The following is a 71,689-nucleotide window of genomic DNA, read 5'->3' on the forward strand; positions in this document are numbered from 1 at the left end:
TCATATACTTAAATCTCTATCCAAAGGTAAAAGGTAAATAGTAGCTAGACTTTTGTTTATGCATTTCCTTTTGCATCTAGCACATTTGCCTTGTCTAGTATTGTATGTGCATATTTTAATCAACGGGAAAAATGAGAGAGCGTGTTTTTCTCGCACAATCGTGCATCTCACCGAATAGATTAAACATATGGATTCCAAAGAAAAGAACTGTAAAATAAGGGGGGGACCCCCGGCCTGGTTGGTCCGAGCACAAACATGTCCACCTAGGGATAGAACTTGCGCAGATGCTCGATGTTCCACGCATTTCGGAGCGGCTGCCCATCCTCCGCAGCCAGTCAGAACGAACCTTGTCGCGGGACACCGATCACGGTAAAGGGGCCTTCCCACATGGGGGACAGTTTATTCTTTCTTTCGCGCGATTGAACGCATCAGAGAACTAGATCCCCAACCTCGAGTGACCGGGCCCAGATGTGATGTTAAAGATAGTGCCACAGGCTTTGTTGGTATCTGGCTGCTCGGACGGCGGCACGTCGCCGGCGCTCCTCCAAGTAGTCGTTCCTGTTCGCCTTCAGAGTAGGCATGCACCCCAGGGGAGCCAAGAGTGAGCTCAGAGGGGAGGACCGCCTCAGCGCCGTGCACGAGGAAGAAAGAAGTCTCCCCGGTGGCGTGGCTTGGCGTGGTCCGGTTGGTTCATAGCACAGCAGGTAGCTCGTCGATCCACCCTTTCCTGTGCTTTGCGAGCATGTCGTAGGTCCGGGTTTTGAGCCCCTTCAGTATCTCAGCATTTGCACGCTCGACCTGCCCATTGCTCCTAGGATGAGCGACAGAGACGAAGCAAAGCTTGATGCTGAGGTCCTCGTAGTAGTCCCCGAACAGGGCACTTGTGAACTGAGTGCCATTATCGGTGATGATTCTGTTCAGGACGCCAAAACGACTTGTGATACCGTGAATGAACTGAAGCGCTGTGTTCTTGGTAACCTTGATGACTGGAACCGCCTCTGGCCACTTGGTGAACTTGTTGATGGCGACGTAGAGGTACTCATAGCCCCCGATTGCTCGGGGGAATGGACCCACGATGTCCAGCCCCCATACCTCCAAGGGCCATGACAGGGGGATGGTATGAAGAGCCTGAGCTGGCTGGTGAATCTACTTTGCGTGAAACTAGCACGCCCTGCAGCGCCGAACCAACTCGAAAGCGTCCTAGAGAGCTATAGGCCAGTAGAAACCTTACCGGAAGGCCTTCCCGACCAGCGTGCGGAATGATGCATGGCCACCGCACTCGCCCTCGTGGATCTCAGTGAGAAGCTCACCGCCTTCTGCCCGGGTGATGCATTTCAGGAGGACACCATCCGTGCCGCGTCGGTAGAGACCCCCGTCTACTATAGCATAGCGTTTGGACTGTCATGCAATCCTCTCGGCAGAGGCATCATCCCCGGGGAGGATATTTTCTTTCAAGTACCCTCGGATCTCGTCGATCCACGAGGTATCTTGAGAACCACCGGCAAGCGCAGCGCACTCACCGAGCGGCGGCATCCTGACGGGATTCCCCACTGAGGGCGCCGCCTGGGTTCCCTCAACTAGTCTCAAGGGTTCCCCTTCGTCCTGGTCAGCAAGCAGGACGGAAGGCCGTGTGAGCCTTTCTTCAAAGGCTCTGGCAGGGACGCGCGTCCAGGAAGAGGCCAGGCGAGAGAGGTCATCGGCCGGAGTGTTATCGTGGCGAGATATATACCGCAGCTCCAGGGCGTCGAAGTGCCTCTCCAGCCTCCTGACTTCCGCCACGTACGCCACCATCTGAGGATCCGTGTACTGGTACTCCTTGGACACTTGGTTGACCACCAGCTGGGAGTCTCCCTTGACCAGCAGGCGATGAATTCCAAGGCCCACTGCGGCTCGGAGGCCAGCGATGAGGCCCTCATACTCCGCCATGTTGTTGGTTGCTCGAAAATGCAGCTGCACGACGTACCGGAGTACTTCACCCGTTGGGGAGGTGAGAACCACTCCAGCCCCCGTGCCTTTCAGCATGAGGGATTCGTCGAAGTGCATAACCCAATACCCGGGCGCATCGTGCCCGGGATATGCGGAAATTCCTTCATGGTCGATCTCAGGAACGGGCGTCCACTCTGCCACAAAGTCAGAGAGGGCCTGGCTTTTGATTGCCTGGCGGTTGACGAAGTGCAAATCGAACTCCGCCAGCTCCACCGCCCACTTGACGATGCGCCCAGTGCCTTCTCGGTTCCAGAGGATCGGCCCCAGTGGATACGTAGTAACCACTGAGACCTTGTGCGTCTGCAAGTAGTGGTGTAGCTTCCGAGAAGCGACGAGCACAGCATAGAGTAACTTCTGGGCTTAGAGGTACCTTATCTTGGCATCTCGAAGGACTTCACTGACGAAGTACATCGGTCGCTGTACTCGGGGGGCCCGGACTGTGGCTTCACCCGAGGGCTTGTCACAGCCCCTGAGCTCAGCACCGTGGTTAGGGATGGCCTAGTGCTCGGGCTCGACTCCTTGGACGGGAGGAGCCAGGTGCTTGGGCTCGACTCCATGCTCGGGAGGAGCCGCCAAAGGAGGAGACTGTTCGGAGGCGGCCGGGAGCTGGGACCCAGCACCTTGCCCCGAGCACTCATCACGCTCCACCGTACCATGCTCACGACCTGAGGAGTGGCCGAGACGTAGAACAATAAAGGCTCGCCCTCGGAGGGGGCCACCAGTACGGGCGGTGAGGTGAGGTATTTCTTTAAGTCGTGGAAGGCCTGCTCGGCTTCCGGTGTCCAGTCAAAGTGACCGATCTTCTTCAAGAGTTTGAAGAGGGGGAGCCCTCGCTCCCCGAGCTTGGAGATGAAGTGCCCTAGGGCCGCTATGCAGCCGGCGAGATGCTGGACTTCCTTGAGTCGAGTCGGGGGTCGCATCTGCTTGATGGCCTGGATCTTCTCTGGGTTGGCCTCGATTCCTCGGCTAGAGACCAAGAAACCGAGGAGCTTGCCCACGGGCACCCCGAAGACACACTTGTCGGGGTTGAGCTTCAAGCGGGTAATGCGGAGACTGTTGAAAGTCTCAGCCAGATCTTCCAGCAAGGTGGCGCGGTCTCGGGATTTGACCACGAGATCGTCGATGTAAGCGTTGACATTGCAGCCAACCTGCGAATCAAGGGTAATACGCACGGTGCACTGGAAAGATGACCCAGCGTTGCGCAAACCAAATGGCATTGACACATAACAATAAGTCCCCACCGGAGTGGTAAAAGAAGTTTTTTCTTCGTCCTCTATGGCCATATGGATTTGGTGATAACCAGAATTTGCATCTAAAAAATATAAAAGATCGCACCCCGCGGTAGCATCTACAATTTGATCTATGCGGGGTAAAGGAAAAGGATCTTTTGGGCAAGCCTTATTTAGGTCGGTGTAGTCAACGCACATACGAAGCTTGTCGTTGGCCATCGGGACGATGACTGGGTTTGCCAGCCACTCTGGGTGGAGGACTTCTTGGATGAAGCTGGCGTCAAGGAGCTTGCTTACTTGCTCCCGGATGAACTCCTGGCGCTCGGGCGCCTGCCGCCGGACCTTCTGTCTCATCGACCGTGCGTCCGAGCGCACAGCAAGGTGGTGCTCGATCACCTCCCTAGGGATCCAGGGCATATCGGACGGTTGCCATGCAAACACGTCGACGTTGGCCCAGAGAAAGGCGACGAGCGCACTTTCCTATTTGCCGCCCAGGTCTCCGCCGATTCGGACGACCTGGGAAGTGTCTTCGGCCACCACGACCTCCTTCGTAGGAACGAAGGCGTTGGCGGAGAGTCGGGGTTTAGATGAAGATGGTCCCGGGCCCCTGGGTGTCCTTCGACCTCGGCCCGAGCAGAGACCAAGGCCGAGTATAGCTGCTAGGCGCAGGAGATGGCGCTGCCGGTCTCGGCGGGCACAGAGATGGGGCCTGCCGGGCCCAGCATCTTAACTGTGAGGTATGCATAGTGTGTGACCACCATGAACCGAGTGAGTGCCGGGCGCCCGAGAATGGCGTTGTAGGGGAGGGTGACTTCCGCGACATCAAAGATGACGTTCTCTGTCCGGAAGTTGTCCCGGCTCTCGAATGTCATGGGCAGCTCAACCTGCCCGAGGGGCAGGGTGTGCCCGGGTGTCACCCCATAGAAGGGGAGCGACGGCTTTAGGCGCCTGGAAGGCACCTGCAGCTTCTCGAAGGCCTCTCGGGAGAGGAGGTTTAGGCCGGCACCCCCGTCGATTAGCACTCTGCTGACCTTTACATTGCAGATGGTGGGAGACACTACCAGGGGTAGCCGCCCTACGCATGCAGTACTTGCTGGGTGGTCCACCATGCTGAACATGATCGGGGAGTCCGACCACTTCAAGGGCCTTACGGCCTCCGTGCTCGGGGTCACCGAGCACACCTCGCACTGTATGGTCTTGACATAGCGGCGGGAGGAGGGCGTGTATACGCCTCGGTCAATGAAGGCGACGGTCTGCTCGGGCTCCTGGAAACCGAGCTCTTGGTTCTCTGGGGCGGCTCTGTCGCCGTCGTCCCTTCGGTGCTTTTCACGGTCCTTCTGGCGCCGCTCGATGAGGCCTTTGACCATGCGGCACTCCGTGAGGTCATGCCACTTGATCTGGTGGATCTGGCACCAATTCCCCGGCTCGGGCCTCGCAGGAGCGGGGGCCCTTGCGGGAGCAGGGGCCCTCGCGGGAGCTAGAGCCCTCGCGGGAGCTGGAGCACTCGCAGGAGCTGGAGCCCTTGCGGGCGTGGGCCTTCTGTCGGTGACCGCACGGTGTGCCAGCCGGCGGTCAGGCTCCTCGGCTGGCCTACGGGCAGGGCCCTGAGCCGGCACGACAAGGACAGCCTCGCGCCTTCTTCTCTTTTTCTTTTCCCGCCTGTCAGAGTGGGAAGGACCAGGTTGATCGGCGGCGGGTTGCTCAGGGCGCGGAACATGCCACGCCTGAGCCTCTGCTGCCTTGGCGCACTTGTCGGCTAACACGAAGAGCTCCGCGGTGGTCTCGACTTCGTGTGTGCCCAGCTTTTTGAGCATCCGCTCATTGTGGACGCCCTGCCGGAACGCGACGATAATGGCGTGGGGGGTTATCCGCGGAATGGTGTTGCAGACCTGGCTGAAGTGCTATATGAAGCACCGCAGCATCTCCCCCTCCTGCTGTTTTACGGCGTGGAGGTCGCACTCCAGGTCGGAGCGCATGAATGTGCCTTGAAAGTTAGCCACAAACTGGTGGCAGAGGTCATGCCAGGAGCCGATGGATCCTGGGGTAAGTTCATAAGCTAAGAACGGGCAGAGTCCCTCAAGGCTACATGAAAATAATTGGCCATCACCTTTTCACTTCCGCCTGCCGCTTGGACGGTGGTGGTGTAGATCTGGAGGAACTCGACGGGGTCGATGGACCCGTCGTACTTCTCCGGCAGTTCCGGCCTGAACTTCGTGGGCCAGTTGACCCGACGGAGCTCGCTGGTGAAGGCGCGACAGCCTGTGCCGTACCCTGCTGCACAGACGGCGCCCTTGGGCGGTGAACCTCGACGAGCCAGGGAACCCTGGCGGTCATGGACCGGCATAGAGGAGGCTTGGTCCTCTGCCTCAGCCTCGTGCCAGGACTCCCGTTGGTGCTCAAGGGTGACGCGCGCATCTTCGACGGCCCTCCGCTCATTGAGATGTAAGCGTTGGTCCTAAGCTCCGGTTATGGCCAGGGCGGCAGCACTCCACTTGGAGGCCCCCCGGCCGGTTTGGCCGCCACCTGAGGATGGACCGGCGTTGGTTGCACCGCGGTGGAGGTGGCCCGGGAGCTTTCGGCCAGCACCTGACGGTGAGTCGTGCCCACCAGAGCGGCCACCTCCTGGAGCCAGCGGCCTTCTAGGGTTTCCCCCGCCGCCTGGACAGGCGGGTGCCTGAGGAGCGCTTGCGCCGCAAGCAGCGCGCTCCCAGGACTGGCATCGCCGAAGGCGAGCCTGCTCCGTAACGGCGCCTAGCGCTGTCCGGACGTGGATCTCGTGGCAAGACTTTCTGCCACTTGCTGAGGGTTAGGCGGTGCGCCTGCAACAGCGACGGTGGCCCTGCTGGGCCCAGCGCCATTGTCCCCGTGAGAGGGGAGCGCCGTGCGGGCGGACTACGGCTGCTGCTGAGGAGCAGCAGAGGCTGGGGCCTCCTGACCAAGGGGCTCCATTTCTTCGCTGGAGCTGGTGCCAGTGCGTCGAAGACGATGTCCACTTGCCATCTTTTCTGCAGGAGAACAAAACAAATTCAGGGATGTAACCCCCTTACCTGGCGCGCCAGCTGTCGGAGGGTGAACTCCTCAAGCAGGGATCCGGAGGGACCCCCTTTGAGATTCAGCCAGGGGATTCTAAATCTGTTTTGCGGGTGAAATAAATGGGCGTAAATGCGATGCAGGTGGAATGGAAGGATCGGGTGCAGGAAGTAGTAAATGCTCAAGAGGTTTTTAGACAGGTTCGGGCCGCACTGAGCGTAACACCCTACTCCTGTATGTATGCTATAAATGCTCTGAGAATGTCTCTCTGAGTGTTGCTGGGTTACAAGAATATTTGTCTAGTCTAGAGTTTCGGGCTCCTTGTTCTTCGGTGATCTCAGCTTATGTGCTTGTCTTTGCTGCTGTCTTCAACTTGACTCAACTGAGTCTGGCTGTACTGAACCCCTCTTCTCTGGGGTGCCCGCCCGGCTTAAATACCCGTCGGGGCGGTAGCGTGCGCAGAAAGGGATGGCACGAGTTCCAAGGCGCCATAAATGGAAAGCAACCATCATGGGCTGCTGCGCGAGGTGACGGAGAGAGTTGAAAATGCGCCCTGTCCGGTCTTGTAAGTCATCATGCCATTTTTCAACAGGCTCCGCGGGGAGGGCCCACCGGGCAGCCACCGAGCAGCCCGGTGCGCCCGCGCGGTCTTGTACGCCTGACACAGCAGAGCGGCAGGCGGGGCGCCTTGGGCTTCACGATGTTACCCCGAGGCGCGCCGGATGTCCCGCGATGGGACCCTTGCATTAAATGTCCCTACGCCCCCCTGCCAGAACGTGGTAGGGACTGACAGCAAGCGTGGGGGAGCAGTTGGAGGTGACAGGCCACGCGCCCTCTTAAATGTAGCATCGGGCCTTTCACTGGTTGACACCTCACCGTTGGGCCTCTGTGGGGGCCACCAGTGAGGGACTTCTGAGGCCCTCGCGGAACCGAGTGCTCGGGGGCTACTGTTCGCCGCCCCGAGCACTCTCTCCCAGATATGCCCTATCTCTGTCCTCGGGGGTCCGAGTGCTCGGGGGCCACTGTTCACGGCCCCGAGCACTCTCTCCCGGAACTGGCTGTTTGGGTCCTCGGGGAACCGAGTACTCAAGGACCACTACGCGCCGCCCCGAGCACTCTCTCCCGGAACTGACTTCCCTTGGGTCCTCGGGGGACTCGAGTGCTCGGGAGCCACTGTTCGCAGCTGCGAGCACCCCCTTCCCGGTACTTAGCTTTCCTTGTCGTCGGGGGACTTGAGTGCTCGGGGGCCACTGTTCGCAGCCCCGAGCACTCTCTTCCCGGAACTTGGTCTTCTCGGGTCATCGGGGAACTCGGGTACTCGGGGATCACTATTTATGACCCCGAGCACCCTCTCCCGGGACTTGGTCTCCTCGTACCTCGCGGAGATAATCCCCGCGGGAGGGCGCCAAGTGGTAACCTACTGATCTGGCCTCGGGACTCAAGGACCCCTAGTTCCTGTGTCATCGACAGTCCCAATCGGTTTGGATCCAAACAAGACTTGAAGTTCGAGGTGACTATAGGGATTTGGATACTTGGCTCACAAAATGAAGTAAAGGTTTAAACAAAGAAGTCAAGTGTATAATATTGGATATTTTGATGAAGATCACGATCATCATATACTTAAATCTCTATCCAAAGGTAAAAGGTAAATAATAGCTAGACTTTTGTTTATGCATTTCCTTTTTCATCTAGCACATTTGCCTTGTCTAGTATTGTATGTGCATATTTTAATTTATTGTAATACCTAATTTTCATATGGTAGGTTGCTTGTATTTATCTCTATCCCATGAGCAATCTACATGATTTATTAGTTGTAGATCCCTTACATGGCACTAGTTCATAATTGATATTTTTTATATGTCATGAACTAATCTATAGGTTACTGTTCCCATTGTTATTAATAACAAGTGCATATGTCTCGCTAGTATTCAACACTTGTCTATACACATTTAGAGAAAGTATATCCTATGAATTATGATTTTGAGACTAGCATGTATTGTTAGATGTATATTTTGTAGTCTCATAGAGAAATCAACATGTCCTGAAAGGTATGCAATGCTTAAATGCTTCAATTGGTAGCATTGTCAATTTATTTCTACATTTAAGTTACCTTCATGTATGATATGATTTAAACTTTCTACCTCTACTTATTGTCTAGAAGTGAATATATTGCTACATTTCTATAAGTGGTATTCACAAATAGGTCTCATTATATGTGTGCACCCATAAAGAGGGGTTTAGATTATATCATGTGAGTTTCATGAATTATGATCTTTGTTTATCTTTTTCAATTGATACCAATGCATGCTATCCTTACAATTTGGTATATCCTTTCAATTGGTATCATTTCATTAGATCATGACTTATGAAGCCCTCTCCTATGTGCTCTAACACTCTTCCTCGAGTTCAACATATGTTTGTAAGCCTTTTTTGAGATTGTTGACAAAAGGTGGAGAAGTTTGATGACTAAAGTAAGAAGCAAGATACAAGATGACTAGGAATGTCGAAGTTGACAAAGGGAGAGAAGATGAAGATACAAGAAGAAACATGAGGCACCTAGGTTGACAAAGAGAGAGAAGCTCTTGCGTGGATCGATCAAGATAGATAGCGGCAATAGAGAAAGAGTGAGCCACAACAAAGGGGGACTAAATAGTAAGAATACGCATCCAATCAATATGATAAGGTTTTGTGCTCTTTACAATTGGTATTATTTATTATTTGCTACTTTCTTTGGTTGTGTTATCATCAATCACCAAAAAGGGGAAGATCGTAGCGAAAATAGTTCTATTAGGCTATGATTGTGATTTTAGTAATTAATGACAATATAGTCATTGGAACTAACATGTTTGTCAAGAATATATATTAGTAGGTCTTGTGGATGTAATACATCAAGAAGATACCATAGCAGAGACAAAGTTTGATTGAATTTGAGAAGTCATAGGAGAATTGATCTCACCAAAAGATCCGGTGCAGAAGAGTTTGCACTCACCGGGGCATCATGCACAAAGGCTGATAGCCTCAACGGATACTCCGGTGCTCTGTGTTAAACTCACCGGAGTATTTTTGACAAAGGAGGAGAATGATGAGGACCTCATTGAATAGTCCGGTGATCTGCACAGGGTAACACTAGAGTATTTCTTGTGGAGAAGAATGTGAGTGTAGAAGACTGAAGATCAACCCACCGGAAGGTCCGATACTTGGTTTATGCACACTAAAGTATAGCACCGGAGTATTTCTTGCAGAGGCAACTGCAAGTGCTGAAGAATGAAGATAAACTCAGCGGATAGTCCGATGATCATAGAGATAGTTGCACCAGAGTATTTCACACAGAGATGCTGCAAAGGCTCAGATGGCTCAAGCTAACTCACCGGAAGGTCCGGTGATAGATTTGTAAGCACACCGAAGTGTCCGGTGTTCACAGATACTTTGAGTGGAAGTTCAATGGCTAGTTTCTGAGGTTGTACTTACCGGATGATCCGGTGTTAGTACTAATGTTCTCACTGGATCATTCGGTGTTAACTGTTTTTCTGAGCCGTTGGGAAAAACGACTAGGTTGCGGGTTTGAGGCTATAAATACCCTTCCACTCAGTCATTTGAAGGTGTGACATGCTGCTGGAGTCTAGAGGAAGCTTATATACACTTGAGAAGACATCCAAGTCACCAAAGTGGTTAAAGTGATGATCCAAAATAATTAAGCATAATATTAGAGAGTGTTTAGTGCTTGTAAGCCTAGAGTGAGTTGTAACTAGATACTGCAGCTTGAAGAATTAATGGATCAAGAAGTGATCCTAACTTGTATCGAGTGGTATGCCGGCACTTTGGAGTCTTGGTGACTCGCCGGCATCTTGAGCCTTGGTGACTCAAGCTTGTTGACTCGTTGATTTGGTTTAGAGCGGTGGCAAGACACGTGTACGGTGACACGAAGCTCCGAAGTGATCACGGTGGCAAGTAACCGAAAGATATGTTAGTGGTGAAATCTTATCTTGGTGGCTTGGTGACTCATCATGCTTGAGATCTTATCTTGATGACTTGATAGCTCAAGAGCTGTGACCGGAAGAGACTTGACGACCGAAAGCATATCTTTTGTGGAGCTCCAATGTGAATTAGAGGTGGTATTAATGCCATCAATACCACGGAATAAAAATCCCTTGTGCCGAGTTTGTCTCTCTACCCTATTTATATTTTTATATTTATATATTTACAATTTACCTTGTTAAATTATATTGTAATCCTCTTGAGCGGTAGAGTAGACACACTGGATAAATCTAGAACATATTTAAATATAAATTGATATAAATTTATTTTGTAAAATTTTTAGAACTAATTTATTTTAAATTTCTAAGTGTTCTAAGTCGCCCCTTAGGACGTCACCGTTTCTCACACCCACTACAAGTCTACCGCTTTGTTATTATAGTTACAACAGTAATCCTCCTCTTATATTTAGGAAGAAAACGGATTACATAAGTTCTACTATACCTTTATTTTATACCGTTCAACTTAAATCCAATAGGTAACCAGTCCTATATAATTATTCAACTATGTATACTCCTTCCGTCAAAAATAAGCTTTTGCATCACTACTTAAACAAGATAACTAGATAAGCATTTGCGTCAGCCTATCTGGCATGTCCGCAAAAAGTCCAGCAAAATAATTGAAGAACTGTCCAGATCTCCAAACAGTGCAAAACCAAAAAGGAGTTCAACGCATACAGGAGGGTACCACATGTTGAAAGATCACATGAATGCGCCTATAATAAACAGTCCGGAAGAGTCTTCCAGGCTGTGCGCCCCCATGCCTCCAGTATCCGGATCCTATGCATTGACTGGCATTAGGGCTACTGTGAGCCGCCCGATCAGTAAGCAAGGGCGGAGATCAATCAATACGGTCCACGTGAATAGTGAAAATCAACAATATTTCCCATAAACGGTAAGAGCCAGCATCATTTTACCACAGTACTGTAATGCAGAGAACTATTTGTCCACAAACTCATTTTACTGTTCGCACAGTGTGAGATAACGTGCTCCGTCCCTTTTGTTGGCTTATCCTACTCCACAGCACAACCACGACACAATCTGAGCCCATTCCGCCGGCCGTAATCGAAGCAGGGACATATAAAACAGATCTCGAGGGCCCTGTGTCTCGGCCACCAGAATCTATGGTGATTTTTGGACCAAGCTGGAGAGGGCGTAGTGCTTCCAGGGTTAATAAATTTTTGGTAACCGTTTGGTATTCGTGAATATCGGCTAATTTGATCCGTATTAAACTTATAATTCGACAGGTGTTAAAATTTAAATTTAAGAAATTCGAAAAAAGTTTTAAAAAATTAAAAATATTAAAGATAATTCTAAGACCTTATATAAAAAAATTTCAAAAATAATATCGTTTGCATCATATTTTATGGAGACGAAGTTCAAAAGAAATAAGAAAAAAAATACTAAAATAGGCCGTATGAATCGGATAATTTGGCCCATCACGTTAAGAAAAAACTTAACAAGCAAACATAGATTTTGCTTATGTAGGACGTATCTTAAGAGGATGTTTAAAATTTGTTGCACTTTATTTAGAGTTTTATTAATTTCTTTATGATTTTAACAAAGTTCACAAGCATAAAATGAACAAAGTAAGAAATAATAATGTAATTAATTTTTTCATATCTACCATTATTTTTTCTACATAAAGCATAGTATAAGTAAACTAATAAAAGTGGTTTCACTAATTTTAGAGGTGTGATGAGTTAGTATGAATTAATCTAGTTGCAACACATTTACACAATCATGCATATTACAATAACTATTTCATGAGTTCATATATTTTTAAAACATATAAGATCATGTAAGAACACTAATAAAATTGGTTTCATAATTTTTAGATTAGCAAAGAGTTAACTATGCATTTAACTAGGTTTTGAAAATACATTTTCTCATAAAAAATATTCAAATTTTTATGAGTATAAATACTTTTATCATGTAGATCATGTTACAAGGGAAAAAAATTTATTTCACTTGATTTTAAGCTCAGATGAATTAGTTATTGATTTTACAAGGTTGAGCTATTTTTTTTAACTTCACTGTAATTCGGAAAATACGTTCGGTAAATCGGTAAATTCAACTGGATTTCGACAAAGTCGTTTGAAACATGTTTAAAGCAGAAAATGTGATCAGTATGTAGAAAATACGGTCGGTTTTCGGTCCAATTCGAACGGTTACTAAATTCATATTTTTCTTTCGATTTATAAATTTGGCCGAAATTTTTTCGAATTTTCAGCAGTTTTGGGGAATTTCCAAAAAACAACGGGTCTCGGTTTCCGGTGCCCAAACGAATTTGCTCGTTGAGCCTCCTGACCCTCTCCACTACCATCTTCTTGCTCCCCGGCCGCTATATATGGCCGTCGGCGGAGGCCACGTCGCCACCGCCGTGGAGCAGGTGCCCGTTGGCCCCCTCCAGCGAGCTGATGTCCTCACCGCAGGAGTACAAGCTGGACAAGGGTTCGTCGTCGGATCCGGCTGCACAAACATACCTACCTAAACAAATAAATACATCGATCATGCAGAAATTCTTTGGTACCAGAGACACCCAACGTCAACATTGCCAAAATCTGGATACATGTTTACATGCATTAGCTCAAATACGTTCCTCTTATGCTCTACTACATAAGTACGACACATGTCGTGATATTGAAAAAAGCCATATAATCACATCGCGCGGAATGGTACATGGTACTTTCTCATCAATAAAGCAGCGAAAATGACGGCAGGCAGGTGGTTAAGATGCCCAGCTTTCATGGCATCAGTCTTCCCAATAACTAGAGGACTTGAGTGAGCTTGTGGTGACATCGAGCTGGGAGAGAGCAGCCTGTATCGTCTGCTTCAGCTGAGCACCACCCATTTCTGACTGCAGATGACAAAACTCTTGTTATCTGAGAGAAAAAAAAAACTTAATATGTGGCAAGTAATATTAGCATAGGTATTGTAGGTTGAATATAACGTGCACAGATTTAGACTACAATTTTTTCGAAAATTAGAAATTAGAAGGGGAGAAAGATTTAGACTGCAATTGCAATATTTTTCATCTCTAACCAGGAAACCTGGACTAAGAACCAGTCAAGTAAACATCGTCCTGGACGGAAGTTGAATCTCGACCTGGCCACCATTTTATTTTCGGAAAGTGATGCACCACCAGTTTAAGGCCCAAATATTCCAAAAGTATCCATATCACTCTTAAATGGGAGGAAGTGATGGTGCCCCATGTTGTCTAATAAGCTAGGTTCAGAACCAAGCTAAGCGAAAGCGTTTAACTTTGGATGCAAATCATTTTCCCGTTTTCCGATTCGGAGCAAACAAAGAATTTAACCCAGCATCACGACCAACACCGAAACTTCAATATAGACAGTAAAAAAGCTGAAGAGCCGAGTTCATCCCATATTACTTGTAGCTAGATCTCATAGTATGAATAGGTTCGACTCTAGTCTATAAACAGAAGCATATCGACAACCTAGACATTTAGATTTTCACGACCTGGGGCGAATCCATCGTGGGGACAGAGGGGAGCCCCTAGCTTAGGCGCACCTGGAAACCCCTTTCAATTTTAAAGCACTAAGGAAAAAGAAGAAGAGGATGAGAAAGAAGAGCTCCTACTTGTGACCCTAGTTCGCCACATTCCATGACCTAGTCAATGAGTCACCTAGCCAAAATGGCTGCAAACGGGATAGCAAAATGTACCGAAGACGAGGACCATCTGATCTTCAAGTCTTTAGCTGCTATCCAGTTCAACTGCCGATCGACCGGTACGAAGCATATGTGGAACGTCATATGATACACATAGTAGTCTTTCAATTAGCGAGTACACCGTTGGACGGATAGATCATGACCCCCATTGCACCTGTGACGCCCCGACCCGTTCCCCCCCCCCCGTGGCCCATCCCATCTCCCTCTCTCTCTGGGCAAGCCAGACCCACCCGTCATCCCTCTCCCTCCTCTCCTCCCGCGCTCGTGCTACAACCACCCCGCCGAATTCACCACCCACGTCCCGCGCCCGGCACACGTCTTCGCAACCAGCCACTCCCTCTCCACGCTATAAATGACCTCCACAGCACCCAACCACCCTACCATTCTCCCTCCGTCCAACCACCCCAAAGTGCACTGTCGCCATTACCGCCCTGAAGCTCCGCCATGAATCGTCTGACATGTCCGAGCTCTCCTCGTCGACTCTGAACCCGTCGTAGGCTTCCCAGAAGCACGAGGAGTATTCTCCGCCACCCCTCGATGTCAATTCGCCATTGTATGACCTCCCCACCGAGCTCCGGTAAGCATCATCGTCGTCATTCCCCTCCATCACGCTCCGAGGCCCGTTAACCCTTTCTTCGGCACCACAGGACCCCCAACAAGCTTCCCCGACCCACGTATTTCTCTCTCCGCCACCGGACCCGCCTTCCCGTTGACCTCCAACCTCGCCGTCTGTTTCTCTCCATCGCCGACCTCCACCGAGGCATCTCTGACCGCTGTGAAGCCCTCGTTGAGAATCCCCATCACCATCTCTTTTGTTTGCGCCGCTTCCTGTCGAGTTTGGTAGCCTGTAGCGCGATCCCATGCATCGCCGGCGATGCTCCGGCGTGAACTGAGGTGGCGCCACCGCTTATCTATCGCCGCCGGCCGCCAACCCTCCCCAATTGCCCTGGTCTATCCGATTGTTGATGAATGACCACGATAAGATCCAGTCATACCCTTTCGTGAGCCATAGGAAGCTGTCGCGTGACACATAAGTCCAGTCAGATTATGTGATCCACATCAGTGTCACACGTCGTTCACGTGTCGGCCGCGTCACCCATCCGAGCCCGGTCAACAGGCCTAGTCAGCGATGACATCATGCTTACGCAATAAATAGGATTTCAATATAAAAATAAACCCTTTTATTCTCTAAAATTAGGTAATCTTACATTTAGGTCCCTGAACTTTTCTTTTTTCATAAAAATGCCCCTATTAGTACTGTTATTTTACCTTTTGCCCCTGAACTTTTATATAATTACAAAATAGGTCCCTAAAATTTTAGAAATAAGTCCGAGAAATTTCTATTTCTACAAATTAGCCCTTGTTATTTTTCAGAGAAGCCCCTATAGTTTAAAACCATCATAACTTTTTCATACAAGCTTCATTTTAGACGATTATTACGCTCACACGATCGTAGCAGCGAGTACTATCCATTAGTAGGCTTTTCATAGCGCTTTGTTTATGTTTAGTGTATTTTTCTTAGATGTTTGTACTTATTTATTATCAATGTGTGTGATTGCAATAGGAGACGAGTAGTTTGTGAATCTGTAGGACCTAACTTTTAAAGAGTTTGAATAGCCCGCTATTGAAGGCAAGTGTCTTTAATCATATTGAACCTATTGTCGAATAGTGTGTCTTTTACTTCCTAATTGCATACTTGTTAATACGAATCCCATGTTTAGGGCTTATTAGTACTTTCCATGATTATCCTTATCGCCTGTATTATAGTTGGGTGTCAAGGGTAGAAATGCTTAGATGCATTATCAAGTAGGGTGGGATAAATATAAATTTGATTAATGGTCTATGCAACATAAATCGGTTTGGGTAATCTTTTGTAACAACATGGAACATAGGGATCTAGGTATGTTAGTTTGGTTGGTATGGGTGCTGTGTGCGCATTGGATGATGTGCGAGTACCTGCTTTACATCCTAAGGACCGGTTTGTGGAGCATGTAACCCGGCTGAACAGCGCAACCACGAGTCTTATATGGGTACGGCCTGGCTAACTAATTAGATATCCTCCTTATTCTGTACGTACCAATGGACGGTTGAGTGGCATAAGATAGGGCCTTTGTAGTGGATGGAATCCCTGTTAGCAGTGAAACCTTAATGGGTGTATATAGATTTGGAGGCGTTTTGTAAAAGCCTGGTAGTGAGACCCTAGCTCTAAACCCCGAAAGTGTGAAGTAAATGGAAATCACGACTCGTGGGTAAGTGTGCAACCTCTGCAGAGTATAAAACTAATCGATCAATCGTGCTCACGGTCAAGAGCGGGCTTAGACTTCTTCATAATTAGTAGGGATCTTGGATGGTTAGTTTCGAGTAGTCGGGTGGTAGTACCCCAATGAGTTGGTAGCCAGATATGAGATATCTAGTGAGTCTGGTAGTCAGATAGAATCTGATGAGCTATTCCTTTAATGATGTTATCTTCACACCTAGTAAATAGGATTGCTAAGTCCTTTTAAGTCCTAAAATAGGATGGCATAGATGTAGTAAACCTGAATTGAGCTTTTCTTGCTTTAAACTTTCATGTCATGTTTTTCCACACTTGCTGAGTACCCTATGTACTCACACTTGCATTCTTTCAACCTCTTAATGCTGCTCAGAAGGTGTAGACTTTGAGGACATCTTGGCCGATGGAGCCGAGTTTTAGGCGAAAGAAGATCTTGACTTGAAGACCATGTTCGATGCTGACGCTCCTCCGGACAACATCTATGAATGGATGAAGGGCCCGCTACCACTGTAAATTATCTTAGTGTTTTCTTTAAGAACTACGGATCTTTTTTAATGAGTTTTATCGTTATGTAATGATACTGTTATGTTATCACTTATAAATTCACTGTATATATAAAATTTGATCGTGACATACATGTAAAATACAACTAATTTATTCTTTTAAAATCGGATACGACATCACCCATGCTATAGTACTACGCGACACCATTTCCATCTGCTGCTTCCCCGTACGTGACCTCATCCGCCGGGGACACGGACACAAGCCAATTACGCGCGAAAGGGACGCCGGCAATCAATCGGACGTGGCAAGCAGGAAATTATTGCTGCTGTGGTTGGACGTTGTTACCTGTACGAACATGGTGTGGACGACGGTGTCGCCGACGGCGGCGATGCTGGCCGAGACGACGCCGAGCCGGAGCGGCTCCAGCGCCCGGCACACTTTGGCGACGGCGTTCCGGCCCCTGCTGCACCGCACGCTCACCACCGCCACCCTCTCCCCTGGCTCCGACACCTGCACCTGCATGCGCATCGAATTGAGTCATGCTCATGCGAAATTACTGCCTTCCTTGTAACTACGGTTTAATTTAGTTGGTGTGGAACAATCTTTCGGTGTTGAGATGTCTTGGGTTAATTACATCTAGGATCTGGACTGGCGGCGAGGAGGAATTGGAGCTAGCGGCGCCGTCGTCGGGCGCCCTCCTCATCTTCTTCCTCCACGGGAAGCTATCGGCGTTGTCCGTGGCGTCCTCCGTCTTGACGGCGGAGGACTGGAGGGCGGATATGTCGGCAAGTGTCCGGCGCTCCTGCTCTTGCAGGTGCTCGATGTACGCGATGGCGTCCCTGATGGTGGACGCCTTGTCCATCTGCGCGTCGCGAATAATCATTTCGTTTAGATTCATATGTGTTCTAGACTGTTGGAGCGATTTTTCGCCAGCCGATGAGAGGACCAAACCGTATTGTTGTGACGTACCTTAGTGATGTTGGGAACAACGCTACGGAGCGCGTAGAGCTTCTGGTTGAGCTTCCTGCGCCGGTCCCTCTCCATGACCATGTTCCTGGTCGCCGCGCTCGCGCCCACCGGCGGCGACGTGGCCACCGCCGCCGTCGAGCAGGAGTTGGAGCCCGACTCCTCACAGTAGGAGCTCAGACCGAGCAGCATCGACTCCGCCTCGTTCGGCACATACATGCTGCTGCACCAAGAAACCAAACAGGTCGATAATCCTTACGAAGACGACGACGGAGAAGAAGAGGAGCTATGGAACATTATTACAGAACGAAAAGAATTTACAGCACGACAGGATCGCTTGAACGGTGAGTAGATCACCTGCCGACGACGACGGCGAGGTCGAGGGGCTCGAGGATGAGCTGAGGCGGAGGCTGCCAGTAGAAATCGAAGCCCACGCCCGGCACGTCTGCGGCCTCCATCGGGATTGGGTTGGACACTCTCCAACTGTTGTTGTGTCCTTTCTGCTATAGTTGTTCTTGTGTTTGTTTGCGTTGCGCCTATGAGAAAGTTTTGGCTTTACAGGATGCTATTCGCCGTATGTACTTGCTAGCCACGAATCTGATGCTTTGTGTTGGTAAAATTCGAATGCAATAATGGGAGTGTGCATGTGGATGGCGTCAAACCGTTAAATCGAAGCTAAGCACCAGCAAGAGCAAGAGCAGAGCCTTTTTTGTTGTGGGTGGTGCGGTAGCAAATATTTTATATTGTTTCGGCGTTCTTTGAGAGTTGTGTTGTCCGTCTTGTAGTAATAAGCTACGGCTGATGTATTGCAAAGCCCACTGTTCAGAGCTGTAACCATGTAAAATTCTTTCTTTCTTCTAATTGAAATGTCAATTTTCCTCACAAAGATCCAAGAGCGGACAAGTGAGGTGGGCCCACAGGGGTGACCACCGCAGTGGCCAAGCTGGTGCCTGTCACTTGGCAACATCTCTCTATCTAACACGGTGCATGTCCATGTCGTCATCGACCTATTGCTACTTTATAGACCATCATTGCCGTAGTCTTTCAAAAAATTTGTGCTCTCCCTTCTCCCCATCTCCATAGGGTGTGTAAAAATAGGTCACACTACTTATTCAAATGGTGCATATTATGTCTATGGAGAAACATCTTAGTTCACAGATATCAAAGACATCATAAAGAGCTCATTAGGAGCCTTTAGGCCTCAGACTCCTTGAAGAAGCTAAATTTTCCTAGAGACCGTGGATCCCTTCGGCTACCGCCTCTCGAGATAGGAGAAGTAGTCATTCTCCGGAGGGAATATGTACAAAAGGAGAACACCAACTGCAATTAGTTTGACACGAAATGACGACAGTTAATGCTGGTGCAAGTGGTGGCTAACCTGACATCCCAATGCAAGTGGAGGTCACTCTGAGTCCTAGGACAATGTGGCGTCGTTTTACGACCTGCCAAGCCTCACTCTTTGGGCCAGTTCACACCATTGTATTTACCATGATAGATAATATCTTTGGATAAGGGTAAAAGTATTAAACCTAGACCTAGGGATTCAACTAGTCTAAATTTTTGTGATATAGTGATAACATGTGTCACTATCTCTATAAATGGCATACTTGTATATTTACACCCGATATGTCACTATAAATACAGACACATGACTATCAGACCTGGGGGAACCAATCTTTTGGTAAAAAACACATGATTTTTTCCTTTCTCTCCACTTCTTCTATAAGCGTGAGTCTCTTTTCTAGAAGAGGCTCTTGTCGCACTTGTTCATGGAAGACTTTTTCTTTCACCAACAGCGTGTTATCTGTGGGGACTCAAACATAGAAGTACAAAGAGAGGTAGGATATCACACAAAAATAAGACCAAGGCCGCAGCATAAGCAGCCGACTGTTAAGTCCCAAAATGCTAATTACGTAATTAAGCATGCATGATCATTATCGCATGTAATTATATGTATTTGTTTATTGAGTTGAGTCAAAATGTGTTTCAAGTACTTTAGAGATGGTTTAGAATACTTTAAAGAATCCTCAAATACTTAGAAAAAGGTGGAGAGTAAAGATAAGGGGATACTTAGAAAAATTCAGCAAAAATTGTCCTCGCTATCTGACTGGACTTATCTGCGGTCTGACTGCCAGGTGTGTAGCCATGTGGGCTTGCCACATGGATTTACCGCGGTTTGACCGGGAGAACTAGCAGTCCGATCGCTAGAACTCAGCAGAAGCACAACTTAAGGCAATCTCCCTCTCTCTCTCTCTCTCTCTCTCTCTCTCTCTCTCTCTCTCTCTCTCTCTCTCTCTCTCTCTCTCTCTCTCTCTCTCACTCACTCTCTCATTTGCTCTCACTCTCTCCCTCTCTCCACCAAACCTTAGAAAGAGTGGAGTGATCTGTTTGTCGCATTCGAATAACGGAGATCAGAGCAGGGGACTCCTACAAGCTTCCCAGAGGACTTTCCCAAGTCTTCCCCCTCTTTTCCCTACCGGATTCACCACCCACACCGTTTTCTCCCACCACGAGCTTCGTCACCCTCCGAAAGCCAAATCGGTGGATCGAAGCGTCCCCGAGGAAAACCGATCTAACACAAAGTTCACCCACACCAAGGTGAACCTCCTTATACCCTTTTTCTATCGTTTCCTAGCTCGTGGCGGTCGCCATTTCAAACTTTGATGTGAAAATCTTAGCTTCACTTAGATCCGATCCATTAGGTATTTTGAGCTTAACTCGGTGAATGTTATCCAAATCACTTTAGAAGCACTTCACTAGCCCTACGAAGCACTTTGGTACCTTTCATCGTCGAAGGTTTCGTCAGGGTCCTCGCTGGCAACCCTACAAGGGCACTGTCGGCAAGGTTTGGCGGTTAGATCACCGATAGGTCCGGTCTAATTACCAGTTAGGGCTAGAGAATCCAAGTTGAAAACCCTATATAAGGGTCAGACCGCCACTAGGACCGGTCTAACCGCCATACAGCGATCTGCCTGCCAGCATGCCTGCAGTCTGGCTGTCAAAGGCTGAAACTCTCTGCAAGCCGGTGGTCTGAGCGCCACTTCTACATCGGTGTGACCGCCAGCCATGCAAGGCTATGTTCACTTAGGTTAGCTTGTCCGGGGTTTCAAACTTCGAAACCCAAATCACTTAGCGATCTTTTGCAAATATTTTTGAATCATTACTCTCTAGTATTATTCAAGCATGCATCATGTGCACACTTTTTCGTCGTTTATTATTTATCCAATGCATTCTTATTCCATTTAGAGAGCTTTGCATTGACAATCCAAGCAAGTGAAGACGACGTCAACCTCCTGGAGTTTTGCGAGTGTTGTGCGGGAAGTATGAGGCAAACCTCATAGCAGCAAGGCAAGTATATGCATAATACAACCTTTGATTGAATTGTGGAGTCTAAATTGATAAGTTATACTTTATTTAAGTTTGCATGTACAATGAGTCAATGTTGGGCATCTATGGGTAGAACCTATGTTGATGCATTACCTCTGCCTTGAGTTGTTTATTATCCATATCCTTGTAGCCTTGATAACATTGTCGATGTCTAACTTAAGAGTCATTCAAAATGCTTAGCAATGCATAGGTCATCGGTAGAAGTCAAGCAATGGTTCATCCATTGTTCGTGAGCTTAGGGCTTATTTATTGTTCATAAACATTGATTATGATATTGATGGTTGGATGAGTGGTGAGGTTGAGGTGAGGTGTGGGCGGTGCTAGGGGTGTCTTCTACCCCGAAGGAGTTCCTTAGGGTAGTTCAAAAGAGGAGCCCGGGCACCATAGACCACTTGCATCGTTTAAGCACCGTCCGTCGGTGCAGTTGGCTCTAGTACTTTCCATACTAACCACATGATGAATTAATAGTAAGATAAGCCAAATATCATACGTTGTGCCAACACTTGCCTTGCGACCTTATGACGCGTAAGAGAAAAAGAAAAGGAGAAGCAAGGTGATAGGGAGCCGAAGGTGTTCGAGACACTCTCGCGATAACCCGATGCCATAGGGGTATTGTAAGTGGGTGGTTCCGGGTATGAGAAAGGTTGACACGTGTACCTTTTGGGTGGGTCTGTGTGGTCACTCAAGACATATGGTCCTCATGTCGTATGGGTAAAGTTGTACCCTCCTGTAGAGTGTAAAAATAATTCAAATTGACACACTCTCGGTCATAAGCATGCTCCTGTCTATTTGCATTGGTTGTAGAGTCATGAATGTATGATGGTTGGTATGGTTTTGTTGGGCATGGTTGTTGATGGTCGTTGATTACATGAGATGGTTCCATTTACATTTACGTTCATGTTGTTTATAGGTTTGAAAATGTTTGTTTGGTTAAGTATATGTGCTCACACATATGTCTCTAGGTTGCTTATGTATATAAATTTGCATAACCTTGTGACCTTCTCCTTGCTAATAGCTCAATGTATAATCCTTGGAGTCGGGTTATCTATATGTGCCCTATATGGATTAAGTCTTGAGAGCACCTTCGTACTCACGCTGCTCTTTCAAGTACTTCTAGTGAGGAGGAGCTCGTTTTTGTCTACTTCACGCCCGCCGATGTTGGTAGCAGGCCTGAGTAGGCAACTACTCTCGAGTGGCGAAGCTTTTGCAGTGGAGCCTAAGGATATGTGGCTCCACTCTTCTTTAGTTGTCTATAGTTTTGATTCCGCTACGTAGTTGATCTAATCTTTTATGTAAATTATTGTAAATGGTTGAATGCTTAAGAACTTATAATCTAATATTAATTAATCACTCTTTCTTAAGCTTTATTTTGATGTTATATGTTGAAAATGCATGTGTTCTGATCTTGGACACAAAACACGTGCTGAGACTATCGGGATGGTATTCTAATTAATCATTGAGGTTGTGATTACTGATAATGATCCTCTTGATGATTAATTAGAATACTATTTGGATGGTTCCTCATAGAAACTCACCGGCCACGCCTGTGTGAGGGTCTACATGGCCATTACAACCATGCAAGCTATGTACACCCACGAGTTCCGCCATCGGACGGAACGACGACCCTCTGGCTACCGCAAACCTGATGGTGGCCCTGGCCCGGGCTGGCATGAAGGCTACGGCCGGTGTGGAGGCCTTCCAATAATAGCGTAGTGAGGACCACGCAGCATCCCAAGGGGTTACGGCTGAGGCCGCAACCATGCAAGCCGCGCTTCAGTGGTTCTGGGCGCTCGAGCCCAAGGGCACTCATGCTTGGGCCCACCCTCGTGGTGTCTCTTGTGACGGCGCCCATGACACCTTTGTCGAGTTGGTGTCTTCTGAGAATCTAGCTGTCGGGCAGTCTCCTCTACCTCTCTTGATGGAAGTGGGCTCCGGAGAGACCATAGGCTGTGGTATGCGCAGATCCCGCCAACACTTTCAACACCTGACACAGACTCTAGTACCACAGGAAGGGTACTGGTGCATCCTGCACGGAGCTGGGTGTGGCTATAATAACAAGAATTACCGAAGCCTTATAGCCTTCCGGACGGAGTTGTCGGTGTATTCAGAACCAGGGGTCCCTAAGTCCCGAGGCCAGGCCGGCCATCCACCACATGTCACCACCCTGCAAGGTAAGAAGAAGCTAAGTCCCGGGAGAAGGTGCTCGGGGCCGCCGCCTCTGGTTCCCGAGCACCCTAGTTCCCCGATGATCCGCAGAGCCCAAATACCAAGAAGGAAGTGCTCGGGAGAGAGTGCTCGGGGCTGCACGTGGCAGCCCCCGAGGACTCGGTGCCCCGAAGGTCCCACCGAAGTGCTCGGGAGAGAGTGCTCGGGGCTGCACGTGGCAGCCCCCGAGGACTCGGTGCCCCGAAGGTCCCACCGAAGTGCTCGGGAGAGAGTGCTCGGGGCTGCACGTGGCAGCCCCCGAGGACTCGGTGCCCCGAAGGTCCCACCGAAGTGCTCGGGAGAGAGTGCTCGGGGCTGCACGTGGCAGCCCCCGAGGACTCAGTTCCCCGAAGGACTCACTCAAGTACTCGGGGGAGAGTGCTCGGGGCTGCACGTGGCAGCCCCCGAGGACTCGGTTCCCCGAAGGTTCGCGCAAGATCATTCAACGACCCGAAGGGTCCCGTCGTCAGGGTGTCATCCAGTCAAAGGCCCAATGCCGCATTTAATAGGCACGCGCGGTCTGACATCCTGACATCCTGACATTCTCAGCTGCCCACGCCCCAGTATCAGACCCTGCCATGCACTGGCAGGGGGGCGTGGGTCCATTAAATGCACGGGTCCCGTCCCGTTTCATCCAGGTGCCTCGGGATAACATTGCCAGAATCGAAGCGCTCCGCCTGCCACCCTGCCCTGGCAGAAGAACAAGACAGGGTGGGCGCACCGGGCACCTCTGAGGCTGCCCGGTGGGCCCCCTTTATGGCGCCCGAGGGCTTCCACAGTGGCGGGTGGTCGGATGCGCGCCGCATTTCTCCACCGCCCCTGTCACTTCGCCAAGATGAAATGATTGCGCCTTTCTCCGTGGCACCTTGGCATTCGCATCCCCTCTTTCCCATTCAGGATATGTTGAGGTCGGCGCGCCTATAAAAGGAAAGGATGGAGAACACGTAAAAGAGGACCCCCCGACGAACAAGACCGAAGAAACCGAAAGTGTGTGAAGAAGAGGACGCAGACGCTCGAACCAGCTCAAGCCAAGCTAGAACACGAGAGCCTCAAGCTCTTTGTAAACGGCTCTCCCCTTAGAACCAGATACATCCTTGAAGAATTTCCTTCAAGGATAAATATAGCGCTCACACAGGAGTAGGGTGTTACGCCTCCGTGCGGCCCGAACCTGTCTAAACCCCGGTGCACCCATCTTTTCCTCGCATTAGGGCAATCATCTCCCGCCAGCCATCGCATTTGTTTCCGTTCCCGCTTATTTCCCAAACAAGCTTTTCCAGGATCATCCCCCCGGCCGAATCTCTAAAAAGGGGTCTCTCGGGATCCCTGCGACAGGAGTTCACCCTCCGACAGGAGTACCTCGAGAGGCAGACGGGACACTTAGCAGGGGAAAGAGCTGGCGATAGGCGGTCTAGGGGTCATAAGACCGGAACGGGCTGCCGGGTAGGTCTCTGAACCTTACTGAGCCCCATCGGCCTTCTCTATCTCCTCCTACTCCACCACCGACAATACAATACCTCAGTGATGAGGATGAGTCACACCAACAACCCTAGCCAAAACAGAGTCCAGTATGCCCTCAGTGCAGGGGGGCCTTCCTGAACCACCAGAGTAGTTGGGGCATTCGGAGTGCCTCTCACGTTGGGTTCGATACTAGATGAGTTGGTCATGACAAAGGATAAGGGCTCTGATAGGAGAGCCCTGGGTATCAAGAAGGTCCACGAGGCCAATACCTTCGGTAGACGACATAGGCAGGAGAGACCAACTTTTTCCTCGCCAAGCTGCTATGAGGGCATCCGGGCCTCTAACCTTGCTAGGGAGACCTTATTTTGGCAAAGGTACGTCCATGACTACCTAGCAATAGTTTGGCTAGCTAGTTAAATTTTAACGACAGAATGGGCAGCTACTCTGAAAGTAGTTAGCATAGCGGTTAAGGGCCTCTACAATAGATAACTATTTAGTAATAACAGTAGACAGTAAAACTTAAGCTATATCTCTATTTAATAGTAGACAGTAAAACTTAAGTGATATCTTTGTTCAAATAGTAGACAATAAAACTTAAGTCACACCTTTTCTCACCTCTGGCAACCGTCGTCAGGCTCCAGATGGCCCTACCTCCGGAGCCTCGCTACGGTTAAGGGCCGAGGGTGTCATAAAGTGCCTCCCTTGGCCTAACCATTAGCATCACCTCTGGAAACCACCGTTGTTCTCCTGATGGCCCTTCCTCTAGAGCCCCGTCGCAGTCGGCATCACCTCCGGCAACCGCCGCCAGGCTCCGGATGACCCTACCTCTGGAGCCTCGCCATAGTCGGTGTCACCTCCAGCAACCGCCACCGAGCTCCGGATGGCTCTGCCTCCAAAGCCTCACCACGGTCGGTGTCACCTGACATCCCAACCCATAGACATCACTAAAGACACACTATAAGAGCTCATCCGGAGTCCTCATGCTCTAGACTCCCTAAAGAAGCTAAAAGTTCTCAAAGGCCATGGACCCCTCCGGTTACCGCCTCTTGAGATAGGAGAAGTAGTTGGTATCCAGAGGGAATATCTACAAAAGGAGAACACCAACTGCAACTGGCCTGGCACGAAGTGATCAGCAATTAATCCTGGTACAAGTGGTGGTTACCTTGACATCTCAATGCAAGTGGAGGTCACTCTGACACACAGGATAGTGTGGCATTTCAGTTTAAGACCAGACAAGCTCCACTCTTTGAGCTAGTTCACACCACTGTATTTGCCATAATAGATAAAATCTTTGGGTAGGGTTAAAAATATTTTACCTAGACTCAAGTTGTGTGATTCAACCGGTCTAGATCTTTGTGATATAGTAATAACATGTGTCACTATCTCTGTAAGGTGTATACTTATATACTTACATTTGATATGACACTATAAATATAGATACGTGGCCATCAGGCCTGAGAGATCAATCTTTTGGTAAAAAACATATGGATTTTCTTTCCTTTTCACTTCTTCTCTAAGCTTGAGTCTTGTCTCTAGAATTGACTCTCACCACACTTGTTCGTGAAAGACTTTTTCTTTCACCAACAATATCAAAACCACAATAAGTTGCAAATCTAGGAACACATGGTGCCAACTGGGATGCCACATCACCGCTCCCATTCTTCTTCTGTCCAGAAACTCTTCTTCCTCTCCTCAGCCATAAATTGAGACGCCCAAATGTACCGAGGTATGGCCAGGCGGTAGCCTTGCGGTGCTGACAGCGTACAAGTCCCCAAAGTTTAACAATGCACAGTACATTCCTTGACTACCATGTCTGTGATGCAAGCTGATCCTGCAAGGAATGTCTGCACCTTAATAACCATGAGCATTGCACTTTCCTCCTCTCACTGCTCGTTTCTAAGCTTCCTGAGTTTCTTGGGTGCTGAATGCATGGGGGGAGAGAGAGGCCAGGGCTTGGTAGATTGGTAGCTGGGTGTTCTTCAAAATTTCATGGGGTACATCTACTTTACTCAAAAAACAGGTTGGACTATTGATATACCCCATATTGTAAACCGAATGGTTTGGCGATTCAGAGCACACTACTATAAAAATGATATAATGAGACACCTTTGTACAGACACCTATTTAGAGCCATATGTACAAATAGTATCATAGACGGTTTCAAACTGAACCGTCTAAAAATAATAATAAGAGTAGTTTCTACGAGGTAGGACACTTTAATACAGACGGTTCTCATCTAAGAACCGTCTGTACTAATAATACAGACAATTCTCAAATCAAATTGTCTATATAAATAACATAGTACATACGGCTCCTATTAACTGAAGTGTCCTACTTTGCACCGCACGACAAGCAACAAAGTATAGACGGCTCGTATTAATTGAAGCGTCCCGCTTTGCACCGCATGACAAGTAACGCCCCACACGTTCATTAGACCGAACGTTCTCCAAACCGCCCCACCATGCAAACTAAAATCTAGCTAGCAGAGCGCCCCACCGCCCCTCAGATTCGGCCCCCTCCCTCCCCATCTCTGGCGAGGGAGCGGGGCCTCGTCATCAGCCTCCTTGGGGCCACCTGACCGGTCATCGCCATCTCCCGGAGCAAGGTGAGCTCCTTCCCAATGCGCCCACCATCGCCTCCTAGGCTTCACCGGCCCTCGCCCCCTCGCCATTGCCATCACCAGCCAGGTCCACCCCGCCCAAGCCAAATCCGTAGTGGATTGATTGATTGATCGCAACCCGAGCTTGGTGTTGGCCGCCACCCGCCGCTCTTCTCCTCTGCCTCCCTCACCACCTCTCTCTCTCTCTCTCTCTCAACGTGGAGCAAGCTGAGATTCCCTTCCCTGAGGTCAAACCACAGGAGGTACGATCCATAAGCTTGTCCGATTCTTGCAATCTCTGCTCTCTTTTTTTGTGCTTTTTGTCTCTCTCATCCCGACTCCATTGCTCAGGGAGGAGGAGCTTTGCCTGGGAAGAAGGAGGCGGTGTAGCTAAGGGCAGGAAGAGGAAGAAGAAAGCAGCATCCAACATGTCGGGCGAGGAAGTCCGCAAGGTCTCTCACGAGGATATACAACACATCAGTAGTTTAGTGCCTTTCTTGCTTTCCTAATCATTGCTTCTTCTGTGCGCTCGTCAGTTCTTAATCTATGAGTATCTAGCTTTCCCGTTTCTTGCAAGAACATCATGACGACGCAAGCGAACGAGGGGCAGTTCCTGAGCATGCTGCTCAATCTCGTCTGCAGCAAGAGGACCATGAAGATCGGCGTCTACACCGGCTACTCCCTCCTGGCCACCGCGCTCACCATCCCCAAGGACAGCACTGTTAGAAGTGAGACCCGTGCTTAGCTCATTTCCTTCCTTATATCACAGGCTTACTCATGGTAGTTCGTGCAGGCAGATCCTAGCCATGGAATCAACCGGGAGATCACACAAGAACTAGATGGGAGAGAGGGTCTGAGCGCTGCTCGTCGTAGTTGTGTTCTTTCTCTCTCGATTTCTTGGTCTGTAGCGCTAGAACTAGATGGGTGAATCGCTGCTTGCCATGCTATCTTATAATGCTCTGGTTGTGTTGTTCTTGCAAGATTTGATGTCTACTTTATGCTACTTGATATGTTCTTACTTCTTACTATTAAGTATGTGATTGTTAATGCGAAATAAGCACAGGAAGCAGCTGCGGTGGGCGCTGAACTTGCAGCTCCCGGCGGCGGGCACAATTTTATTTTTGATATTTTTGTGTCAGTATAGATGATTTTAAATTATGAGCGTCTGTACTATTCCTAGTTCACAGACGGCTCGAAGTTTCTCTAGTACAGATGGTTTTAGTTACAAGTTGACTGTACAGATTTATACAAACAGTTTAAAAATCATCTGTTCTGATTTGTACAGATTTTTTTTTAATAGATGGTTAAAAAAAACGTTTTATACGACGTTTCTAAACCACTTGTACAAATATTTTCTGCAGGAGTGGCAAACATATATGAATAAAGTAGGAACGCACGAGAAATACTCGGCTTGCATGCTACGTTGACATCAATGGATCGTTCGAGGGGAACCATGAATTCAGTAGGAAGAGAATCAGGACGACAGTTAACTAGCAGGAGAGCGTGCACCATGCAGGTGGCAGCAGTGTTCGTGCGACAGAAAAAGGGCATGTCATATGTTCACTTACTACTCCTCAGCTGGTCTCCAATATAAATGTATTAAGACATTGATATGATTTCTAATATGACATTTTAATTAATAATAACTCAAAATATAATCAAATAGAAAGAGTTAAATGTATGATAGTATTTTAATATCAATCTTATATATATATATGTATATATTTGTATGTATATATATGGTTAAACCTAGAAATATTTGACTCAGGGCAAACAATAATTGAGGTTAATTAAGTAGGGCCTCTAATCTTTCTTGGTGGCCTTTGCAGTGTAGACAAGGATGTCACAGGGCGCACCTACACTATGACTAAGATTATGTTCGGTTCAAGCTATGCTGACTTTTGCTACTCAGAAGAAAAAACTGAACCAAACACTTTAAAAATAATTTCTAAAAAGCAAAAAATGTCATTATTACTGGAATTCAAAAATTGTTTTGAAGGAGCTTTTATAACTTCTGAGAAATATTACATATATTGTATATATTATCTGTATAAAAACTAATTAAAAAACAGCTTTTGTATAAATAACTTTTCAACATTAACTTTTAAAATTAGTTTTTGAAAAAGCCTCGGCACCCAAACATGCCCCTAGACGCAGCGAGCGCGCCGTGGAGGGCCAGCCTCCGGTTGACAACCCCGACCACCTTTCTCAGCTGTTTGTTACTCCCCACGAATGATTCCATCTCACCTGCTTGCCGAGAAAGAGATCGAGGTGAGGCCGTGAGGGCCCGGCGGCGACCGAGCTCCAGCGGCCTCCTCTCCCTCTGCCTTTCTCTCTCTCTAGATCCAGCGTCCTCCTCTCCCTCTCCCCTCCCCTTTCCCTTCTCTCTCTAGATCCGAGGGCAGCCGGTGAAGGGCGCTGCTGCTGGAGGCCGCAACCACGGCCACCGGAGGTCGTCGCCGTGCCGCGCGTAGTGGGTGTGCACCATAACCCCTGATTTCGAACCTTAGAAAGTTTTCACACGTCATGATGAATCTGTTGAAAGCTTCTTTTTGTAATCAGTTGAAAGTTTCGGAAGGGGAAGGAAGAAGTCAGAGGAAGGAGATCTCGCAGGCGCTGCCGCCACTCTATCTGAGGCTTGTACAACGCGTACATGCGGCCAGAACTTCTTTGCATCTTTGCAGTTGCTGATTTTACCTGCCACGGTGGAGCTTGCAACTAGCGCTTGCGATTGAGTTGTTCATTGCTCGGGAGGCGCTCAACGCTTAGCGAAATCACCATTTGTGAGCGTAAAAAAACAGTTTCAGCATGATGATTAGCATATAGATTAGACAGACCCATTGAAGATTAAAACTCTTACACCGATGCTTCGTAACTCTTCTTAAACGTCTATTTAAATGTTTTACATGCCCACGCGCGAGCGCCCAGCAGTCGCCCCTGCGCACCTGCCAATGTATGGGCCTGAATCGCACGTGGAATTCCCCTGCAGTCGTCTCCTTGTGGTGACACAAGGCTGCAGCTAGCTACGGTGAGCGCACACCGAGACGACGGCATCCAGGACGGTGCCTGCAAATTAAACTCGCCCTGGTTTTAACCTTGTGCCCTCGACCTGCACAGCATTAGCATGGCCGCAAGTAAGAGTGCGCACGGACTGCGCTCTCACGCTCGAGCTGATCGAGCGCCGAAAATTCACTATTTGTCTGGATAAGCAAATAATTCTTACAAGTTTGGCTTGAATTTGAAGTCAAATTATAGAGTAGTAGCATTGTGAATTCAGTATTGGATTGGGATGTTACGGCCATATCTTTTAGCATACTCCCAGCGTCAACAGCGCCAGAATTTGGATACATGCATGCTTACATTAGCTCAAATACACTACCTTATGCCCTATGTATTAAAAAAGGCTGAGCATCAAACCGGACAGCTAGAGTACGTATCTCGTTAAGAAAGCAGTAAAAAAGATGACACGCAGGTGATTGAGATGCCAAGCTTGCATGGCATGCACATCAGTCCTCCCAACAGCTCAGGGTCTGGTCGCGTCGACCTGGGCTAGAGCAGCCTGTATCGTCTCCTTCAGCTGAGTACCACCCATTTCTTCTGTCTGCATGCAGATGGAATCAACGCTGTTGTTATCTGAGAAAAACTTCAACATGCATAGCAGGTAATATTGGCATTAGTACATACTGAGGTAAAATTAAATGCATATCTTGCAATGATTTAGACTACAATTGCAATCGTTTTCATCTCTGGCCAGGATACCTGGACTAAGAACCGGTCAGGTTTGAGCATGCGTGTCGCATATGTAGACATTCGGATTCCCGTGCTACTTCCTCCGATCTCAGACATATGTCCGTATAGCCTTCTCCTAATTATACCAAATATAAGTCTAGTTCAATGCATCTTTTTTTTTCATTCTTTCATATCTTTTTCTACTTAAATGCATCCTAATTAATACAGTAAATTTGTCATCCATGTTGACTTAGAAATAATTAATGAATAATAGGATCATTATATCCTGCCCTAGTTTTTTTAGGAAAATCCTCACCTTAATACTTGTGCCCGAATCGGGACGAGATGATTTTATTTATATATTTTAGAATGAGATAATTCTATTTATATATTAATATTTTTTAAGATAGAACGAGTCTATTTTAGTAACTTAGGTCTATCGTCAGTATCACGTTCAAAATGGAACGGTTACTTCCACCTTTTTTAAGAACAACTTCGTTCTAAATTTTTAAAAAATATTCCCTTATTCTAATCATTCTATCTCACTGTTCTCTATCAAATAGCTAAAAACAGAATAAATCCGCTCCATCTTAAAAACTAAACACTACCTAAATAGTATACTTATATTTGGGATCGGAGATAGTCAACAAAGGGGCCGCCGCAAACGGAACAGCAAAATGTGACCAAGACTAGGACCGTCTGGTCTTCAAGTCTTTATCCGTTAACCATAACCTTGAAAAGCACAAACTTTAATTCGCTGGTAAGCGGACGGATCGATCCTCTGTCACCCCCGTGACGTCGCCCCGGTTGACGTCATCCGCCCATGACACGGGCACGAGCCATTTAGACGCGACAGCGACGCCGGCAAACGATCGGACGTGGCAAGTAGGAACATATTTATGCTGTTGTTTGACCTGTACGAACATGGTGTGGACGACGGTGTCTCCGGCGACGGAGATGCTGGCCGTGATGACGTCGAGGCGGAGCGGCTCGAGCGCCCGGCACACCTTGGCCACTGCGCCCCTGCCCTTGCTGCACCGCACGCTCACCACCGCCATCCTCTCCCCTGCCTCCGACACCTGAAGCTGCATGAGCATTGAATCGAATCATGGCCAGCCCCGCGCCTCCGGTTTAATCTACTTGGTGGAATAACTTTTCAAGAAACTAGTGTCGGCAACCTGTAATTATCTTGTGTTCATTACCTCTAGGATCTGGACCGGCGGCGAGGGGGGCTCGGAGAGGGTGGAGCCGTCATCGAGCGCCCTTCTCATCTTCTTCCTCCAAGGGAAGCCGTCGGCGTCCTCCGTGGAAGCCCGGCCGATCGTTGCGTCCTCGGTTTTGACAGCGGCGGACTGGAGGGCGGATATGTCGGCGAGCATCCGGCGCTCCTGCTCCTGCAGATGCTCGATGTACGCGATGGCGTCCCTGATGATGGACGCCTTGTCCATCTGCACGGGTCAAGCATTTCACGTCGATTAGTGCGTGTCCTTGATTCGCCGACTAAGACCAATTGTGCTGCTGCTCTGACCTTGGTGATGTTGGGCACGACGCTGCGCAGCGCGTAGAGCTTCTCGTTGAGCCTCCTGCGGCGGTCCTTCTCCATGACCACGTTCTTGCTCGCCGCGCCCGACGTCGCCACGGCTGGCGTGGAGCAGGAGTTGGCGCCGTCCGGCGAGCTGGAGTCCTCGCGGTACGACGAACACAGGCCGGGCATCGACTCCGCCTCAATCGGCACGTGCATGCTTCATCAACAGAAAGACCAACCAATCAGGCCACACTTTCCCCCCAAGAAGCAGCAGCAGCAGATTTACGAAAGGATGGATGGGTTGGATAGATAGTAATCACCTGTCGACGACGGCGAGGTCGTAGCCGTAGGTCTCGAAGAAGAAGCACGGCGGCGACGGACAATAGAAATCCAAGCCCGCGCCCAGCAAGTCCGCCTCCATTGTGTTTGTTTGCGCTGCGCTGCGCTGCACTGCGCCTATGAGAAATTCTCAGAGAGAGCGTTTTGGCCTTGTTTACAGGTACTGACTGGCACTGCCACACTTATAGGAGTACTCTCTAGTCTCTACTACTCGTCATTAATCTGAGGCTGTTTGCGGCTAAGTATGGAATGGAATAATTTGAGTGCGTGTGTGGATGATGCAAAGCACTGCGAAGCAGAGGAGCATCTGGTGTGCAGTGCAGCAGATGCGATGTGGATGTGGGCAGGAAAAGGAGGGCGATGCTGCTTAGTCCATATCTCCGTTACCCACCGGACAGGCCACACAAGAGAATCCACTAGATCATGCTGTTTTCTCCACATGACTTAAACCCTTCAGTCGCTTCAACTACAGGGACAAATATATTCTGACCTCTGAGCATGCAGCTCCACCCCAATCTAAGCAGGGTCATACCTGAGATCTCGAGGGCCCCTAAAGTTAGGACCTATGACTACGAAAACCCATTAAAAACAGCAACGTGTTCAATATTCTAATTAAGTCATATTTCCACTTTTAGTACCAAAAGAATATGGGAGTCGCAGTCCACATATCCAACGTGCCACGTCTCTTCTAAAACTTTTCACCATTCTTTTCTCTTTCTTCTCTCTAACGCCTTCTATCTCAACGATGTGCCTCGCGTCGCTCCCCCCATCTTACCCACCTCCTCTCAATTCTATTGGCGTCCTTACCGTCTATCGTCACGCTAACTACCCCGTTTCGTTCTCCTACCACCCTTTTTGCCCCCTACCACTGACACTGCCCACTTGCGGTCATCCGCCATCAACAGCTGGAGGAGCTAACCCTGCTTTGCGATCTCGCCCGCCTTCAGTCGTCACCGCTAGTCTAGCGGCCGCCCCGGTCCTTCCTCTAAGCATGGCAGTCTCTGGAACCCCAAAACCTGGAAACCCCCTCCACAAACCTCACCGGAGATGCGTCGACTGTAACGAGCTTTATTTTCATTCGATTGTTCTATAGCAAACGTGAAAGAATATATGTCATGGTGACAAAGCTATTTTCAAAGGTTGAAGTGCTACATATAAAAACTTCACTTTCCCCTTTGAATTCGTGAAAAGCAGAGAACTTTTGAATGATTCAATTCTTATAGGAAACTTCCCAAAAGGATATGCGTTTGGTTTGTTTTTGGGGGGGGCGGGTGTAAGAAAAAGGTGTTTGCACTGGATGTCCAAACAACCAGGGTTTCCACTGTTTCGTCCTCCAAAACAAGTAAGGTTTCCCCTCTTTGACACGTCCAGGATTGTAAATTTCATGTTACATGTATACGAATCTTAGCGCGCTTTCAGACTAGCCGCATTTCCAGGGTGCCTGTGAACGTGCACATCATTTTCCTTCTCCCGTCCCCGCCACTACCTATATTCAGCGGTCAGCAGGTAGCAGCATCGCATTCAAGCGGCACCGCATAGACATATCTATTTCACGCTTCTGTTTTGGCGCGACAAGTGTTAGGATCATTACAGTTAAACTTTAGAAAATTAACCCTTGTTTGCAACAAAAGCAATCTATGCTTAGGAGATTAATTATCTATTGATACTATATATATAGCACAAATCTTTCCTTCAATGTTACTATTTTACAATGTGGACTTAATACTTAGAAGTGAGAGAAGGAGTGCTAAGGACGCTCTCGCTCTTCTCTAGATGCCGCTCGATGGTTGGTCGCTGGTGTTTGGTGGTGTCTTCCCTTCTGCTGTCTGAAGCCTTCTTTTATAGCCGCTAGAGGAGCTCATTTTCTTCTTTATTTAATCTGATCTAGGTACTAGGATAGTAGCTTAGAATCTCAAGGTACATAATATATTCTCTGTCGATGGAACATGAAACCCCGTGAAGTCGTCTGCTGATTATCTTCTGTTGATGACAGAAGATGTACTTTGGCCTTTTTAGAGCATACGAGCATATAGTCTTCTGAGTATGTGAGTATGCAGACTTTCTTTTGTCATTTTCTTCTGCATGGTTCTTCTACGCCTAAATTATTGATATCAGCTTATTAATACCACATACCTTCGAAGGACAATATTCTGATATCTTTCATCTTTTTAACAGATATGTCTCTTTATAGAGTTTTCTCTTTTTAAGATATATTCTTTATTTTAGATTTTGTTCATGTTCGGCAACATCCATAGTGTCTTCATCTGAGAATAGGATTTCAAATCTTTCATCATATATTTTCTTTATTTCTTCAAACTTATCACTCATCTCTTTTTGTAATTTTTTTAGAATTTTTTCCTTCATTTCTATCTTTTATTGTGGTAATATTGATTCAAATTTTTCTTCAACTTTTTAGTCTATGTATAAACCATCCAAATGATCCACATCTTTCATTAGGCATTCTTTATATGTGAGTTTTTTTTAAGACTCTTCTTCCTTGATATAAGATGCTGCTACTGAATTTTTTTTATCCTTTGCCCTTCTAAATTTCTGAATATAATCTTTAGCAGCAGGTTCTATATAATAATTTACTCCCAAAATTTTTCGAGCTTGATTTAATGTTTCATCAATATTTGCATATTTTTCCATGACATTCCTCCTGCCAATTTTGAATCTATCTTTTAAGAGATTATTTCTTCAAATGATATGTATATACCTGATACCTTTCTATCAAATACAACATACATAGGCTTTGGCTCTATTACCTCTGAATTTTCTGATGTGTGCAGTAATTTATTTATCATGTGAGAATATTCAGTAAAACTATTTAATATTGATAGCATATATCCCCTTTCTTCTCGCTTATTGTTATATTGAAACCAAAAGTTATCTAGTATACATTCTTGTACTTTATCTAGGACTATATGATCATTTGGTTTAAATTTATACGAATTTGGTGGAAATATTCTTAGCTTATTTTCAGCTCTAAAGCTAAATGATTTAACTCCGCTGAAATTCATCGATGTCTTCATTTCTGCAAAATAGATGAATGAGAAAATAAGTCAGGCAACTTATTATCCATTTCTTTTATATGTTCAAAACTTACTTTATAGCTATTTCCAGTAACAATATCTTCGAACAAAACCCAATTTCTCTATCAGTATTGTTTACGGTTTTTAACTTGTAACTTCCTGAATCATATCTACATATTTTGTCTTCTATTTTTGGGAAATATTTATTAGATTTTTGCTTTAATATAGCACCCCATTCTTCTTTAGAGGCTTCAGTTTTGATAATAAAACAATTATCATATAAAAGTAATTCTAACAGTTTTAAATCCTTAACCTTTTCCTTCATCAATTTTACTAATTTTATGTCTTCCGAGTTGAAATACTTTTGGCTATTCTTTCTTAACTTTGCATACAATGGCCAATCAAGCTTGGCTAGATTATCTATATAGTTTCTCGCATAATTTACAATTCCTAAGAATTATTGTAGAACTTTTTTTTCATTCATGGTATCAGAGAATTTTAAGATTTTATTTGCAATATGCTCTTGTAGATATATTTTACCTTCTCTTATCTCATGTCCAAGAAAAATTAATATTTCTTTACAAATTTTCATTTTCTTTTTAGATAATATCAACCCATTTTGTTCTACCTTTCTAAAGAATATTTAAAGGTGGGAAATATGGCAATATGTTCTTTATAAGTTTGTGAAAATATTAACAGATCATCTATATAAACTAATATAAACTCTTGGTTTTCATTAAAAATATTTTATATTTTTCTCTAAAATAATGCAGGCACTTTTTTCAAGCCTAAAGACATTATAAGCCATTCAAAATGTCCTTGTGGACATGTGAATATTGCCCATTCTATGGATTCTTTTGCCATCTTAACTTGTCAAAACATAGCTTTCAAATCAAAATTTGAAAAGTATTTGCTACCTCGTATCATATTAATACATTCTTGTTTATTTGAAATATTATATGCATCTTCCACAGTATTATCATTTAACCTTTTGTAATTTATCACCATCCTTGATTTACACCATACTATTTTAGAATGATTTCTTACTATAAATGCTATGGATCGATATAGACTTCTACTTTCTCTTATAGCTCCTAATTTTAATAATTCTTCAATATGCATTTTAAGCCTGTCTATGTCCTTTGGAGTGGCTTCTATAGGGCATGTCTTAACTATGTAATCTATATTTAAACAATTCATTGGTATATAAGGAAATTATAAAATTAATTTCCACGCTAAGCTATATAAGGAAATTGGAAGTTCCTTAAGAATGCACCATCTTAACTTATTTAAACAATTCAATTTCCTTTAGCTTGCACACAACACACTGGGATATAATAACCAAGAAGTACTAATACTAAAGCCACCTCCTTGTATCTATACTAAATGTATCGCCATGTGTGTAAAATTACTTTATCTCTGACATATTTCTATCTATCCTACATAACTACTATACTTATATGTAATATCTCCTATTTTCATATTAAGCATGAGGGATAGGATAGGCCGATTCAGGGATCGGTTCGCCTCCTGGAGAGTTTTTCTGCCTCACTGTTTCCAATCCGACAATAGCTGGAGGTACAGGACCATAAGTGGAAGGAAATTGTTCTCATACTTCAGTATTTGAAGAACATTTAAGGCTGCACTAACTTAAGAGGATCTTCTACCTCTCCCAGGTTACTAATCTTAATTTCTATATTGTGGCATCGAACCACTTTTCATTCATTTTTGGATAACTATCATGAGCGACAATGCATTCATGCTTCAGTCTTTCATTATGTTAACATCACTGATCAAACATTTGTGCTCTATAGAGATCGTCAAAGTAGCTGGTGCATTGCTCTCTTGTCACACTCAGTTTCAAAAGAACAAACCAGATACATTCCATATGTACGCCAGGATCAAGTTTCATACATGTGGTGACTTCATAAGTGATAACATAATATTGTTATAACAGAACGATAAGATTCATTACAAAAGGACTCATAGGTCTTAAAAAAACACTAAGATAACTTCCAGCGGTAGCGGGTCTTCCATCCATCCACATGTGTTGTTTCGGGGGAGCGTCATTCTAGAATATGATCTTCATATCGAAAACTTCATTCGCTTAGAACTCAACATCCATCATCCGGGACGTCCTCGAAGTCTTCACCTTCTGAGCAGCATTAAGAGGTTGGGAGAAGGCAAGCATAAGTATATGGAGTACTCAGCAAATATGAAAAATATGACATGAAGGATTAAGGCAAGAAAGACTCAACTCAGGTTGATTGCATCTATGCCAACCTAATCTAGGACTCAAAAAGAACTTAGCAATTCTATTTACTATGTGTGATGATATCAACATTAAAGGAACAGCTCATCGGATTCCATCCGACTACCAGACTCACCAGATATCCCATATCCCGCTACCAACTCATCGGGGTACTACCACCCGACTACCCAAAACCAACCATCCAAAATCTCCACTAATCATGAAGAAGTCCAAGCCCACTCTTGACCGTGAGCACTTCTGATCGATCAATTTTATACTCTGCAGAGTCTGCACACTTTACTTATGAGTCGTGATCAACTCTTTTGCCGGTACCTATCGGTGCCTTACACATTTTCGAGATGTGCGCCGAGAGATCGCTATAAGGTCTTTATATGGTGTCTCTAAATCCGTAAACACCCGCTAAGGTTTCACCGCTAATAGGGATTTCATCCACTACAGAGGCCCCCTCTTGTACCACTTAACCGCCCACTGGTGCGTACAGAATAAGGAGGACATCCAACTAATTGTCCAGGCTGTACCATATAAGCCTCGTGGTTATGCTGTTATGCCGGGTTATATGTCCATGAGCCGGTCCTTAGGATCTCAAGAAGGTACTCGCACATCACCTAATGCACACACAACAACCATACCAACTAAACCAACCTGTCTCGATCCCTATATTCCATATTGCTACAAAAGATTACCCAAACCGGTTCATGTTGCAGAGACCATTAGTCAGATTAACATATAAACCACCTGACTTGACAGCATTTCTACCCTTGACATTTAAACTACAACACAAGCGACAAAGATAATCATGGAAAGTACTAATAAACCATAAACATGAGATTCATATTGACAAGCATGCATTTAGAAAGTAAAATACACACTTTCCTATAAGCACAATGTGATCAAGGACACTTGCCTTCAGCAACGGGCTGCTCAAGCTCTTTAAAAGTCTGGTCCTGCAGATTCACGAACTGCTCGTCTCCTATTACAATCGCGCACACTAGAAACAAACAAGTACAAACATCTAAGAACATTACACTAAACAGCAAAGAGCTATAAAAAGCCTACTAATGGATAGTACTCGCTGCTACGATCATGTGAGCGCAAGAATCGCCTAAAACGGAGCTCGTATGAAAAGTTATGAGGGTTTTAAGCTATATGGGCTTTTTTTGAAAAAGAACAAGGGATAATTTGTAAAACCAAAAATTTCCAAGGCTTATTTGTAAAATTTAGGGACCTATTTGTAAATAAGTAAAAATTTAGAGGGCTAAAAGTAAAATAACAGTACTAATAGGGGCATTTTTATGAAAATAGAAAAGTTTAGGGACCTAAATGTAAGATTACCAAATTTTAGAGAAAAAAGGGTTTATTTTGTATTGAAAAACCTATTTATTGTGTAAGCATGATGTCATCGCTAATTGGACCTGCTGATCGGGCTCGAGTGTGTTGACGTGGCTTGCCACGTCAGACAAGGCTGCTGATGTGGTTGCAACACGTGGCGTTGACGTGGCAAGGCTGACTGGGCTACCTCTATTTAAATCTGTTGGGGATCATCTCCCGTCATCCCCGCACTCGAAGACAACTGCGAAGTTAGTTGGAGGTGCTACGTGATAGCTGTCATGCTGGCCGCATCTTCTTCTCACCGGATTGGCGCATGCGAAGCGTCCAAGCATCTTCTTCTCGCCGGATTGGCGCACGTGAAGGCTAACCAATCTCGATTGACGGGTGAAGCCCCGATTCGCGTCCCGCGTCCTTCGGACCATGCGAAGACACGACCAGGTCTTCGCCAGGAGGCGGCAAAGGCAGCTCGTCAGGTGGTCGAACCAAGAGGGCTTCAATATCCTTCGGTTGTACGATGAGCTTGACAGTGGGCCCAGTTGCCCTAGGCACTGCTGTAATTATAGGATCATGCTCATTTGTACCATATTACCCCCAGATATTCCGGAAATGTAGCACGTTAGGGGGTAATATATGTAAACCGGGCCCGTGATCGCCGGGTACGGGCTATAAATAGAGCCACAGTGTAACCGTGAAAGGTAATAAAAAAATGTTCTACTTCCAGTACACGTCGCTATAAGGGACCTTCGCCACTTCCATCCCCGAAGTTCCACCTTGTCTGGGACTTCAATCCCAACAGTTGGCGCCGTCTGCGGGATCGAACCCACGAAGGCATGCCACCCAAGAAGAAAGGGAAGCCAACTGGAGGAGCGGAGGCGCTACTGGAACTCCCAGCCGCGATCGGACCTTCGACCGACAGAACCACTCCGGCGGTACCAGAATCAGGCAATGCCTCGGTCGGGGGGGGGGGGGGGGGGCTTCGGCTGCACAAGAGCAGCATTGCGAAGTTGACACAGCGCCACAACAAACTGCCAATGGCCGACATGACAACGCACTTCGGGTGGACACGGAGCAAATGCCAATCATGGAGCCAATAGATCGCATTCGCTTCGATCTTCCAGAAAAAGAAGGCGAAAGAGGGCAAAACGAAGAATGGGAGGAACTAGGCGACTTCGCGGAGTTTGAACATGATGAAGAAACAAACAAAGAACGAAATGCTAGGCTAGAAGCTGAGGAGTTGGAAAGGCAGATTGCGCACAAAAAGCGCATGTTGGATGGCCTAGCAGCAACCCGGAAAGCTGCGGAGTACCGCCGGCGGGCAGACGAAGCAAGAAAAACGTTGGAAAGGATCCAGGAGGAAATCGATATACTCCAAGCAGAAGGCATGTCTCGCCGGCCGACACCACCGGGAGATTTGATACGAGCCTCGCAAGAAGTTCGGCGAAGATCTTCCACGGGAGATCCTGAGTCACCCCTAGCAATGGACCTGCAAAATCAGCCATGGCCGCTAGGATTCAAAATGCCCAGAGTGGTTATGTTCGATAGAGAATCAGATCCGAGAGAATTTGTCATGAGCTTCGTGGCAGCCATAGAGTCAGCTGGTGGAGACGATGTAACCTTGGCGAAGGCTTTCATATTGGCGATCAAGGGAATAGCAAGGTCGTGGTACTCCGCTCTACCCCCGGGATCCATATATTCATGGGAACAGCTGCGCACTGCCCTGTACAGGAACTTCCAAGGGAACTGGGCAGATAACATCACTGCAACCGACCTCTTCACGCTGAAGCAACAACCGACAGAAACTTGACAGAGCTATATGCGCCGATTCGTACACATACGTTGTTAGGCGAAGGGATTGAGCGAAGATACGATCATCGATGCCGCAATACAGGGCATCAGAGGGGGCCTTTTGGCAGGAAAGCTCACCAGAAAAAGACCCACAAGCGTCCAGGAGCTACTAAACAAGATGGAAGAATACTCAAGATCTGAACTTGATCATCTACGAAGGAAAAATAAGTTTACGGCCTCAAGAGTAAAGCATGCACCACCTAAGGAGGCAGTTGGTGGCAATTAGAGAGACAGACCTCAGCGTCCAAGAAAACCTAAAGGTCCTGATTATCCAAGCCAAAAAGAAATCAACCAGATCAACCCCGGCCCGCCCAAAGTAGTCCAAGGCTTGTGCGAAGCCTACAACTCGTCCAATAGAGGAGGCCGGGCGGGCAGGGGAAGAGGCCGCGGAGGTAGAGGAGGACGACCTTCGCATGACCCGGTAACCTTTTACTGTGAGCTGCACGGCGAAGGAGCAGGCCACCGGACTAAACATTGCCCACAGGTCGTGGCCATGAAAGAAAGTTTAGCGAAGAAGTCGGTAGATAACAGAAGGACAATTCACCACGCAACAAGCTTCGCAAGAAGTGAAGGGTGGAAAAACCACAATCAGAATGTGGTGTTCCCGAACCAATGGCAGCAAATTCCAGCACCACAATTTGCACCCGCACCTTCAGCCCAATTTGATCAAACTAGGCAACTGAACATTCGGGGCGTCCTACCCCCTCCTCCGCCAAGACCTGCAATCGAGGCACCACCAGAAAGTAGCAAATCAGTTAATACCATAAACAATGGGTACAATGTGGTGCTGGCCATTTTAGGGGGGGTCCAGCCAGCAAACAGAATCCAAAAGACAGCGAAAAGAATACGTACGAAGGGTTAACTACGTCGGAGTGGGACCAACGTACATCGATTCAAGATGGTCTAACATTCCCATTACATTCTCGCAAGAGGATATGAGGGTATTAGATTATCCGCACACAGATGCCTTCGTCATTACCGCGAACATCTCGGGAAACGAAGTACACAGGATATTGATCGATGGAGGAAGTTCTGCGGACATTATCTTCGCTGATGCCTTCGATAAGATGGGGCTGCGAAGAAGTGACTTGAAACAAGCTGGGTCACCGTTGTTAGGCTTCGGCGGAAACACAATCAACGCTCTGGGAAAATTAACAATCCCAGTGTCGTTTGGCGAACAGATGAATTTCCGCACAGAGGAAATTACCTTCGATGTGGTGGACATTAGCTACCCATACAATGCGATATTTGGGAGGGGGTTCCTCAATAAATTCGGAGCAATACCGCACCACGCTTATTTGTGCATGAAGATGCCTGGCCCAGAAGGAGTCATAAAGGTGTTGGGAGATCAGCGAGTTGCTAGGCGAATCGAAGTAGGAATAGCCCCAGGAAGAAGAAATGTCCACAACATCGCAGACCCTTCGACGGGTGCTGAAGCAGGCCACAGCAGGCAAACCATAGAGAAATGTGCGAAGGCTGCACCAGAAGAACCTACCAGAATAGTACTGCTAAATCATGAAAAAGATAAGAAGATTACAATAGGGGCAGAAGCCCTGGCAGAAGATCAGCAACAACTTATAATGTTCCTTCGCAGAAACGACGATGTCTTCGCGTGGTCCCCCAGAGACCTGCAAGGAGTAAGTCGAAGCATCATTCAGCACAAGCTAAATGTGGACCCCAAAGCGAAGCCAAGGAAGCAGAAGCTTAGAAAAGCTTCGGGGGAAAGAGAAGAAGCAGCAAAGGCCAAACTAGAAAAACTGCTCGATGCTAGAGTAATACGCGAGGTTATGCACTCGGAGTGGCTGGCCAACCTCGTATTAGTAAGGAAAAGCAATGGAAAGTGGAGAATGTGCATCAATTTCACAGATTTAAACAAAGCTTGCCCCAAAGATGACTTTCCACTGCCTAGAATTGACTAGCTCATAGACTCTGCATCCGGCTGCGAGATGCTAAGCTTCCTAGATGCTTATGCAGGGTACCATCAAATATGGATGGCAAAGGAAGACGAAGACAAAACGAGTTTCAGAACCTCTTTCGGAACATACTGTTTTGTAAGAATGCCTTTTGGACTCCGGAATGCTAGAGCAACCTTTACAAGATTGGTACAGGCCGCATTAAAGCCGCAGCTGGGACAAAATGTATTGACCTATGTTGATGACATAGTAGTAAAAAGTACCAGGAGAAGCCAACACATCGAAGACCTCCGGGAAACCTTCGATAATCTGCAAAGAGCAGGTTTAAAATTAAACCCGGAGAAATGCGTCTTCGGAGTGCAATCCGGAAGACTCCTGGGGTTTCTAGTGTCGAAAAGAGGAATCAAAGCGGATCCTCAGAAGATAGAAGCAATTTTAGATATGAAACCGCCACATAACAGAAAACAAGCCCAACGCTTGACAGGAAGACTAGCAGCATTGAACAGGTTCATTGCAAAGTCCGCCGAGCGAAGCCTACCACTCTTCAAGGTGTTAAGAAGTTCTGACCCTTTCAAATGGGGTGCTGAGCAGCAGGCTTCCTTCGATGAGTTAAAAGTATACTTGACGAAGCATACAGCATTGACCAGCTCGGATCTAGGCGCAGATTTGCTGCTATACATAGCGGCATCCCCCTCAGCAGTCAGCGCTGTTCTCGTGCAGGAAAAACCCGAAGATAACAGGCTGCGTCAAGCACCAGTGTATTATGTATCCGAAGTACTAGCAGGCCCAAAAAAGTCATACACAGAGTTGGAAAAAGTAGCGTATGCACTGGTAATGGTATCCCGCAAGCTCCGCCACTATTTCACTTCTCACAAGATTACAGTGCCAACTTCCCTACCCCTTCGCGACATGTTCGAAAACAAAGAAGCCATCGGAAGAATAGCGAAGTGGGAAACAGAGATAGCTCCATTCATGATTGTCTTCGTGGCGCGAACATAATTAAAATCGCAGGCGCTGGCAGATTTTGTGGCGAAATGGACACCTTCATCTGAGGATTTGGATGACGAAGCAGCAGAACCTATCTGGACCGCGTACTGCGACAGAGCTTGGAGAGCTACAGGAGCAGGAGTCTCGGCAGTAATATTTTCACCTTCGGGGACGAAGCTGCGATACGCCGCCAGGTTAGAGTTCCGATCCACAAACAATACGGCGGAATACGAAGCTGTACTCCTGGCACTTCGCAAGGCGAAGGCTTTGGGAGCTCGAAGAATACTTGTCAAAACAGACTCGAAAGTTGTAGCAAGCCAGATTGAAAAAACATTCCAGGCAAAGGAATCAGAGCTGATCAAGTACAGAGCAGCAGTGCGAAGAATGGAGAAATACTTCATCGGATTCACGGTCAAAAGTGTATCAAGGAATGATAACAACGAAACAGATGAGCTAGCAAAAGGGGCTTTGTAGAACATGCCCATACCTCCAGATGTCTTCTATCAGAAACTAACTGAACCGGCCCTCGATGACAGTTCCAACCAAACGCACCTGGTCGCAACAATCGAGAGCGAAGACTGGCATTTTTCGATAATGGCATATCTACAGGGTCAAAGGGATATCGAAGATCAGGTCGAAGAAAAGCGCATGGCTCAGAGAGTAAGAAATTATAAAGTTATAGACGAAAATCTGTACAAAGCAGGAGTCTGCGCACCATTCTTGCGATGCATATCTCGGAAAGAAGGCCAACAACTGTTAGGTAAAATTCACAGCGGGTTGTGCGGCTCACATATCAGAACGAGGGCTTTGGTAGGAAAAGCATACAGGCAGGGCTTTTATTGGCCAATGGCTATAAGTGATGTGGACCAACTGGTACGAAGTTGCCAAAAGTGCCAATTCTGGGCAAAGGGATCAAACAGACCGACAACGAAGACACAACTTATTCCGCCGATCTGGCCATTGCGGCGATGGGGAATCGATATTGTCGGGCAGCTGCCGCCAGCCCCAGGAAATTTGCGGTATGCGGGGGTGGCAGTAGAGTACTTTTCGAAATGGGTAGAAGCAATGCCACTTGTGAGCATAACGTCAAGAAACATACAAAAATTCCTATGGCAGAATATTGTGTGCCGCTTCGGGGTTCCAAGCGAAGTAACCGTGGACAATGGTACTCAGTTCGATAGCGCGGGATTTAGAGATTTCTGTAATGGTCTGGGCATAAAATTAATGTTTGCATCAGTTTACCACCCACAATCTAATGGCGCAGTTGAGAGAGCAAATGGCATCATCTTCGCAGGGGTTGCGAAGCGTCTTCAAGGATTGCCAAAAGGAAAGTGGGTCGAAGAATTGCCCTAAGGTACTATGGCCATTAAGAACAACGGTTGCAAGACCAACAGGATACACGCCATTTCGCCTCCTATTTGGCGAAGAGGCCATGACTCCAGAGGAATGCAAAACAAAATCATTCAGGGTCGGGAATGAACTAGACCAATGCGAAGAATTATCATCGAAAGATGCCCTCAAAGAAGTAAGATTGCAAGCCGCAAAAAACCTGGCCACTTACCAAAAAGAGACAAGAAAATGGAGAGATAGGAATGTATCCGAAAAGACCTTCGCACCCAGAGACTTGGTGTTGCGAAGATTTGGTACAGTAGCATTGTTTGGCAAACTTCAGAGTAAATGGGATGGCCCCTTCATAGTTAAAAGATCTCTGAGACCTGGTTCTTATCATCTAGCCAATATGGAAGGTGAAGAGCTTCCACACACCTGGAATGCAGACAACCTTCGCAAGTTCTACGCCTGAAGATCGGCAACTAAAGTCTGAGACTCCAATGTAATTTTTAATTTTCGTAGTAGTTTTTGTAATCGCATTGTAAGGGTACTACACTCTTTTCCTCACAGGGGGACCCCTTCGCCAGGGGGTGAGGTTTTTAACAAAGCAGGAACCCATGTAAACAATGATAGTGCAACCCCCCCAAAAATGTTGCTTGTCTTGAGTAATAGTACTTTTCGTCGAAGTGCGCCAGCCTAAATAGATTGGCGCACCAATCAACGACTAGAGCGCGGTGCAAAGTGTAGGCAAGCAAGCGTACACTTGTGACCTTCGCAGAATTGAAAATACCGCCAAGGGGCTAAGAGTGCCTGCCCCCGCACCGAAGGGTAAAACAAACCTTCGCGATAGAAAAAACGAAGTATCGCTAAGCCAAAGAAAAGGCAACGAACTTCACCGAAAGTCGGGGGCTAAGAGTGCCTGCCCCCGCACCGAAGGGTAAAACAAACCTTCGGGACAAAAAAATGAAGTATCGCTAAGCCAAAGAAAAGGCAACGAACTTCGCCAAAAGTCAGGGGCTAAGAGTGCCTGCCCCGGCACCGAAGGGTAAAACAAACCTTCAGAACAAAAAAAAAACGAAGTGTCCCTAAGCCAACTAAAAGGCAGCGCACTTCGTCAAGGGCAGGGGGCTAGGAGTGCCTGCCCAAATATCAACCGTCCAACGAGTTGAAGCAAAAAACCTTCAAGGCTAGACGTCAGAGGCCAAGATCACTTTCCCCCCACCAGGCCGAAGTTACCTGCGAGTAAAAGTCGGGGGGGGGGGATGGCGTTTCGCAAAAATAACAATGATAATAAGAAAAATATCAGCCCAGTACAATCGCAGGAAACTGCGGCAAAAATCGGAATCGGGGGATGGCCTTTGTCAAGAAAGTCTAACCCGAAGATCCAACAAAGGTTCAGAGCGCATTGCACCAAAAAAAAAAAAAACGCTTCGCGCGTCATGCCGGTAAAGGTGTAACAAAAGAACAAATCATAACACAAACCCAATTTATTCGGCATCAAAATCAACATCTGGATCAACAAAATCCTTATACAAACGACTGAAAGAAAATTGATAATCAATGCCTTCGCTAGCATGAAAATGCGACGATGGGGCCGAATGAGCCCCAACTTGATTACAATAAGACGGCAACATAGGAGTATCGCCATCACTACCACTTCGCTGGCTACCTGCGAAGAGGGACCACGCCGATAGCAAAATTGGGGTCTGTGTGAAAACGGCTCCTCGTCCTGAGGTTCAATCTTCGGTTCAACGAGCACCGATGTGCCGTCAACGTCCCCTTTCGCTGCATGGCGCAGATTTCGTTCAGCTCGTCGACTAACTAGCGTCGAAGCACTAACAGATTTCCAAAACGCTTTTGTCCTAGCATTCATATCATCATACGATCTACACTTCGCATGCCAGTACCGCTCCAAATCGATATTAGCATGACATCGGTGAAATGATTCCCAGCAGGACCAGGACACATAAAAATTGTCCCTCATCATAGTCAAAGCACAGCTTCTTCGGCTACCTGTGCAGTGTCCGAAGCAAGGACCTGCGCAGGGAGCGCAAAAAGGTCAATAACACTTCGATATGAATATATAATATATTACACGGCCAGTGTGTCACATCGCTAATTACAAAAACAAAAGCATAAACAACACGGCCCTTCGCGCCAATTCAGCCCACCTTCCTAGTATCTTCGGCTGCCATAGTCGTTGGTTTCGACGAGGTGTCATCCCTCGCCTTGGCCTAACAAAAATTCAATAACAATAAATACATTATTACCACATATAACCACTTTCATAATCTTCGACAAGAGAAAACAAAAGTTAAGTAGCCATACCCTCTGCCGGTTCAATTCGGCCTCTCGAAGAGCGAGCTCGTGGCCATGCTTGCACCAGTAATTGGTGGTGAATGATCGAGCAGTGCTCTTCGATGCTTTTGTAACGGCCGAAGTTGACAGATCCGAAGGATACTGGAAGGAAGTTCGTTGGAGAGCAGTGTGATGGTCGCAACCCGTCATCTCCACAGATTGCATGAGACTTCGGGCAGCAACCATGGCGCAGAAGTCGCCGTATAGTTGTGTAGCTGGAAGGGGGCTACTACTGGTCTCATTGATCCAACCAATAAGCCCACCCAGTCCTACGAGTTCAAGTGATGGGGGAGTCACCAAGGCGCCTATACCTTCGAAGGTATGACTGATTGCTTCGCAAGCGGCAACCACCTTTGGCTCAAGCTCCCCAATGACATTAAGGGCATCGTTGTTGTAAGCCTTCGCTTCGCTTAGTTCAATCTGCAGCCGCTCAGCTTTCTCTTTCTCCGACGCGCAAAGTGCTTGCAATTCGCAAACTTGCGCTTCGGAGGACTGCAGATTCTGCCGAAGACAGCTCACTTCGCTGTCCGCAATCCCCTTCGCCGAGCGAAGGGCGTCGACCTCCATTTCAAGCCGCTCCAATCGTAACTCTGCATCCTTCGCACGCCGCGACGTCTCACATTTCTGGCCCTCAGCTTTTTCCGCCCGTTTTTGTAGCAAGTCAATCTGGGCCTGAGCGCTTCGGGCATGGGCTTCGGACTTTTCTGCTTGCTTACGTTGAGTTCAGGAGAGGAGCAAAACCTGCAATGACAAGTGCAAGTCAGTAAAATACCAAGTTTTCTTTCTTTCAATGTAAGAAAATATTCGATATACCTTCGTTATAGCCACATCGGATGCATCGATCAATTCGCTTGAAGACTTCTGAGCAAGCGGAATTTCGAGCTCAGGAAGAACGAAGGTTCCGAAAATCTTTCTCGCATCACTGACCTCCCCGACACTCGGTTCAAAAGCGGCAGGCCGCAAAGCCTCAGGCACAAGGGCCTTCGTGTCGAGCAGCCCGCCGAGCCCCATCAAGCCCTTTCCTCTGCGGCGGGGCTCACTTGGCGTGGAATCTTCGGTCTCGGAAGATGAGGTCGAAGGTGAGGAGGGCGACGAGTACGCCGCCACCTTTACGTCATCACCACCTTCGGCTACGGGCTCCTCCTGAACGTCGGGCTCGGTTATTGCGCCTGTCTCCGTCAATTCTTTGTTGTCGCTCAGAATTAACGTCGGAAGATCGACGCGTGAGCAAAACAGGGACTTCGGCGCCTGGGCCTCCTGCGCTCCTTCGGAACTCTCCCGACAGGTCATGTCGCGCGAAGCAGCAGAGCCCTCCGGAGACGTTTCTGCGTGAAACTCGAGCGCGGCTTCACGTGGTTTTTTACGGAGGGCAACAGCTTTTTTGGTACGGCTTGTTTTCGGCGATCGCTCTGAGAGCTTCCTCTTCGTCGGAGGACCAGCAGCGGGTTCTTCGCCCGCTTCCGCTGCTGGGGAGCCTCCCGCATTACTTTGCAGCACAGCTGCAATCTTCGGCCGTTCATCATACGACAGACCACGAAAATCGAAGATTATGTTCAACCTGCGGCTAAGTCCCTGGTCGGCGCACAGTTGCGCTTCGCCGGGAGTAATCTTGCCAACTAACATCACAGCCTTCGCCTCCACTTCGGCGACTGACAAATCTAAAAAAAAAATTAACAACTGTTAGACGAGAAACTTTAAATTAAGTAATAATGCATGGACAAGAGGGTACCTGTGAAGCCTTCCACAGTAGGATGAGGACGGCAAAGCCCCTCGAGCCCTTTCTCCCCGAAGGCCGGAATAGCCTAGCCATGGCTAAGAGGCCAGACCCCGGCCGCCAAAAACTCCTCCACCAAATCATGAGTTGAGAGATGCTTTGCACACCTGGCGAAGGCTTCAAGCGTGTTTTGCTGCGATGATTTCAACCGCACATCTGATGTACGGTTTCCCTTGACCTCTTCGCATTTCGATACAAGGTAGTCTTCGGCTTCCACCTTATGGTAAAACCACCATTGAGTCCAATCACTAGGCCACTTATTCTTGTATACAACCACGGGAGTAGACAGGCCGGCGCGGTAGGCGAATTTTAGACAACCGTAGTGTGCTTCGCTCTGGACTCCGGATGCCGTACACTTGAGTGGCAAAGGAAAGCGTTCGTTGGGGATTCATTGCTCGTTCTGCGGTTAGTGGGCTTGGCTTCTATCTATCTCGGGGAAGGAGCCAGCCCTAACTTTTTTGTAGTAGTCGTGTCCAACAGCCATCAACAGTCGGAACCGTACCCTCATAGGGACGCTCTGCAAGATGTAGACGGTGCGCGGTGGAGAAAGCCCTTGCGGAAGCCTTAACCCCCTCCGATCGAGCGGCCCAGGCGAAAAGACTCATTCTAACTATGGCGTTAGGCGTCAACTGATGCAAATATACCTCGAAGAGTTTTAACACCTTGATTACCATCTCGTCACAGGGAAGCCGAAGGCCAGCCCGAAAATAATGCACAAACACGATAGCTTCATCGTTAGTGGGCTCCGGTATCTCTTGTTTCCCGGGAAGCCGGACCTTCGAGACATTACTAATCAGCCCTTCCCTGACAAGGCCAGCTAGAACTTCGCCATCTACTTTGGACTGTCCAATCCAGTAAGTCTTCGGTCGGGACGACCTGTGTTTCGGAGCCTTCTAGTTCAAGAAAATCCTCCTGCAGCGTGAAGGCAATCGGGGGCTTCGTCTAGGGCGTCCGAAGAACTGTAACTTACTTCGTACGAGAGTGACAACTTTAAGCAAGGGCACGGTAAAAAATTTTTTTGACAGCATCTGGTATTTATAGGGGGAGACGGACGCAGTTACAACTTCCAGCATCGAAAATTGAACCGGCAACGGAAACCGTGCTCGGATAACTACCATGAACATTAAATGCAGGCAGTTATAGATATCGTTGCAGGGGCGCTAAAAAAAATAAATATTTTAACAGCGTGCATTGAATCCAGCTAACTTCGACAGGCCGAAGGGGGACGACGTTTAGATATCTCGAAGACTACAGGCTTGGTCCATCGAAGATAAACCTTGCCAGTAGGGGGCTACTGTTGGGGATCATCTCTCGCCATCCCCGCACTCGAAGGCAACTGCGAAGTTAGTTGGAGGTGCTACATGATAGCTGTCGTGCTGGCTGCATCTTCTTCTCACCGGATTGGCGCATGCGAAGCGTCCAAGCATCTTCGTCTCTTTGGATTGGCGCACGCGAAGGCTGACCGATCTCGATTGACAGGCGAAGCCCTGATTCGCGTCCCGCGTCCTTCGGACCATGCGAAGACACGACCAGGTCTTCGCTAGGAGGTGGCGAAGGCAGCTCGTCAGGTGGTTGAACCAAGAGGGCTTCGATATCCTTCGGTTGGACGATCAGCTTGACAGTGGACCCAATTGCCCTGGCATTGCTGTAATTATGGGATCATACTTATTTGTACCATATTACCCCCGGATATTCCGGGAATGTAGCAGGTTAGGGGGTAATATATGTAAACTGGGCCCGTGATCGCCGGGTACGGGCTATAAATAGAGCCACAGTGTAACCGTGAAAGGTAATCAAAAACTGTTCTACTTCCAGTACATGTCGCTATAAGGGACCTTCGCCACTTCCATCCCCGAAGGTTCACCTTGTCTGGGACTTCAATCCCAACAAAATCTAATATGTTGATCTCAAAATCGACGGCTATGATTCAAAGGGGCGAAGGGGTATCTAAACCTCTACTCTTGACTACACGCGAGGGATCTGATGGCTCAAGGTGATTACGGAGGGTTTGGCGGCTGGTGGTGATAGGAAAACGGTGTTGCCACCGCGGGCATGGCTAGAGCATCACCGGAGAAACTCGATCCAGCACTACAAGCTACCAAACACAACGGGAAATGGCGCAAAATAGAGAGGAGGGACAGGGGGTCTCACCGAGAGTTTCAAGGTGGTCGGAGGTGGCTCGGTGGTGGCCGGCGATGGTGAGAAGGCAACGGTGAGGTCGGAGCTCGGTGGGGCTCAGCTGCGGTGATGGAGAAGCGAATATGGGGGTTGGGGAAGCTTCCACGGGGTCCTGCGGTACCGAACAACCGGTATGTAGGCCTCAAGGTGCAACGGAGAAGGCGAGCGACAATACGTGGCGGCGAAACTCATCGGAGTTCGGTGGGAGAGGTCGTGCAGAGGTGGAGCAGCATTTAGGGGCGGCGGAGAAGACTCTTCGCGCTCCTGCGAAGCCGATGATGGCCTCAGAAGCACCGGAGAGGGCTCGGTTGAAGCGGTCGATGCTCGTTGGAGCTATGTGGCCAGCAATGGCCGTGGTGCGATTTGGGGCGGCGGGGTGCTGCGGAGGTCATTTTATAGCGCAGAGAGGGAGCAGGGCCGTTGTGGAGTCGTGGGGCACGGGGGCGAATCGTGGGCGCGATGATTTCGACCTGCAGTTTCTAGTGCGGCGTGGGCGCGAAGGGAGCAGAAGGTTAGGGCTGACAGGTGGACCTGACTTGCTGGTGAGAGAGCGAGCTGGGGAGCGGGCTGGGCTTCGAGCGTAGGGAGATGAGCTGGGCCGACAGCAAGGAACGGGCGTCACATCTCTTAGGATTTGTCTACATTTAAATGTTGAGTATTCAAGGCCCAAAATGCCAAGTATTGTCAAGGTCACCAATGTTGCGCTAAAGTTCTTAATATGCAATTATTTAGTCTAGACAATGCACGCCATTGCTTTCCTAACAAGGGAAATTGCATATAGAAGAATTTGCTAAAGAGACAAATAGAAAAATTTATTGCTGAATGTCCTGTTTGCCAAGTCACCAAGTCTGAGAATGTGGCTAATCTAGGACTGCTGGTACCTTTGGAAATCCCTGATATGATATGGACACAATTAACTATGGACTTTTGTAGAGGGTTTACCTAAATCCAGAGGAAGGGATGTCATATTGGTGGTGGTGGATAGACTAACAAAATATGCACACTTCATTGCATTAGCACACCCATGCAACAAGTGCAACAGGTTGTCTAGCTATTCCTTGATCATGTCTTTAAGCTACATGGAGTACCCTTATCCAGTGTGAGTGATATAGACCGGATCTTCACTAGCAGGTTATTCCAAGAAGTCTTCAAGGCATGGTCACATTGAAATTCAGCATTGCCCATCATCCATAAACTGATGGCCAATCAAAGAGGGTAAGCCAGTGCCTAGAATCCTATTCGAGAAGCATGATCTTTAGGGAACTAAAGGAGTGGTATATTTGGTTTTCTATAGAAGAGTGGTGGTACAACACAAATTACTACACTTCATTGAAGATATCTCCTTTTCAGGACCTATATGGATACCCTCCCCCACAAATTGGTGAATTCTGTATCCCTTGCAATATCACTGAAGAGGCCAAGATCACTATTTCTCGGAAAGAAGAGATGTTGAAAGTGCTCAATAAGAACTTGCATGACGCACAGAAAAGGATGAAGAAATTTGCTGATAAGAGAAGAAGTGAGAGGGTATTTGAGATTGGAGACATGGTATATCTGAAAGTCCAACCATACAGACAAAATGCCTTGGGGCTGAGAGAATCATTAAAGCTTAAGTCTAAATACTATGGAGCTCCAAGATTTTAGAGAAGATTGGACAAACTGCTTATAAACTTTAGTTTCTTGATGAGTATGCCATACACCCAGTTTTCCATGTGAGCCAATTGAAAAGACATGTGGGAGATACTGCAGTTCCCTTACCTAGAGTTGCATTGGTGGGAGAAGATGGTAAACTAAAGATTGAGCCAGTAGCTCTTCTTGACAGGCGCATAATACCTCGGAGAGGAAATCCTGTAGCTCAATGGCTCATACAATGGCAGAATTTGACACCATAAGAAGCTCCATGGGAGGATGTTTCTTTTATGCAGCATACATTTCCTACGTCTGCATCTCGAGGAGAAGGTGCCTCTCATGGAAGGGGTACTGTCAGGACCTCTGAAATCAGAAGTTCAGAAGCAGGCATTCAGGGCTAATGGCAGGAAGGAGAACAGAAGGGAGGAGAAAATACCGGTTTAAGTTATGAAGATTGGGCGTCATCTCTTCAATCTGGAGAGTTGAACGGCTGAAGACCATTTATACTTTTATCAGCTGTTGGCGTCTATTTTATGTTTTCAAATGTTATGAATGCACCAGCCATAAACCACAGACCTGCGTCTTAAACCCTTCGCGGTGAATTGAATGCAAGTGACGAGATTGGAGGACATAGCTGTCTGTTAGGGTAGTTAGGGATAGCGTGTGTTCTTGCCTGTTCTTCCCTTGCATCTATACCATCACTTTGCAAGTAATTTTTATCCATACCATCACCCCGTGTCACTAACACATGGGCCCGACACAGGTGATGGTATGGATGAAAATGAGCTTCAAAGTGATGGTATGGATGCAATTTGCCCTTTCCACATTACCAAATCGATTCCACTCAGTTTTTCCCCAAACCAGTGTTTGTTTTTGTGACTCTGGTTGATCTGAATCCAGCAGAGCCTATCATCCGTCTCCTCCCTGCGAGGCCGTCGTGACGCTCCCCCGCGCTCTCCAGTCGCAGCGCGCTGGCGCCCGCGCATCCCGTCCTCTTCCGCCGTCGACTCCTCCTCAGCTCCTCTACTCGGCTGAACCGGTACTTGCTCCTTCTCCTTGTTGCTTTTGTGCTCTGCTCGTACTGCTTGCATGCTTCATTGCTTCTATAGTTCGGCGCGCAAGAGATTTGCGGACTTGGTGTGGGAGGCTAAGCTGTCGAAGAACTGCGCCGGTACCTGATGGAGAACACGAGTGAGCCCCCAAATCCCCCTCGCGTCCTAGACACTAGGCCGGTGTGGAGTGGAGATCCATCCGGGCCTGGGTCGATTTCTGCTTTCGCTGGTGAGTAATCTTGCATTAGCTCTGCCATTATGCTAGATGCGATTTGTTTGCTGCGTGGTACCCTGCTAATGTAATCTAATCCATCCACACATAGTTCAATTAGGTTCTTCTTTGCTCTAATAGTTGGGCCAACCTTTGCAGCTACGTTGCTGGTGACAAGATGTGCTTGTTTGGCCGCATTGATAAAAATAGGTCGAGTGGATCGATTCAACGAGGAGTATGCAGCTTGTTTTGTGCGCATTATCTGATAAATTCCATCTCTTATTCAGTTAAGCATAAAACAAGCCATCCTAATTGCTCCTTAGAGTCCATGAATCTGAACTTGGTACAAAAGGCAGCATAAGCCTTTATACCCGCACGTGCTCTGCATTTTAACCAAGTTAGTTGGCCTATGTCGATTAGGTTGCAGCACATCATACTAGGATCGTATATGCAATGAACTTCCGAGTCCTAGACATGATAGTCTTAGACAGAGAGTCAGAGACATGGTTTACATACCAGTTTTGTGGAGCTAACATTAAATTTTCTACTTGTTGACTTGACCATTCCCTTCAGATATTATTGCTGGAATTTGAGTAGAAGTTGATGATTCGAATATTACAAAACATGTTTCATTTGATTGTGTTCTTGATCCTGCATACAAACATGGTCTTCTGGAAGCAACCTTCGGATGCCTTACCTGCATTTCTTAGATCCCAATACAAACATGAGAAGCAACCTAGAACAATTACTGCCATTGGGATGAACTAAGGAATATCCCATTTTCTCTCTATTCTTTTTTGTATATAAAACTTGTAACTATTCAACAGCTAATCCAACATGACAGATCATAGTCCCTAAAATTACCAGGGGACTATCTAGGTAAGCAATTGTGAAGAAAAGCTAAGTTGTGGAAGATGTCGATTGTCAAAACCATATGGCACATGAGCAACACAATACAGTAACCTTGGAAAAACTTATCTGACTGTTCAACTACGCTTTCTGGGGGAAAAAAAAAACTAGAGGGCGCTTTCTTATTTTTGTCCTGTTGTTCTTAGTATCACCTTCACTCCATCTAACAAACCTACGGTTTGACTCACTGTTTGGTCACAAATTGTCATGTAATTTCATTAGATTGTGAATGTAGCCAACTATCGGAAACCAGTTGGCTTCACTGGAATACTTTGTACCAGTTCCCTTTAGATATTCTTATTGTACTTTGAGTAGGAGTCGATGATTCCAAGATTACAAAACATGCTTCATTTTCTTGTGTTCTTGATCCTGCATAGAAACATGGTCTTCTGGAAGCAACTTTTTTTTTTTTTTGGTTACTGCCCTTTAGTTATTCATTGCGCTTTAGGGCAATCTTCAGGGAAGATGATGCAAATATGCAATAAGACATTTTGGGGTTTACTAATATTACCGTGCACAATTATGGCATGTAGGTCTTATTCTTCTATAAAGACTCATTTGTATTCATTGTGAGGAACCCTTATAATAGTAATAAAAAGTGGACTTTCCTCATGTAATTGCTGACATCCATCTCATGCTCATGTAAGTATCACAATGTTCAAATCTTACCATGTGCCTCTTGCAAAGTTTATTGCATGTTCAGCAACCATCAACGTACCGCTATGATTAAGATGACATGCATGGCATTCCAGCCTTTCAGTCGGTCAAAATAATATCAGATTTATTATGCTTTTTCTGTGGCATTCAGAACGTATAAAATCAGAAGGTCCTATTAGATTTATGATCTGAATAGAAATATGGCTTGAGACAGTCCGCTCTTTAGGCCCTGTTTGTAAGAAATATTTTCCAGCCCTTGCAGGAATTAGACAGTATCAGTACTGATAAATTCTTAATTACACAAAGATTTTCCAGAGAGTGCTCAAACTTCTGGGATGAAAATAATTGGCTCAGGATAATCCACTGAAAGGAGTTTAGGATATCTCTTTGCACTCTGCCTGCAATATATGTAAATACGAATCATGTGGTAGTAAAAAGCAGGCTTAATTTTAGGTAGAATTTCTAAAGAATCATGTGGTAGTAAAAAGCAAGAAAAAAAAAGGCATGCCTTCTTTGATCATAAGAAACATTATTTCTGTATAAAATAGGTATGCCACCTCCAGTTGGTACTTGATTAATTCCATTGAAAATGGAGGGCTGTAGTAGGTCCTTGTCTATTATGTATTGCACCTAAACATGGAAATCGCCAGTGGAGGGCATTATGCATGGTGCATGGAGTACTAGCCCAGAGGTGATGCTTTCATTGTTCTGTTTCTCTCCTGAATATTGTATTTGCTTTGTGCAGGATCTGCAACACCAGAGTACAATTGAAAAATTCATGGCGTTCAACATCAAACTATGATATTAACTTGGTTATCTGGTCTGCTGGCTTATTCTGTGGCTATGTGACATTTGTTCCCCTTCTACTATATGTTATTCTTAAGTACTTCTCAGCATCGGTAAGTTCCATACCTAAAATGCACATAATTTTAGATGTTACAACTCTATTAGTATATTACTGGTGCTGTTATGGCCTATAAACAATATGAGTTTGAGCTGTTACCTTAGACTGGAATTGTTTTTTTGATCGGGGAAAAGCAGTAGGGGAGACCCCCACTGCGAAAAGATTATTATTAAATAATAAGGAAGAAAGAAAAGAAAAATATACAAGAGGAGAACTAAACTAAACTAAACTAAACATGAGCTAGCAAGCCAAAATCAGGGGGGCAAGAAACAAAAGAAAACACCGCTAGGGAAGAGAAAGAAGCCAGTCAAGAAACAAAAGTCTATGATCTTCCTTATGTCTATAAGATTGAAGCAAAAGATCTTCCTTAAAATTCTTCTTCCAAAGAGCAAAGCTCAACTGAGTCTGATAAAAAAATGAAGGTATTTCTTTGCTTCCAAATATTCCAAGTTCCAATAATAAATATTTCCATGAAAAAAGAAGAAGTGAAGGTATTTTTTGCTTGGATCATCATATCAAAGAAAGGCTTGGAGAAATCCCAATGAATGCCAACACCTCAAGTTGAAGGTACATTGAAAAAAGAGATGAAAAGTTGTTTCTTCAGTTTGAAGTCTGCAGAGAACACAATTGTAATTATCATTTTTCACTTTGAATTTTTTCCTTTTCAGAATGTTCCTCGTGTTGAGTCTATCCATCAGGAGGAGCCAAGAGAAAACTCTGAGTTTGTTACTGCATTTAGAGTCCCAGATCCATTTGAAAGGTAGGGGAGGGGAAATGTGTCTATAAGGCAAATTATAACATTTCTTGGAAGAATAAATCTGGGAACCCCATAAATAGTGTCAAGTATCCTTGATATTTTCATGTATGTAGAAGTCCTGAATGAGTTCTTGCAGATTAGAAAATTCATCATATGCTTGAGCAGAAATAGGAGTGTGGAACTGCCTTTGTAAACTATTATTCATCAGAAAATTAGCCACTGAGATGTTTTTGTTTTTTGCAAAGGAGAAAAATCTTAGAAATTTATCTTGCAACAAATGATTATTCCAAATGTCAGACCAGAATAGTACTGTGTTTCCACATCCTAGAGAGCAAGTAGCAATTCCTCGGAACAAAACATGATGCCTTAGGATATTCTTCCACCAAAAGGAGCCTTTTTCACTAGAGGCATGAGGTACTTGGCCATTCTTGTAATAAGAACTCCAAATCAGCTTCACCCATGGTAAGTCTTTTTGATTATAGAATTTATCCAGATGTTTGAGCAAAAGAACACTATTTTGATTTCTGAGATTGACCACACCTAACCTCCTTTGGATTTAGGTTTGCATACTTTTTTCCAAGCTACCAAAGGATTGCTTTTTGCATTAATATCAGACTTTCTTCATAAACAATGTCTCCTTGCTCTATCAATGTAATCAATTACTGCAGCAGGAATTTTCAGGGTACACATTGTATAAGTTGGAAGAGAAGAGATGACTGAATTGATTAGTTGCAGTCTAACAGCATGAGGAAGGAGGGAGGATGTAGAATTAAGTCTTCTTTCAGTCTGACTTAAGAGGAGTGAAATGATCCACTCTAGGTTTGGTAATTCCAAGCGGTAGGCCAAGATAAGTAAAGGGGAGGGAACCCAATTTGCAACCAAAGACAGCTGCCATACATTCAGCCTTCTCCTGACTGAGATTCAGAGGGATGAGACAAGACTTTGAATAGTTTACTTTTAACCCTGTAGATTGAGAAAAGGATTCTAGAATTCTCTTAAGACAGAAGACCTCCATTTGGGAAGCTTTCAAGAAAAGGATTGTATCATCAGCATATTGAATAATGGGGAAATTATTTGTATCCACAGCAGGAATTGGTAGGCTAAAGAGATCCTTCTCATGAGCTTTATTAATAATGCATTGAAGCAAATCAGCAGCTAAAACAAATAAGAGAGGTGAAAGAGGGTCACCCTATCCTATACCCCTTTTACATTGAAAGAATTTACCAGGAACACTATTCAGGAGAATGGCTGAAGAACCAGATTCAAGAATTCTTTGAGTCCAATCCAACCATTTATCATCGAAGCCAAGTTGACGAAGCACTTTCAGAATGGTGCTATGTTCAATGGTATCAAAAGCCTTTTCAAAGTCCAATTTGAGAACCACTATTTCTCTCTTTGAGTGTTGACACTGGTAGATGTACTCAAAAGCCCAAGCCAAACAATCCTGGATTGTTCTATTTTTAATATGATTGGAATAATCATTGACTGAAGTCTATTGGCCATAAGTTTGGTGAGCAGTTTCAGAACATAGTTCATTAAGGAAATAGGCCTGAAGTCATTAATTCCAACTGGATTGTTATTCTTTGGAATGAGTGTGATGAAAGAGCTATTGATGGTCATGAGACTGAAATTACCATTAAAGAAATCCTGACAAAGAGTATAGAAATCTTCCTTGATGATGTTCCAACAGCTCTTAAGGAAAAGACCGTTGAACCCATCTGGCCCAGGAGACTTATCATTGGGCATTTGGTGAATAACGCTATCAATTTCACTCTTGTTGAAGGGAGCAGAGAGATGATCTAAGTTTGCATGAGTATTCAGAAGATCATCTAGATTCTAGTGCATATGAGGATTGGAGGAGGATCCTATTATGGATTTGTAGGCTTCAAAGAGCATTGCAGCTTTTTCCTAGTGATCAGTCACCAATCTTCCATCCTGGGCTTCCAAACTTGTGATAGTATTAAGTCTGAATCTTTCTGTAGCAGCTGTATGAAAAAAATTTGTACTTTCATCCCTAAATTTAGTCCATCTGATAGAATATCTTTTCTTCTAATACTCTTTCTTATATTGAAGTAATCTTATGATATGTTTTTTGAGAATCACTCTAAAGTTTTTTTTCTTGAGTAAAGAGGGGCCTTTACTCTTCAAGCTTGTCCAATATTTCCAGAATTGAATTACAATCTTTAATCAGGTTATTAGGTTTAGAGATTCCCTTGCTCCACCTTTTCAAAATTCTTCTCAAAAGCTTGAATTTAGCTGAAATCTTGGCAGCACTATCATTTACTTTCACCTCAGAATTCCAAACACTTTCCACAGTTTCAAAGAAGCCTGGATGATCAATCCAAAAATTCTCAAATCTGAAGACTACGGCTTTGGGAATAGAGGTTCCAATTTGCACCATACAAGGGATATGATCAGACAAAGGCTTGGCTAGGGGTAACAGCAGTGTATTTGGGAGATCAGAAGACCAGTTTGCCGAAGTAAAGCACCAATCTAGCTGCTCAAGCAAAGGGTTATCTTGCATGTTGCTCCAAGTATATCTTCTCCCCTTAAGAGGAACTTCAATCAAGCCCAAATTACTGATAATATTATTGAAGATGAAAATATCATTCATATTTGCATCATCTCTGTTTCTATCCGTTGTTGCTCTGTAAAAGTTAAAATCCCCAATAAACATCCAATTTGATGAGTTATCAATATCAATATTGTTCAACCAAGTAACAAACACATCTCTTTCCGGCCCTTGACAGGGACCGTACACGGAAGTGAGAGTCCAGGTAGTTTTATTGTGTCTAGAAGTGAAGTTAATTGTGATCGCGAAACTTGTGATCTCAACTGCTTCTCTCGTAAAAATGGAGCTGTTCCAACTTAAGAGAATACCACCTGAGGCTCCTTTGGAGGGAGAGAAGACAAATTTGTCAAATCTTTTGGGGGCAATGTTTCTGATGAAGGAATGATCAAAATGCTCCCTCTTTGTTTCCTGGATACAATATATGACACAAGCACTTTCCTCAATCTTGGACTTGATAGCATTGCATTTATCAACTGAATTAATACCTCTAATGCTCCAGTTTAATATATTCCAACTTTTCTTATGATGATTATCCATGAATAAACCTTCAAAGAGAGAACTAGTCTTTGGGACTCCAGCAAAGCCGGAGAGAAAGAACCGCCAAGATAATAATTAGCAGTAAGCCAATAAGAAATCCAGAACCAGGAGACAAGCGTAGAATACTCATCCAAAGAAAAAACCTAGAGTAAGAGAATCGACGCATGGAACCACTTGTGAAGCATCCAACCAAACCGAATATCCAAAGATAATAAACCAAAGTACCAAGCATCAGAGGTCAACGTGAACCAGTCAACAAAAGTCTTCACAAGGTTCCACCTCCCATAGGAGAGACCAGAGTTAAGATTACAGCAAAAGTTATCAGGGCATTCCCTGGTGGTCACTAAAGATCTAAAGAGACTATTCATAGCTAACTAAGAAAGAAGGTTGGATGCTACTCCCTTCTCTTGTAGCCAATTTTTGGTCACGCTCTGCTTGTAGTTCCCCGCTTGAAGTCTTCCCCCCCCCCTTGCCAGCTCCTTTGTTACCTCCAAAGGAGGTAAATTGCATTTCTCTGTAGCCACCTGCTGAATTTGCGGAATAGGAATTTCCGGATAAATAAGGCTCAGTTTGTTGTATTCATCAATCTTTGCTAGATCAGTAAATTCAGCAGATGAATTGAAACTGTCTTGAAGAGAGTTACCAGCTAGAAGTCTTTTGTTAGGGGTTCTCCTGATCTTTGTCCTGCTTTTGGTATATATCTTCTGAAAATCATTGCTAGGACTAACCCTGTGTCCATCAAACTTGCTTTGGAGCCTCTTGCTTCTTCTCAAGCTTTTATTAGATAAAGGTGTGGCAACTCTCTTCCTTGTCTTCGTTTTTCCACCTCTTTTTACAGGAGTCTCCTGTTGAGCAAAGACTTCTTTGAAAACAGGGAAGATTTGGTCGCCAGTTACAGTTCTTTGATTATCTTTCTTTTTGTTTCTAAGCTTCTTCCTGAAAAAGACTCTGGTGATGGCTGGCTTGGAGGTGTACATGCCATTAGAATCTGATGTAGGCTGAGGTGATTCTGAATTTTCTTTCCATGTTAGAAGGAGGGGAGTGTTGCTTTTAATATTAGCTTCTAAGAAATCCTTTTGGTTCATAGACTGATACTTTTTGACTTCTGTCAAGGACTGAATCGTGGATATTCCCTGGACCTCAGAAGAATCCGAGGTGCTGATAACAATGCCCTTGTTGTTGAAATTAGTTTTCCAGAGGTGGGCTGGCATTGAAACCGAGAAAATGTTTTTTGAGCACCTTTGAACTTGCTTGAGATAACTCTCCATGGCTGTCCTTAAGTGATTAGGCATGAAACTAGCAACTGCATCCAAGTTTTCATTCAACTGGTTATTTGAGTTTGAGGTTTCAGCTTGATGAGAAGGGTTCACTAGAGGCTCATGTATTAACAAGGCCCTTTGTCTGCAAGAATTTTGATTCCCTCTAACTTCAGCATTTCTTTCAACTCCAAGAGTTTGTACAAAAGGGACATCTGAAGAAGAAGCTTGATTGACAGAACTTGCTTCAGAAACTTTATCTATTTGCATTTGTTGAGCCTGATTATGAAGATCTTTCTGACCAAAGAGCTGATCAGCAAGCTGAGCCACAGCTTCAGGTTCACCAGGGATCATAGGACCTTCAAAAGGATGAGGGTTGCCATTGTTGGCAGGAGGAACATCCTCATCCGGAGGAATCTCACCAGCCATCATAGAGTTGAAGGTATACATTGGGCAAGTCCAAGAACAATCATCCCCGTCAAGTTCACGACCAAGCTTGATGACCATGCTTCTAGGGGTGTCTAGGGGATCATCAATCAAAACTTTAACTAGAACACGAGCCAAACTACGGTCCGAGGAATGCCAGTAAAGAAGCTTGCCAAAGGAAGAGCAGACTTGCTGAATGAAGTGTAGTTCCTTGAAGTCTAGCGGGAACCCAAGGAACATAATCCAACCTTTTCTGGTGAAAGGAGATCTTTTATGGTTCTTGGCATTATCATGTTTGACAAAATTAATCACATGAGGACCTATCCAATGAGGATTACCAGCCAACAAAACATCACTTTCACACAAAGTCCCTTAGTTTAAAAATGCCAACTCCATGCTGGTGAGGACTGAAGTAGAGAACATGCTTAAGAAGTTCTACCTCAATGTATTGCCTGATATCATGCATCAAAGCAAGTTCTTGGGCTGGGGAGAGCTCCTCCTCAGAGACCACGATCACCAAGTCTTCATGCCTCTTAGCAGGGTTGCCCGCTATACGGACAAAGGACCTAATCTTGCGATTCTGGCCACTGTCTTCAATGACAAGACCTGGCGGAATGAAATGAACAGGATCAACGGCAAAGTTCACCATGATCGAGCTCAAGAGAGAGGGAGCAGGGAGAAGATGAAGAGGTGGAGGGGGTTTTCTGGGAGAAGGCGAGGAGGCCAAGGGAAGGGGTGAGGAAGACGAAGAGTTATTGCTCCTGTGCTGGAACGAAGAGTTTTCTTTTGCAGGGGAACCAGAGCTGGGCCCAAACTAGGGAGCAGAAGATGGGCTGGGCTTGGGAGCCCATTTATATTTAAGGCTAAAGCGCCTTTTGAAACAGGAGGCTCATAATTAAAACAAAATAAGCATCTAGAAAACCCTTTGCACTTCCAACGATCAAGGCCCAATTGCAGACAATTTCGGCAAAGTAGTAAAGGATGCTGGGAAGGAGAGTAAACGTAATTACCAGACCGCTTAGCAGAAACCGAAGCGTCAGCCGCCGGAGCTTTGGCTTCCCCAGAAACTGATTGGATGCCCAAGACACTTTTTAGTCTATCAAAAATACCCGAGACTGGAGATTGGGTTGAAAATTGATTGCTTTGACCATCCTCAACATACTGACTGAAACCAAGTGAAGAACACAAAGATGATTTTTGCTGAAGTTTAGGAATGGGACAGAAAAATTCTCCAATCTTGATCACTGAGTTAAGTTCAGGCGGGAAAGATTTTCTCAAAGGAGAGTCAAGGACCAAATTATCCTTAAAAGATACCCTTTTTCCTTGAGAAAACTTCGTCTTCTTGCGGTGAGAAACTACTGTCCAACTATTCCTTTCCTCAAGCTCCCATCTTCTTTTTTCAGAAAGCCAATTATCTCTACCATTTCTCCAAAGGTGAAAATAAACGTCAAAATGTTTAGAGATGAACCTCTTGAGAGAGCAGACATGAAAACCAACAGATTTGGAAGCCACCGAGAAACGGAAATGCCGGTCACTTTGAAAGGAGACATGAAAACCAGCCGGAGAACCACCCAAACAGGCATGTAGTGCAAGGCTAACAGAGGTCTCATTGAGGTGGAAAGTGTAGCGTCGAAAAAAGGCAAGTAAGAAGAAAGAACCTTCAGGAGAAGAAGAGCAATGGTGAATTGAAGACTTGAACTTACTTAAAACCTCAGCTTGAAAAGACAAACCATACGAGAAATCCCAAAGCCTAACGAGCCACTCCAATTCCTTGTCCTCCTCAAGTTCAAGAAGACTGGTAGGAGGGCCCACCATCTTTGATGGAGGGAGGCAAGAAAGCTAGGACGGGGAGCCGTGGCAAGGGGACGAGAGTGAGGAGTGGAGCGCAGAGGGGAGGAGGAGGAGGGAGAGGAGCTCCATTTTCCCTCCATTGGACTTTGTTGATTCGAGACAGAAGCCTAATTTCATGGGGAAGATCGTCGTGGCTGCTGCCCTCACTGTCATGTGCATACTTGTGTTGAAACAGTCTCCTGGTTTCAGCAGTACCAGTGTGGTACGTGCTTAGACTGGAATTGTGGGAAGGAGCACACTTGTTCAATAGACTTGAGCTGTTAAACTTGATTTTGAAAAGGCTTATGACAAGGTCAAATGGTCCTTTTTACCACAAACTTTGAGGATGAAAGGCTTTTCTGAGCAATGGTGTTTCTGGGTAGAACAGTTTGTAACAAAAGGAAGTGTTGGAGTCAAGGTAAATGACGAAGTTGGACGCTTCTTTCAAACCAAGAAAAGGGGTTAAGACAAGGAGATCCTTTATCCCTGATTTTATTCAATATAGTAGTGATATGTTAGCTATTTTAATAGCTAGAGGGAAGGTAGATGGACAATTTAGGGGGGTCGTTCCTCATCTCATTGATAATGGTCTTTCAATTCTACAGTATGTAGATGATACAATACTTTTTATAGAACATAATCTTGAACACGCTAAAAACATGAAGCTCTTGCTATGTGCTTTTGAGCAATTGTCTAGCCTAATGATTAATTTTCATAAAAATAAATTATTATGCTACGGAGAAGCAAATGACTATGCTTATCAATACACATAACTTTTTGGGTGTTATATGGGGGATTATCCTTTTAGATACTTGGGAATCCTCATGCATCATAGGAGGATTAGTAATAAGGATTGGAAGATGATTGAGGATAGATTTGAGAAGAAATTGAGTAGCTGGAAGGGCAAGCACTTGTTGTATAGGGGGAGACTAGTACTCATTAACTCTATTTTAAGTAGTATGGCGATGTTTATGTTCTCCTTCTTTGAGGTACCAAGGGGTGTTCTCAAGAAGTTAGATTATTACCAATCTAGATTTTTTTGGCAAGGAGATGATCATAAAAAGAAATATAGATTAGCTAAATGGGGTATACTATGTAGACCAAAAGATCAGGGTGGTTTGGGTATACAAGACCTAGATATCCAAAATAAAAGTCTGCTTGGTAAATGGCTATTCAAACTAATCAATGAGGATGGAACATGGCAATAATTAATTAGGAAAAAAATATATGGGTAATAAAACAATAGCTCAAGTGGAAAGGAGTCCTTCAGATTCTCAGTTCAGGTCAGGATTAATGAGTATCAACGCTCAGTTCCTATGTTTTGGGGAATTTAGATTACAAAACGGTACTCAAATAAGATTCCGGGAAGACATGCTTAGGAAAAACCACTTTAAGCTAGTAATACCCAGTATTATATACATCGCATAGCTGATGCCCTTAGTTATGATCCTCCAAATATTATTTTCCGTAGAGCATTAGTGGGAGATAAGCTTGTGGGTTGGCATGACTTGGTGGCAAAAGTCACAGATATCGAGTTAAATGATGAACCTGATAGTTTTATATGGCTCTTATCTCCAAGTAGTCAGTTCTCAGTAAACACTATGTACATGGCATTACTCAATGGCAACATCATAGCTAATAATCATTTCTTTTGGAAACTAAAGCTTCCTTTAAAGATCAAGATTTTCTTATGGTTCTTAATTAAAGGAGTCATTTTAACTAAAGATAATTTAGTGAAAAGAAATTGGCAAGGGAATGAAAAATATTGTTTTTGTAACTGTAATGAGACAATTCAACATCTTTTCTTCGATTGCACTTTTGCTAAGTTCATTTGGAGAACAGTTCAGGTTACTTTTGGCATTCATCCCCCTATTAGTGTATCCAATATTTTTGGATCTGGGCTAAACGGGATAAGGAAGAGGCTTAAGGAACAAATTTTTGTTGGAGCCGCTACCATTTGTTGGGCACTGTGCCTTAGCCAGAATGATGTAGTTTTTAACAAAACAAATATATATTCTTCTATGCAGGCTATTTACAGGAGCACATATTGGATCAATTTTGGTCGTTGCTTCAGGAGGAGGAGGAGAACCGTACCACAATGCAATCGGGATGTCATCAATTGGAGACTACAACGATGGACATCTTCGCAAATTTTGCTGGAGGTTTAGCAATATATTAATAAGTGTTTAAAATAAACATGTGCTTTTTGTTAAACTTCATTCCTTTTGTTTGGATGGATGGATCATATGATAGACAGAGTCTACATCATGATCAGTTTGGTTGTAATAATTGGCCGAATACATGTCATTGTGCAGAGGCTGGGACATTTTCATTTGCTTGATGAAATAAAATTCCCTTTATCTAAAATACAGGGTCGGTCATCATGGACCAATACAGGCCAGAATAATATGTTACCATGTATATACTTAACACCCCCTTAAACTCAAGGAGGCTTAGAAACATTGAGTTTGAGTAGATGAAGCTAATGATGCACTTGAGTTTGTGCTTTGGTGAAGAAATATGTAAACTTGCAAATCTGATGGCACATACTGAAGAGCAATGGTTTTCTGATGACAATGATATCGAGTAAATGAAGAATCAACATAAATATGCTGTGTGAGTTCATGTTTCACATGATCATTTGCAATTTGTATAGCGCCAATATTATCACATAGAAGAGGTGTGGATGCTTCACAAGAGACGCTAAAATCAATCAACAACCAACGAAGCCATACAACCTCTGAAGTGGTAGTGGCAAGAGCTTGAAGTGCTACCTCTGTACTGGATCGTGATATAACAACTTGTTTCTTGGACCTCTATATAAGAGAAGTACCAAGAAGAATACAATAACTAGTGACAGAACGATGATCCATCAGATCATTCACCCAAGTGGAGTCTGAATAAGCATAAAGCTAAAGCAGACTAGAATGGGCATAGAACAAGCACTGAGATAATGTCCCTCTCAAGTAACGTAATACCTGAAGTAAGTGACCGAAATGCACAGAAGTAGGAGCACTCACAAATTGATTCAAAATATGAATTGCATGAGCAATATCAGGTTGGTGACAGTGAAATAAAAAAGACTACCCACAATATGACGATATCGAGAGGGATTCTCAGGAGGTGTACCATCAGTAGGACGAAGTTGCAAATAAAGCTCCATAGGTGTAGCAACTATTCGATTATTAGTAATGTTAGAGCTAGCCATGGATCCTGAATGTAATTAGATTTAGAAAGATAAAAACCATTTTCAGAAGTTATAACTTTAATCCCCAATAAGTAACTAATGTGTCTTAAATCAAACATCTAAAACTACTCACTAAGTTACTTCTTCACATGAGCAACATGCTCAACATTATCTCCTGTAATCAACATATCATCAACACATAGGAGAAGCAAAGTGCGTCCTTTTGGAGATATGTGAATAAATAAAGCAGGATCATGATCACTAGGTGGAGGGATTATAGAAGAAGGGACGATCCTCAATAAGTCACATCACAAGAAATATGCATGTGATGAGAGTAAGGATTATAGCAACGATAACCCTTATACTCAGGATTATATTCAAGAAAAGTACACTCAACTGACTAGACATGCAACTTAGTCTACTCACGAGGTGCAAGCAGGACATAACAAGTACATCTGAAAACCCAGAGATGGTCATAGCTAGGAGGAGTACCAAAAAGAGCCTCACCAGGGCATTTGCCAGCCAACTTTGAAGACGGATGCCAGTTAATGAGATAAATGGTTGTAGAAACAGCTTCTCCCTAGAAAGAAGAAGGAACAAAAGATGCAATGAGGAGTGTGCGAGTAGTCTCTATAAGATGGTGATGCTTACGTTCAGCAATGCCATTTTGAGCATGAGCCCTAGGGCACGAGAGCTAAGCAAGAGTGCCCTTGGAGGTGAGGAACTGACCAAAAATAGAACAGAGATATTCACCTTCAGAGTCAGAGCGAAAGACTCTAATGGCAGTACAAAATTGAGTATGGACCATACGAGTAAAAGATTGATATATAGCATACAACTGGGAGTGATGTTTAATGAAATAAATCCAAGCATCGAGAATGATCATCAATAAAAATGACATAATACCTATGACCACCTTTTAAAGCAAAAGGTGAAGGACCCATACATCGAAATGAATAAGATCAAAAAGTTTTTACAGAATGGGAGATACTACCGGAATATGGGAGTTCGAGTTGTTTACCAAGCTTATAACCCTTACAATGAAGAATGGACTCAATGGATGTATGACCTAAATGACCCTGACGAACCAAAGTAAACAGACGTAATCCAAATAAGTGACCAAGATGATGATGCAACTTGGCACATGATCAACCGAATGATGATACAACAGATGACACATGAGCGGTATAGCTGGTGGAAGGAGGAAGATGCAATGTATCCAAAACATAGAGGCCAGGAGACCCGCTACGGCAACGATCAGTCCCAATCTCACTCCCGCTTCGAAGATCCTGAATAAAATAAGATGAGACGTCAAATCCAACAAAATTGTTCGGTCAGTGACTTGACCTATGGAGAAGAGATTCATGCATAACTGAGGTACAAAAGAAACATCAGGTACAGAAAAACAAGAAGTGAAAAGTGCACCCTGATGAGTGATATGACAAGATGTACCATCAGTTGTCTGAATAGAACCTGTAGCAATGACCCGCTTGCAGGCAACCAACTGAGGCTTATTAAATGTCACATGGAAGGAAGCTCTTGAATCTAGAACCCAAGACTGAGAATTATTGTCATGAGCAATTGCAACAGATACAGAACCTCGAGGAGCTGTATTACGAGCACGAGCAGCACGGCATGCACGGAACTCAGCCAACTTCTTTGGATGACGAGAGAAGCAATTCTCTGAACAATAGCCATTCTTCTTGCAATGCTCACAAGGAATACCTTTGGAAGAACTGTCTCTAGCTGTGCTAGTTCTCTGAGAAGCTGTAAGTACACTATGAGGTACTGACACTGAAGTAGACGTGAACAAACAAAGACGAGTCTCTTCAGTAATCAGGGCATACAATACATCTACAATGGATGCAGTGTTGGGGTTGTTGAGTAGCTGCATACGAATAGACTCAAAATCTGATTGTAGTTCATGACAAAACTGGTACATGAGGAACTTCTCAATGAACTTGTTCTTGTTCTAACAACAGCTTGAACATCCTCCGGTACACTAAGGGACTATTGAGAGTAACGGTCCCATCAAATGATCAAATGCAGTATATTACTCATCTATTGATAGATCATTCTACTGAAGGCTATGAAGTCCGGTCATCAAAGTATGCAAGAGAGCACCACTACTTTAAACATAGCGGCACTACCAATAATCCCACATTTCTTTATCTATCTTGTGGAGCTCAAGACTCGTAATTAGGGACTCCTTCATACTAGTGACAATAGCGCTCATAACCCTTACATCACCATTTTACTAATTCTTGACTTCAGCAGCACCAGAACCATCTTTTGACTTATCAATAGGTGGAACATTAGTCAAGGAGATGCTAGAGTATAACCCTCAACACAGTTTTCATAGAAAAAGCCCACTCTCGATAATTATGACCATCAAATTTAATGGGGATAGCAATTTCATTTGGTTGTGACATATTGGAACCAAACAACAATGAACAAAAAATAACAGCAACAAATGCAGTAGATAAACAGTAGCATCACTGTAATAGTAGCAGTAGCAGCAATAATAGATGAACAATTGTGCAACTAATGAATACCTCCCTAACACAATACAATAGCAGCAACACCCCTTACACCCTATTCTTTGCATAACAACAACAACAAATGAGATCAATCCCCACCACAGATGGCGACCAGTGGCGCAGCGACTCACGGTGAGGAGACCTCCTGGGCTGCGCGAGGGGTGGAGACCGTCACGTTGGGATGTCGTGACAAGTTGAGGGACGGTGGCGATTGACAAATGTGGATGCGCGCGTTGGGCTGCCGCGATGGGTGGAGAGATGCACACAAGCGAAGGTGGCTACAACGGGCGAAGGGACATGCGCGTCAGGTTGCTACGATAGGCTGAGGGACATGCACAGGCGAAGACGACTATGAGGCGTGGACGCGCGCGTCGGCGGGATTTGCAAGGCACAAACGTGATGGGTGAGGGCGATGAGCCAGATCCACGATAGAGACAGATTGCAACGAAGACAGGTGAGGGCTTATGCTGACGGATTACAGCGGAGGCAACCAATGGCTCGATCTGCGATGGTGGACAGGTGATCGACAACAATGACTGATGATGGGACCAAGAAGAAAATGATGGGAACCACAATGGGCGGCTCTCGCGTGTTGGCAGAGATGACCATTACGGCAATAGAGAAGCTTGACGGCGGCAGACTGGCAATGAAAAAAAGATTTGATTTTGGGATCATGGTTAGTCTATGTAACACCCTAATTTTTTCCACCTTTAGAAATTTCTTAAATTTTGCTAAAATTTAAAATGAGTTTAAATAATTTAAAAGAGAAAAATCCTATTTTATATGAAAGAATATATATATTTGACATAGGATATAAATGATTATTTTGCATTCATGCTGAATTAGGCAAATAGGATTTTTATTTGGTTTTTGATGAAATTTATTTGAAGAGATTTTGCTTTGATTTTGAATTTGAAGTTTGGATTTGAATTTAGAAAGAAAAGAAAAAGATTAAATCCTTTCTCGGGCTGTTTTTTTTCCCGGCCCAATTTTCTTCGGCCTCAACCCAACAGCCGGCCTCGGCCTTCTCTTCCGCCTGGGCCGTACCTTTCTTCCTTCTGCCCACTCGCCCATGCCGACCCAGCCAACAGCACGCGCCTGCGCTCGCTCGTGGACACGCCCCTGCCAACGCCGCCTTCACCTGTGCCACCGCCATGTGGGACCCACCGGTCTGGTCTATCGTCTCCGAGTCAAACTCTGCCGCGCCGCCGAGTCTGAATAGGAAATCGAGACCGCCTTGGAGTCCTGCAGC

At 45.7% G+C, this 71,689-nt stretch overlaps 2 protein-coding genes and 1 long non-coding RNA gene across 7 annotated transcripts; 1 reads left to right on the forward strand and 2 right to left on the reverse strand.

Annotated features, from left to right (window-relative positions):
• Positions 1-12,790: 12,790 nt before the first annotated feature.
• Positions 12,791-18,485, reverse strand: LOC133889362 (transcription factor BHLH6-like). 3 transcript variants are annotated; one of them, XM_062329892.1, is made up of 5 exons: positions 18,069-18,485; positions 17,715-17,931; positions 17,380-17,607; positions 17,091-17,261; positions 12,791-13,161 (listed from the first exon to the last, which is right to left on the reverse strand). In XM_062329892.1, the coding sequence occupies exons 1-5, from the start codon at positions 18,167-18,169 to the stop codon at positions 13,048-13,050; spliced, it is 831 nt and encodes a 276-aa protein (XP_062185876.1). In that variant the 5' UTR covers positions 18,170-18,485; the 3' UTR covers positions 12,791-13,047. The 3 variants fall into 3 exon arrangements, with proteins under 3 accessions (XP_062185876.1, XP_062185875.1, XP_062185877.1); XM_062329891.1 differs by having other exon boundaries at positions 17,715-17,934; positions 18,069-18,484; XM_062329893.1 differs by having other exon boundaries at positions 12,791-13,136; positions 17,715-17,934; positions 18,069-18,483.
• Positions 18,486-30,244: 11,759 nt separating this feature from the next.
• Positions 30,245-33,418, reverse strand: LOC133889782 (transcription factor BHLH6-like). 3 transcript variants are annotated; one of them, XM_062330256.1, is made up of 5 exons: positions 32,935-33,417; positions 32,618-32,831; positions 32,292-32,537; positions 32,014-32,174; positions 30,245-30,961 (listed from the first exon to the last, which is right to left on the reverse strand). In XM_062330256.1, the coding sequence occupies exons 1-5, from the start codon at positions 33,033-33,035 to the stop codon at positions 30,934-30,936; spliced, it is 750 nt and encodes a 249-aa protein (XP_062186240.1). In that variant the 5' UTR covers positions 33,036-33,417; the 3' UTR covers positions 30,245-30,933. The 3 variants fall into 3 exon arrangements, with proteins under 3 accessions (XP_062186240.1, XP_062186239.1, XP_062186238.1); XM_062330255.1 differs by having other exon boundaries at positions 30,248-30,961; positions 32,004-32,174; positions 32,935-33,416; XM_062330254.1 differs by lacking the exon at positions 30,245-30,961 and having other exon boundaries at positions 31,680-32,174; positions 32,935-33,418.
• A 20,999-nt stretch (positions 33,419-54,417) lies between these two features.
• Positions 54,418-67,028, forward strand: LOC133887876 (uncharacterized). The gene is made up of 3 exons (XR_009903662.1): positions 54,418-54,880; positions 57,174-57,327; positions 66,738-67,028. It is a non-coding gene; the product is annotated as an uncharacterized LOC133887876 (long non-coding RNA).
• The last annotated feature ends 4,661 nt before the right edge of the window (positions 67,029-71,689 follow it).

This window comes from Phragmites australis, chromosome 13, assembly GCF_958298935.1.
Source record: "Phragmites australis chromosome 13, lpPhrAust1.1, whole genome shotgun sequence".
NCBI lineage: Eukaryota > Viridiplantae > Streptophyta > Magnoliopsida > Poales > Poaceae > Phragmites > Phragmites australis.

Bases quoted from the DNA above. Each gene is read 5' to 3' on its own strand.
- LOC133889362 (XM_062329891.1), bottom strand. From the start codon at position 18,169: ATGGAGGCCGCAGACGTGCCGGGCGTGGGCTTCGATTTCTACTGGCAG. The intron at 17,262-17,379 runs GTAATTAACCCA...ATGCGCATGCAG, and splicing joins CGCCAGTCCAGATCCTAGAT to GTGCAGGTGTCGGAGCCAGG. The intron at 13,162-17,090 runs GTAACAACGTCC...TTTTTCTCTCAG, and splicing joins TCCACACCATGTTCGTACAG to ATAACAAGAGTTTTGTCATC.
- LOC133889782 (XM_062330254.1), bottom strand. From the start codon at position 33,035: ATGGAGGCGGACTTGCTGGGCGCGGGCTTGGATTTCTATTGTCCGTCG. The intron at 32,832-32,934 runs GTGATTACTATC...CTGTTGATGAAG, and splicing joins GACCTCGCCGTCGTCGACAG to CATGCACGTGCCGATTGAGG. The intron at 32,175-32,291 runs GTAATGAACACA...ATGCTCATGCAG, and splicing joins CGCCGGTCCAGATCCTAGAG to CTTCAGGTGTCGGAGGCAGG.